This window comes from Cyprinus carpio, unplaced genomic scaffold, assembly GCF_018340385.1.
Source record: "Cyprinus carpio isolate SPL01 unplaced genomic scaffold, ASM1834038v1 S000000350, whole genome shotgun sequence".
NCBI lineage: Eukaryota > Metazoa > Chordata > Actinopteri > Cypriniformes > Cyprinidae > Cyprinus > Cyprinus carpio.
In genome coordinates this window covers 56,380-110,597 of record NW_024873096.1, presented here as the reverse complement: position 1 = coordinate 110,597, position 54,218 = coordinate 56,380, and the positions used below count along the sequence as shown (strand labels likewise).

The 54,218-nt window shown below is 36.1% G+C and overlaps 1 protein-coding gene across 3 annotated transcripts; it reads right to left on the bottom strand.

Annotated features, from left to right (window-relative positions):
- Positions 1-16,073: 16,073 nt before the first annotated feature.
- LOC109090305 (mitogen-activated protein kinase kinase kinase kinase 4-like) lies at positions 16,074-43,419 on the bottom strand. Of its 3 annotated transcripts, none has more exons than XM_042753905.1 (13): positions 43,388-43,419; positions 35,831-36,003; positions 35,624-35,741; positions 35,078-35,311; positions 32,384-32,501; positions 31,631-31,783; positions 31,385-31,528; positions 31,150-31,284; positions 30,960-31,060; positions 27,482-27,631; positions 27,161-27,320; positions 17,780-17,919; positions 16,074-17,025 (listed from the first exon to the last, which is right to left on the bottom strand). In XM_042753905.1, exons 1-13 carry the CDS (start codon positions 43,415-43,417, stop codon positions 16,942-16,944), a joined length of 1,740 nt encoding a protein of 579 aa, XP_042609839.1. In that variant the 5' UTR covers positions 43,418-43,419; the 3' UTR covers positions 16,074-16,941. The 3 variants fall into 3 exon arrangements, with proteins under 3 accessions (XP_042609839.1, XP_042609840.1, XP_042609841.1); XM_042753906.1 differs by having other exon boundaries at positions 35,078-35,170; XM_042753907.1 differs by lacking the exon at positions 35,078-35,311.
- Between the last annotated feature and the right edge of the window lie 10,799 nt (positions 43,420-54,218).

Sequence of the window (54,218 nt, the reverse complement as noted above, 5' to 3'; positions counted from 1 at the left end):
TTTGAGCTTCTATGCATAAAACGCATAGTTTGTACAAAGTGAAGACTAAAGCTTGCCCACATGAAATATGTTTCTAACATCTTAAATGAAATGTTTTAGCATTGCAGAAAACAGATTTCAGTGAGTTACTAGTTTTATGATCATGAACATATGTTTGAGCTTCTATGCATAGAACTCTCAGTTTAGCGCTTCTGTGAGCAAGTAACACTCTGGTAATGCAACTAAGCAAATGAACAGAAAGAAAGCACAAAAGTGCTGAAAACATTCTTTCTCTGTTAGAAAATGATAGTTTGTACAAAGTGAAGAATAAAGCTTGCCCACATGAAAGATGTTTCTAACAACTTAAATGAAATGATTTTAGCAGTGCAGGAATCAAATTTCAGTGAGTTACTAGTTTTATGATCATGAACATATGGTTTGAGCTTCTATGCATAAAACGCTCAGTTCAGCGTTTCTGTGAACAGAAACACTCTTTTAGTGCAACTAAGCAAATGAACAGAAAGAAAGCACAAAAGTGCTGAAAACCTTCTTTCTCTGTTAGAGAATGATAGTTTGTACAAAGTGAAGACTAAAGCTTGCCCAGCGTTACTTATGTTTCTAACATCTTAAATGAAATGATTTAGCATTGCAGAAAACAGATTTCAGTGAGTTACTAGTTTTATGATCATGAACATATGTTTGAGCTTCTAAGCATAGAACTCTCAGTTTAGCGCCTCTGTGAGCAGTAACACTCTGGTAATGCAACTAAGCAAATGAACAGAAAGAAAGCACACAAGTGCTGAAAACATTCTTTCTCTGTTAGAAAATGATAGTTTGTACAAAGTGAAGAATAAAGCTTGCCCACATGAAAGATGTTTCTAACAACTTAAATGAAATGTTTTAGCAGTGCAGGAATCAAATTTCAGTGAGTTACTAGTTTTTTGATCATGAACATATGTTTGAGCTTCTATTCATAAAACGCTCAGTTCAGCGTTTCTGTGAACAGAAACACTCTTTTAGTGCAACTAAGCAAATGAAAAGAAAGAAAGCACAAAAGTGCTGAAAACCTTCTTTCTCTGTTAGAGAATGATAGTTTGTACAAAGTGAAGACTAAAGCTTGCCCACATGAAATATGTTTCTAACATCTTAAATGAAATGTTTTAGCATTGCAGAAAACAGATTTCAGTGAGTTACTAGTTTTATGATCATGAACATATATTTGAGCTTCTATGCATAGAACTCTCAGTTTAGCGCTTCTGTGAGCAGTAACACTCTGGTAATGCAACTAAGCAAATGAACAGAAAGAAAGCACACAAGTGCTGAAAACATTCTTTCTCTGTTAAAAAATGATAGTTTGTACAAAGTGAAGACTAAAGCTTGCCCACATGAAAGATGTTTCTAACATCTTAAATGAAATGTTTTAGCAGTGCAGGAATCAAATATCAGTGAGATACTAGTTTTATGATCATGAACATATGTTTGAGCTTCTATGCATAAAACGCTCAGTTCAGCGTTTCTGTGAACAGAAACACTCTTTTAGTGCAACTAAGCAAATGAACAGAAAGAAAGAACAAAAATGCTGAGAACCTTCTTTCTCTGTTAGAGAATGATAGTTTGTACAAAGTGAAGACTAAAGCTTGCCCACATGAAAATATGTTTCTAACATCTTAAATGAAATGTTTTAGCATTGCAGAAAACAGATTTCAGTGAGTTACTAGTTTTATGATCATGAACATATGTTTGAGCTTCTATGCATAGAACTCTCAGTTTAGCGCTTCTGTGAGCAGTAACACTCTGGTAATGCAACTAAGCAAATGAACAGAAAGAAAGCACACAAGTGCTGAAAACATTCTTTCTCTGTTAGAAAATGATAGTTTGTACAAAGTGAAGACTAAAGCTTGCCCACATGAAAGATGTTTCTAACATCTTAAATGAAATGTTTTAGCAGTTCAGGAATCAAATTTCAGTGAGTTACTAGTTTTATGATCATGAACATATGTTTGAGCTTCTATGCATAAAACGCTCAGTTCAGCGTTTCTGTGAACAGAAACACTCTTTTAGTGCAACTAAGCAAATGAACAGAAAGAAAGCACAAAAGTGCTGAAAACTTCTTTCTCTGTTAGAGAATGATAATTTGTAAAAAGTTAAGACTAAAGCTTGCACAAATTAAAATGTTTCTAACATCTTAAATGAAATTTTTTAGCATTGCAGAAAACAGATTTCAGTGAGTTACTAGTTTTATGATCATGAACATATGTTTGAGCTTCTATGCATAGAACTCCCAGTTTAGCGCTTCTGTGAGCAGTAACACTCTGGTAATGCAACTAAGCAAATGAACAGAAAGAAAGCACACAAGTGCTGAAAACATTCTTTCTCTGTTAGAAAATGATAGTTTGTACAAAGTGAAGACTAAAGCTTGCCCACATGAAAGATGTTTCTAACATCTTAAATGAAATGTTTTAGCAGTGCAGGAATCAAATTTCAGTGAGTTACTAGTTTTATGATCATGAACATATGTTTGAGCTTCTATGCATAAAACGCTCAGTTTAGCGTTTCTGTGAACAGAAACACTCTTTTAGTGCAACTAAGCAAATGAACAGAAAGAAAGCACAAAAGTGCTGAAAACTTCTTTCTCTGTGTTATAGAATGACAGTTTGTACAAAGTGAAGACTAAAGCTTGCCCAAATAAAAGATGTTTCTAACATCTTAAATTAAATGATTTAGCATTGCAGAAAACAGATTTCAGTGAGTTACTAGTTTTTTATGATCATGAACATATGTTTGAGCTTCTATGCATAGAACTCTCAGTTTAGCGCTTCTGTGAGCAGAAACACTCTGGTAATGCAACTAAGCAAATGAACAGAAAGAAAGCACACAAGTGCTGAAAACATTCTTTCTCTGTTAGAGAATGATAGTTTGTACAAAGTGAAGACTAAAGCTTGCCCACATGAAAGATGTTTCTAACATCTTAAATGAAATGATTTAGCATTGCAGAAAACAGATTTCAGTGAGTTACTAGTTTTATGATCATGAACATATGTTTGAGCTTCTATGCATAGAACTCTCAGTTTAGCGCTTCTGTGAGCAGTAACACTCTGGTAATGCAACTAAGCAAATGAACAGAAAGAAAGAAAGCACACAAGTGCTGAAAACATTCTTTCTCTGTTAGAAAATGATAGTTTGTACAAAGTGAAGACTAAAGCTTGCCCACATGAAAGATGTTTCTAACATCTTAAATGAAATGTTTTAGCAGTGCAGGAATCAAATTTCAGTGAGTTACTAGTTTTATGATCATGAACATATGTTTGAGCTTCTATGCATAAAACGCTCAGTTCAGCGTTTCTGTGAACAGAAACACTCTTTTAGTGCAACTAAGCAAATGAACAGAAAAAAAAGCCCAAAAGTGCTGAAAACCTTCTTTCTCTGTTAGAGAATGATAGTTTGTACGAAGTGAAGTATAAAGCTTGCCCACATGAAATATGTTTCTAACATCTTAAATGAAATATTTTAGCAGTGCAGAAATCAGATTTCAGTGAGTTACTAGTTTTATGATCATGAACATATGTTTGAGCTTCTATGCATAGAACTCTCAGTTTAGCGCTTCTGTGAGCAGTAACACTCTGGTAATGCAACTAAGCAAATGAACAGAAAGAAAGCACACAAGTGCTGAAAACATTCTTTCTCTGTTAGAAAATGATAGTTTGTACAAAGTGAAGAATAAAGATTGCCCACACGAAAGATGTTTCTAACAACTTAAATGAAATGTTTTAGCAGTGCAGGAATCAAATTTCAGTGAGTTACTAGTTTTATGATCATGAACATATGTTTGAGCTTCTATGCATAAAACGCTCAGTTTAGCGTTTCTGTGAACAGAAACACTCTTTTAGTGCAACTAAGCAAATGAACAGAAATATCAGAAAACCAAGTGCTGAATAACCTTCTTTCTCTGTTAGAGAATGATAGTTTGTACAAAGTGAAGACTAAAGCTTGCCCACATGAAATATGTTTCTAACATCTTAAATGAAATGATTAAGCATTGCAGAAAACAGATTTCAGTGAGTTACTAGTTTTATGATCATGAACATATGTTTGAGCTTCTATGCATAGAACTCTCAGTTTAGCGCTTCTGTGAGCAGTAACACTCTGGTAATGCAACTAAGCAAATGAACAGAAAGAAAGCACACAAGTGCTAAAAACATTCTTTCTCTGTTAGAAAATGATAGTTCGTACAAAGTTGAGACTAAATCTTGCCCACATGATAGATGTTTCTAACAACTTAAATGAAATGTTTTAGCAGTGCAGGAATCAAATTTCAGTGAGTTACTAGTTTTATGATCATGAACATATGTTTGAGCCTCTATGCATAAAACGCTCAGTTCAGCGTTTCTGTGAACAGAAACACTCTTTTAGTGCAACTAAGCAAATGAACAGAAAGAAAGCCAAAAAGTGCTGAGAACCTTCTTTCTCTGTTAGAGAATGATAGTTTGTACAAAGTGAAGACTAAAGCTTGCCCACAAAAAATATATTTCTAACATCTTAAATGAAATGATTTAGCATTGCAGAAAACAGATTTCAGTGAGTTACTAGTTTTATGATCATGAACATATGTTTGAGCTTCTATGCATAGAACTCTCAGTTTAGCGCCTCTGTGAGCAGTAACACTCTGGTAATGCAACTAAGCAAATGAACAGAAAGAAAGCACAAAATTGCTGAAAACCTTCTTTCTCTGTTAGAGAATGATAGTTTGTACAAAGTGAAGACTAAAGCTTGCCCACATGAAAGATGTATCTAACATCTTAAATGAAATGTTTTAGCAGTGCAGAAATCAGATTTCAGTGAGTTACTAGTTTTATGATGATGAACATATGTTTGAGCTTCTTTGCATAAAACGCTCAGTTTAGCGCTTCTGTGAGCAGTAACACTCTGGTAATGCAACTAAGCAAATGAACAGAAAGAAAGCACAAAAGTGCTGAAAACATTCTTTCTCTGTTAGAGAATGATAGTTTGTACAAAGTGAAGACTAAAGCTTGCCCACATGAAAGATGTTTCTAACATCTTAAATGAAATGTTTTAGCAGTGCAGAAATCAAATTTCAGTGAGTTACTAGTTTTATGATCATGAACATATGTTTGAGCTTCTATGCATAAAACGCTCAGTTTAGCATTTCTGTGAACAGAAACACTCTTTTAGTGCAACTAAGCAAATGAACAGAAAGAAAGCACAAAAGTACTGAGAACCTTCTTTCTCTGTTAGAGAATGATAGTTTGTACAAAGTGAAGACTAAAGCTTGCCCACATTAAATATGTTTCTAACATCTTAAATGAAATGTTTTAGCATTGCAGAAAACAGATTTCAGTGAGTTACTAGTTTTATGATCATGAACATATGTTTGAGCTTCTATGCATAGAACTCTCAGTTTAGCGCTTCTGTGAGCAGAAACACTCTGGTAATGCAACTAAGCAAATGAACAGAAAGAAAGCACACAAGTGCTGAAAACATTCTTTCTCTGTTAGAAAATGATAGTTTGTACAAAGTGAAGACTAAAGATTGCCCACATGAAAGATGTTTCTAACATCTTAAATGAAATGATTTAGCATTGCAGAAAACAGATTTCAGTGAGTTACTAATTTTATGATTATGAACATATGTTTGAGCTTCTATGCATAGAACTCTCAGTTTAGCGCTTCTGTGAACAAAACACTCTGGTAATGCAACTAAGCAAATGAACAGAAAGAAAGCACACAAGTGCTGAAAACATTCTTTCTCTGTTAGAGAATGATAGTTTGTACAAAGTGAAGACTAAAGCTTGCCCACATGAAAGATGTTTCTAACATCTTAAATGAAATGATTTAGCAGTGCAGGAATCAAATTTCAGTGAGTTACTAGTTTTATGATCATGAACATATGTTTGAGCTTCTAAGCATAAAACGCTCAGTTTCGCGATTCTGTGAACAGAAAACACTCTTTTAGTGCAACTAAGCAAATGAACAGAAAGAAAGCACAAAAGTGCTGAGAACCTTCTTTCTCTGTTAGCGAATGATAGTTTGTACAAAGTTAAGACTAAAGCATGCCCACATGAAAAATGTTTCTAACATCTTAAATTAAATGTTTTAGCATTGCAGAAAACAGATTTCAGTGAGTTACTAGTTTTATGATCATGAACATATGTTTGAGCTTCTATGCATAGAACATCTCAGTTTAGCGCTTCTGTGAGCAGTAACACTCTGGTAATGCAGCTAAGCAAATGAACAGAAAGAAAGCACAAAAGTGCTGAAAACATTCTTTCTCTGTTAGAAAATGATAGTTTGTACAAAGTGAAGACTAAAGCTTGCCCACATGAAAGATGTTTCTAACATCTTAAATGAAATGTTTTAGCAGTGCAGGAATCAAATTTCAGTGAGTTACTAGTTTTATGATCATGAACATATGTTTGAGCTTCTATGCATAAAACGCTCAGTTTAGCGTTTCTGTGAACAGAAACACTCTTTTAATGCAACTAAGCAAATGATCAGAAAGAAAGCACAAAAGTGCTGAGAACCTTCTTTCTCTTTTAGAGAATGATAGTTTGTACAAAGTGAAAACTAAAGCTTGCCCACATGAAATATGTTTCTAACATCTTAAATGAAATGTTTTAGCATTGCAGAAAACAGATTTCAGTGAGTTACTAGTTTTATGATCATGAACATATGTTTGAGCTTCTATGCATAGAACTCTCAGTTTAGCGCTTCTGTGAGCAGTAACACTCTGGTAATGCAACTAAGCAAATGAAAAAAAAGAAAGAAAGAACACAAGTGCTGAAAACATTCTTTCTCTGTTAGAAAATGATAGTTTGTACAAAGTGAAGAATAAAAGCTTGCCCACATGAAAGATGTTTCTAACATCTTAAATGAAATGTTTTAGCAGTGCAGGAATCAAATTTCAGTGAGTTACTAGTTTTATGATCATGAACATATGTTTGAGCTTCTATGCATAAAACGCTCAGTTCAGCCTTTCTGTGAACAGAAACACTCTTTTAGTGCAACTAAGCAAATGAACAGAAAGAAAGCACAAAAGTGCTGAAAACCTTCTTTCTCTGTTAGAGAATGATATTTTGTACAAAGTGAAGACTAAAGCTTGCCCACATGAAATATGTTTCTAACATCTTAAATGAAATGTTTTAGCATTGCAGAAAACAGATTTCAGTGAGTTACTAGTTGTTTTCATGATCATGAACATATGTTTGAGCTTCTATGCATAGAACTCTCAGTTTAGCGCTTCTGTGAGCAGTAACACTCTGGTAATGCAACTAAGCAAATGAACAGAAAGAAAGCACACAAGTGCTGAAAACATTCTTTCTCTGTTAGAAAATGATAGTTTGTACAAAGTGAAGAATAAAGCTTGCCCACATGAAAGATGTTTCTAACAACTTAAATGAAATGTTTTAGCAGTGCAGGAATCAAATTTCAGTGAGTTACTAGTTTTATGATCATAAACATATGTTTGAGATTCTATGCATAAAACGCTCAGTTCAGCGTTTCTGAGAAACAGAAACACTCTTTTATTGCAACTAAGCAAATGAACAGAAAGAAAGCACAAAAGTGCTGAAAACCTTCTTTCTCTGTTAGAGAATGATAGTTTGTACAAAGTGAAGACTAAAGCTTGCCCACATGAAAATATGTTTCTAACATCTTAAATGAAATGTTTTAGCATTGCAGAAAACAGATTTCAGTGAGTTACTAGTTTTATGATCATGAACATATGTTTGAGCTTCTATGCATAGAACTCTCAGTTTAGCGCTTCTGTGAGCAGTAACACTCTGGTAATGCAACTAAGCAAATGAACAGAAAGAAAGCACACAAGTGCTGAAAACATTCTTTCTCTGTTAGAAAATGATAGTTTGTACAAAGTGAAGAATAAAGCTTGCCCACATGAAAGATGTTTCTAACAACTTAAATGAAATGTTTTAGCAGTGCAGGAATCAAATTTCAGTGAGTTACTGGTTTTATGATCATGAACATATGTTTGAGCTTCTATGCATAAAACGCTCAGTTTAGCGTTTCTGTGAACAGAAACACTCTTTTAGTGCAACTAAGCAAATGAACAGAAAGAAAGCACAAAAGTGCTGAAAACCTTCTTTCTCTGTTAGAGAATGATAGTTTGTACAAAGTGAAGACTAAAGCTTGCCCACAAAAAATATTTTTCTAACATCTTAAATGAAATGTTTTAGCATTGCAGAAAACAGATTTCAGTGAGTTACTAATTTTATGATCATGAACATATGTTTGAGCTTCTATGAATAGAACTCTCAGTTTAGCGCTTCTGTGAGCAGTAACCACTCTGGTAATGCAACTAAGCAAATGAACAGAAAGAAAGCACACAAGTGCTGAAAACACTTCTTTCTCTGTTAGAGAATGATAGTGTGTACAAAGTGAAGACTAAAGCTTGCCCACATGAAAGATGTTTCTAACATCTTAAATGAAATGTTTTAGCAGTGCAGGAATCAAATTTCAGTGAGTTACTAGTTTTATGATCATGAACATATGTTTGAGCTTCTATGCATAAAACGCTCAGTTCAGCGTTTCTGTGAACAGAAACACTCTTTTAGTGCAACTAAGGCAAATGAACAGAAAGAAAGCACAAAAGTACTGAAAACCTTCTTTCTCTGTTAGAGAATGATAGTTTGTACAAAGTGAAGACTAAAGCTTGCCCACATGAAATATGTTTCTAACATCTTAAATGAAATGTTTTAGCATTGCAGAAAACAGATTTCAGTGAGTTACTAGTTTTATGATCATGAACATATGTTTGAGCTTCTATGCATAGAACTCTCAGTTTAGCGCCTCTGTGAGCAGTAACACTCTGGTAATGCAACTAAGCAAATGAACAGAAAGAAAGCACACAAGTGCTGAAAACATTTCTGCCTCTGTTAGAAAATGATAGTTTGTACAAAGTGAAGACTAAAGCTTGCCCACATGAAAAATGTTTCTAACATCTTAAATGAAATGTTTTAGCAGTGCAGGAATCAAATTTCAGTGAGTTACTAGTTTTATGATCATGAACATATGTTTGAGCTTCTATGCATAAAACGCTCAGTTCAGCGTTTCTCTGAACAGAAACACTCTTTTATTGCAACTAAGCAAATGAACAGAAAGAAAGCACAAAAGTACTGAGAAACCTTCTTTCTCTGTTAGAGAATGACAGTTTGTACAAAGTGAAGACTAAAGCTTGCCCACAAAAAATATGTTTCTAACATCTTAAATGAAATGATTTAGCATTGCAGAAAACAGATTTCAGTGAGTTACTAGTTTTATGATCATGAACATATGTTTGAGCTTCTATGCATAGATCTCTCAGTTTAGCGCTTCTGTGAGCAGTAACACTCTGGTAATGCAACTAAGCAAATGAACAGAAAGAAAGCACACAAGTGCTGAAAACATTCTTTCTCTGTTAGAAAATGATAGTTTGTACAAAGTGAAGAATAAAGCTTGCCCACATGAAAGATGTTTCTAACATCATAAATGAAATGTTTTAGCAGTGCAGGAATCAAATTTCAGTGAGTTACTAGTTTTATGATCATGAACATATGTTTGAGCTTCTAAGCATAAACGCTCAGTTTAGCGTTTCTGAGAACAGAAACACTCTTTTAGTGCAACTAAGCAAATGAACAGAAAGAAAGCACAAAAGTGCTGAAAACTTATTTCTCTGTTAGAGAATGATAGTTTGTACAAAGTGAAGACTAAAGCTTGCCCACATGAAATGTGTTTCTAACATCTTAAATGAAATGTTTTAGCATTGCAGAAAACAGATTTCAGTGAGTTACTAGTTTTATGATCATGAACATATGTTTGAGCTTCTATGCAAAGAACTCTCAGTTTAGCGCTTCTGTGAGCAGTAACACTCTGGTAATGCAACTAAGCAAATGAACAGAAAGAAAGCACACAAGTGCTGAAAACATTCTTACTCTGTTAGAAAATGATAGTTTGTACAAAGTGAAGACTAAAGCTTGCCCACATGAAAGATGTTTCTAACATCTTAAATGAAATGTTTTAGCAGTGCAGGAATCAAATTTCAATGAGTTACTAGTTTTATGATCATGAACATATGTTTGAGCTTCTATGCATAAAACGCTCAGTTCAGCGTTTCTGTGAACAGAAACACTCTTTTATTGCAACTAAGCAAATGAACAGAAAGAAAGCACAAAAGTGCTGAAAACCTTCTTTCTCTGTTAGAGAATGATAGTTTGTACAAAGTGAAGACTAAAGCTTGCCCACAAAAAATATGTTTCTAACATCTTAAATGAAATGTTTTAGCATTGCAGAAAACAGATTTCAGTGAGTTACTAGTTTTATGATCATGAACATATGTTTGAGCTTCTATGCATAGAACTCTCAGTTTAGCGCTTCTGTGAGCAACAGTAACACTCTGGTAATGCAACTAAGCAAATGAACAGAAAGAAAGAAAGCACACAAGTGCTGAAAACATTCTTTCTCTGTTAGAAAATGATAGTTTGTACAAAGTGAAGACTAAAGCTTGCCCACATGAAAGATGTTTCTAACATCTTAAATGAAATGTTTTAGCAGTGCTGGAATCAAATTTCAGTGAGTTACTAGTTTTATGATCATGAACATATGTTTGAGCTTCTATGCATAAAACGCTCAATTAATCATTTTAATTGGTCGAACTACAAAATGTTTTAAATTCGCAATTTAATAAAGATTTAATGTGTTTTTAAGTTGTTTATGTAGTGTTCTAATTCTAGAGGTTTATTTATGCAAATGATGCGTGACTTTTGACGTTTTAATGGGCGTGAGCGCTGAACACTGGAGTCTCATTCAAACGCTGGAGCGGAGGGAGTTGCCATGGAAACGGGATAACAACACCATCTGAAAAACTTCTCTTGCTGCTGTTTTCACTGCTTTCAGGTGAGTTTAATACCTAAAATCACACAAATATCATATATCACTGTTCCAGACACTTTCTTACATGTAACTGACACGTTGACATGTTTTCAGGCAAGGTAAGCCGTTAACTCTTTAGTTTGAGCTCTTTTTAATGAGAGTTTGGGCTTTTAATCACATCTTTATGTGTAGATGATATGTTTTGATAGCTTTTTTAAAGGGTTTCCTGACAGTTTGTCAGTGGTTTATTGGAAGTTTATTTATCCTAAAATATGCGCTGTACTGTTAATCGGTGACGTCACTTACAAGGAGTGTGAATCAACTGAATCTAAAGTTAGTTCAAACGTGTTTTTATCTTTAATAGTAAACAAATATTGATAAAAATTAATAAAATTAAAATTGTTCTGTGGTTCACTTCTCTACAACAGAAGAGAATCTCCAAAATTTCAAAGTTTCTGAAGGGAGCTGCTGACAGAAATGCAAGGAAACACAGGTGAGCTGAGAAAGCTCTTTAATTTATTTTTTTTTTTACATTAATGTTAATTCATATGCATTTTCTCACAATATATTTTCTTATATCACCGTGCATCTGTTATATTTCAGTTATTTTAGGAAGGTTTTGACGTCCAAAACTGAGTGAGACAAACCTAAAAACATTAATGTTAATTCTGTTATTTTAAGAAACTAGTTTGTTTGTGTGTTTATATATATATATATATATATATATATATAATTTTATTTTATGCATTTCACTTCTGCTCTAGCTTGCTTCCTTTAAAATAAACCTGCCTGTATACTGAATATTGTTGGCTCTGTGATAAATGGCATGTTATGTTGCTAGATTCTTCTATGATGAAGGCAGTTCAGCAGAGTTGGAGCAGACCTCCTGTTGGACAACATCTCTATAAGGCCCTATGAACCATATAAGCAAATCCTCAAACATTCTGTTCAAAAGTTAGAGATTAGTATGATTTTATTTGTTTTTTTGAACCTTTTTTGGTAACACTTTACAGTAAGGGTACACAAATTACCATGAATTAATGCATAAATTAATGTGTGAATTATGCATTACTTCATGCATTAATATCTCATGAATTATCAGGAACTAACATGAGCTCATAATCTTTCATTGATGACTTCAAGGATGAACAACACCTTAATTAAGACATTAAGTAAGGTGAGTACATCATCGTGATTTATGATTACACATGATCATGATGTTTTCTTTGTTCACAAGAAAACAAGGTCTTTACTATACATTGTGGATAAAGCTATGCTTATGGTACAGCATTATTTTGTGCATGCAAGACTTTTTTTTTTATTATTAAAGGAATATTTAAAAAATCCACATTACCTCATGCATGCATACAGGCTAGAACAGTATATCAATTAATGTGAGAACTAATGTTTTTCATTAAATATGATATGAATTTATCAAGAATGTTCATTTCTTCTTCATAGTAGGTAAATAGACAAACCTTAACATTGGCCAATCACAGCACATATCATGTGAATTCTGTTAACATCCAAATACAGTAGTCATCATTAACTAAGCATTAGTTTCTCGTGTTTGTGGCCCCTCAACTAAAGTGTTGATCAGACCCCAACATTGGCCAATCAAAGCACATATCACATGCATTCTGTTAACATCCAAATACAGTAGTCATCATTAACTTAGCATTAGTTTCTCATGACTTCATCATGTTTGTGGCCCCTCAACTAAAGTGGTGACCAGACCCCAACATTGGCCAATCACAGCATGTATTATGTGCATTCTGTTAACATTCAAATACAGTAGTTATCATTAACTTAGCATTAGATTCTCATGACTTCATCATGTTTTTGGGCCCTCAACTAATATGGTGACCAGACCCCAACATTGGCCAATCACAGCACATATCACGTGCAATCTGTTAACATCCAAATACAGTAGCCATCATTAACTAAGCATTAACTTCTCATGACTTCATCATGTTTGTGGCCCCTTAACTAAAGTAGTGACTTGGTCCTTTGGAATAATGATAAACAGTGTGTTATTAATGATGGCATAATTGTGAAATGACATGAATATTAACATGAACGTTCAAGCTTTTGCACACAATGTACTGTGGTCACAAAGGGACTTTGATAAAAACGTTCTGCTTTATTCTTAAACAGTATAACACAGTTAAATCAACAGCAATGCCTGGGAAGAGCTGAGAAGGAATTTAGTATATGTACCAAGAACTTTAGAACCTAAAGCTAAAATATCACTCATATTGTTTTTTTGAGTATAAAATTATAACATAATGTGATATCTTCAAGTGCATTGTGTCATTTTTTCAGAAAACTATTGGCTTTCAGGAAATTACAGTTATTGTACATTATTGTGTGTGGTGTTTTAGTAAATATAATTTAAATAGAGAACAAAAAAAAAGTGAAGAAATTTTACTGCTTTTTATAAAAAAAAATCTGAAAACTCATGAAAGAAAGAATCTAATGCCTCAATATTGAAAAAAGGAACTATAATACATATATACAAGTCTTTTTGGGACACTAGATTGCACAGTTTTCACTCAGGAGCCATTTGTTTTACCCCAGTTCTCCAGGCATTTTGGATCCTTCAATCCAGTCATTTAAATGTGGTGCTCTCTGAAGCAGTTCCTGTCTAACTGCAAGCATAGTCCCACATCACATTCCTGGCACTTCCATGGGGTGCTCCTTTTGCATCATATGCAACTGTGTGAAAGGTCTTGAGTGTCACTCACAGGAACAGGCAGATGATCACATCTCTCTCTTGGGCTGCCATCCAGGGGAACACCTGTGAGCTGAGCAGCTAGCTGCTCCTGAAAGTTTTGCCATGTCATGTGCTTGTCATGGTGGATGGCACAGAACGCTTTGTGTAAAATTAAGCAGTTGGTCACTGCAATGTCCAGGAAGTGCTGGAAAATTGTTATGTACCACTTCTGTGTTTTACGGTGCACCGACTTCATTCCGTATTAGGGTGTAGCTTTGCTTTTGACCGTGGGGACATAAACCCAAGTAATAAACCCAAAAATTTGTTTTTGTTTTTATTTGTTACAATTTATTTGTTATTATGTCTTATTCGTTCTGTTAATTAAAGTTTTCTGTTTAAGCTACTTTGTCATTGTAGTATCCCTGATGTTGTGTGTGGTATTTTTTATTTTTTTCATTAAGAGTAATACTGAATCAACCTTAAACATGAATTTTGTTCCAAGAATAGGAGAGATCTAACGTTAAAGATCAAAATAAGCGCTGCAGTTGCGAGAATGGTCGCTGCCGAGGTAAATAGACGCTCTCGATCTTTCTCTGCTGTATCTTTGCAATGGCTGTAGAAATGGTTGTTAATTCTTTATTTGGTTACGGCACAGACATGTTACAGGTTAATAAAATGCTCAAAAAGTAATGGGAACAAACGACTTCCTGAGTTACTTAATTCATGTTTTACTGTTGCTTATTGTCATTGTAGGCTTAGGCTAGTTTTTTTCTATACATTTTAATGAATATACAAGTTAATAAAATGTTTTTCTTTTTTTCTTTCTTTTTTCACAAAATTTTCATTTATTTATTTTTAACACTGGTCCAAATCCTGACTGATGGCGATCCATTCTTGCCTTATTAGTTCTCTGAGTTGATCACAATTTGTGGGCTTCCCACATTCCACATGACTACTGATCACAGGTAACTTATTTCATTAAGATACAGAGATCCGCCTAGCCACCTATCCAAAAATTCAAAAGTCAATTTGTAAAGAAGTGGCTCGAAGACCATTACACTCTTGCTCTGTGACAATGGTGCTCCATCAGGCTGCGAAATGCATGGATCATCACCAAATTGCTAATGGATCGTTGAAAAATTCGCTCTTGCAGGACATTTTGATACCATTCTTTATTTATAGCTGTTTAAAAATATGAGAAAGCCCACTCCCATGGTTGAAAAGCAACCTCACAACATGGATGGTCTCAGGATACTTCACGATTTTCTGATCATTCTAAATGCATTTTAATAAACTGAATCATGCAGCGAAAGAACGTGCACTGGTCTAACAATTCCTATTGCCTAAGCTAAACCTTAGCTAACTTACATGATAGCTCTCTCATGAGTCATGGATGTCAGCAAGACTAATTTTTACTAACTATATTTGCCTTTTGGACAATTGGCTGTAAATCCGAGGCACAGGTAGCTTTTATTCATCACCACTCACCTCCACAGCAAGACAAACACTACTGGAAAGGAAGGGAGGGCTTTACTTCTGTGACTGTGATGTGCAGCTGATCAATGTGTGCAACACTGCTGTGCTGCAGAGATCGGAGACAGGCATCGGAACTCAACAGTTAATAAACCCGACCAGATATTTCAATTTTTTTTATTTGTTTGACAGGGAAAGAAACGCAAATACATTATATATATATATATATATATATATATATATATATATATATATATATATATATATATATATAAAGCACTTTTTCTTGACGAAGAAAAAGGGCAGGTGCCCAAGCCCCCTTTGATGTCTGTGTGTGCATGTGCCTGCTCCTTGAAGTTCTTGATGATCCGGTTAATGGTCTTTCAGGTGCAATATTCTTTGTAGCAATTTTCTTGCATGTGAGGCCATTTTGATGCAAAGCAATGATGGCTGCACGTGTTTCTTTGGAGGTAACCATTGCTAACAAGAACACAATGATTCTTCCCTCCTTTTAAAGCAATCGTCTGCTCTTACAATCTAAATAGTATGATAGTGATTTCACCTGACTAGTATTCATTTACACTTTCACAGTTAACGTTAGCTGGTAATTTTGTGGCAGGATCAAAAAAACAGTGATCTTTTTTTTTTAAGTAAATTTTTTTTGGCCAATGAAGCTTTTAGAAATTATTTAAAATGCAGCTGATCACTCTACACAATAATCTAGAAACAATGTGAATGAACATCACAACAGCTTAAGCAGCAAACTTGGCAAAACACAATTTATGTCCCTGCCAAAACTTTTGGCTATGACTGTATAGAATGTTGTTCACTGCGCCACCTGGTGGATATTGTGTGAAGCACAATAATGGTTTAAAGAAATCTGAAAAAGCTCCTGCAGGTAGCTTCGTGATCACGCTTGGCGAATTGCAGGCTTATGCGTGAAAAAGGACACATTCTTAAACGACACATCTGTAGTATCATGCCTACCAAGATGCATGGCAATTTGCTTAAAATTCTTATACAAGCAATGCAATACCTTACTTTATTTTAACAAACAAACCAATATGGTACACAAAGACAAGATAAAATGTGACCAGATGGCTGGAGATTGACCAGCTGAGAGCAGTTATAGCTTTGACAGAGTGACAAAGTTCCAAATCCTGTTTGTCCAGCAGCTCCTCTGGTATCAACTGTTATGATTCTTAAGTCAGTGGACAACATATAAAATTAGTCTTCGCTCAGGGAGTGGTTAACAGTGTAACAATACAAGTTCACTCAAACCATCAATTTTGCAAATCAATGGGAATATACTTAATGGAAATATATTTAACAAGTGCAATAGCTAAAAAATAACAAGGACACTTATGAAATGTGTAGTTAATATTATAAAAAAAAAGAGAAAAGAAACTGCATCACTATATTAACCAGCACTAGTACAATGATACTGTGTGACCCAGGTCTTTGTGGAATTGACAGTTTCCCAGAAAGAAAAACAAATGAAAACAGAGAGATATTACAGATGGCCAGTCCATGAAAACACACTAACATACACTAGAGTATTAATTCTCAGCCCTTCAATTCCTCGGTTGAGCAAACAAAGCCCTGAATAATAATAAATGTTCATAAGGTGTAAGATAAAAAAAAAAAAAAAAAAAAAAAAAAAAGGAAAATAAAAACAAAATAACATGAGAGATACAGCAGATCACAGATAACAGAGCTGTGGACATAACAAATGGCATAACACTCTTCCACTTAAAGCTCCTACTCCCTTTCAGAATGTCTTTTATGTTTACATAAGATTCTCTCAGAGTTTTTCCCACAACAGTGTAGTGTTTAGGACAGCACAAGACATTTGAATAGAATTGTTGGTAGTTTCATTAGAGGAAAGCATCCTCATCACCAGTTAAGTAGGTTGCTCCGTCCGAGAGTCATGAAATAAACTTGGCTCACCCCTCCAGAGTGCACAGAGGCGAAGAACACCTAAAGAAACAAAGTGACTGCAGATGTTAAGATTACATATAATTTATAATCAATAAAGGGTTTACCCCTCCACAAAAAATGTCACTGTTTATTCAGCCCTCATTCCAAACCTGTATGCATTTTTCTTCACAATAGAGGACAAGAAAAATGTCTCTGTGTGTACACAAAGTAAATGGGATCTTTATTTTTTAACTGCATAGAAAAAAAAAAAAAGGAGTGTTTTATCAGCAGGACAAAAATGGTAACAAAATTTTGCGGTATCTTTGTTCCACACTACATGAACGAACTTAATAATAACAATAAACTAAACAAAAAAACAAAAAACCAACCTTTTTGAATGAAAACACAATTTAAAAAAATTAAGGGAACACTTAAATCACAAAAAAAAAATTAAGGGAACACTTAAATCACACATTGGATCTTGATGAACAAAATATTCAAGACTTTACTTATATACACTGTGTAATTCTTTGAGAATAAAATTATGTGACATTGGTCAATGCAAACCAAAATCATCAAATTTGATTGCAACTGTTACTATTATTGCACTTGTATACAAAACTTTGTATTTTATACTTGTTATAGAGTGTTGTGACGTCATGTGCACTGCCGCTGGTGGTAATCGACCACCGCAGTGACGTGGTTGTCATGGCGACCGTCACAGTCCTACTTAACTTCTTTTTTTTTGTTACCATAAGGTGTGCCATAATCTGTTTTTTTTTTTCTGTTTTTTTTGTGTGTGTGGATGTCTAACCTTGTCATTTCTTTCACATAGAAACTTCAACTGTTGTGCCCTCTTGTGCATGAACACACCATCCAGGTGACCAGTCTCCAAAGAACGGATCTCAATAGCTTTCTCCCCCCAGCCCATGATCTGGTTCGATCTGATGTAAGCTACAAAAAGATGCAGAAGAGATCATGATCACAATTAAAGTTCAATTAACTGATATATTCCTGACATAAATTAAAATCTGATAAAGAAAATATACACACACACCAGATCTTAGTAAGGACATTGCACAGACTTTCATTAATTTTCAGGTTAATGATATTTTCTATCACCTAACCCAACCCCTAAACTCACCAACACAGAAACATGTGAAGAACATTACATTTAAATAAAAACACCTTTTGGCTGATTTAAAAGCCCTTTAACTAGTGAGGACCAGTAAAATGTGCTCACTAGTGGGTTGTCCAAGTATTTCAAAATATAAGTATATTGTGGTGAGCTGCCGTCAACCTGGGAACTATTAAAAATAAACAATCCACTTGTTCCTGATGCTGGGATCCTTATGAATGATCCAAATCATCCAATAATTAATCAATTGACAGTAAATAATTTCAGAGTAAGTCAAAATAAAATCAAATGTAACAATTTATTATCAGTCAGGTAAATATGTATTATGCCAATTACATAGCCAATTCAAAGATATCAAATCAATACAAAACATAAAATTCTCAAAGATGAATCTAAGAGTAAGATGCATACCTGGCTTCTAGAAATATACATAGGACACACTTCATGCTATGGACTCATTCTGGCTACAGAATCGCCCTGATCCTTTTGCAACATTTCCTTAATTACTTCAGACCAAGACAAATATCCCACGAGATGTAGACAGGAACTAACAATTGGAATTTGCATTGATTATGAAGAGACAAAAGGCATTTTGCATGAAAGACACTGGGAAATGGCCACCCTCTACAATGTGCAAAACATCTCTTAACTCTTAGGATCTGTATTACCTTTTAGCCTACTTCTTGTAAACTTGAGACCATTGTACCAGTCACCCTGAGACAATTCAAATGGCACCAAACATGACTCTAAATATTACTAGCATTCATGTAAAACATTATATTCTACTACTGACCATTCTGAGTGAGCTGGGTGAAGGGAAGGATGGGTGAGGGGAAGGAAGGGGATGAGGAGGAACCAATGCAAATGTGAGAGGCATTTTCTCGCATTTTCTCTCAGTGAGATGTGAAAACAGTTAATGCACTGTGTGTCTATTTTCTGTCTCAGAAGATCAAAGAGTCTGACGTTCTGTAATTCTTACAGCAATATCAGCTGACTTTTCTCTCTGGATAACCGATCGGATCTGTCTTTCCAGCACAATATTTAAATAAGTCTGCAGAGACAGGCCCAGTGCAAAGTCAACCTGAAGTGGTGGGTTTTCTTTTTTTTTTTTTTACCCCAATTTTTATTATACAGACAAAATGAAAAACAAACAATCATAAAAGAGAAAACATTGTCTGCACTTTTTTCCTTTTTACACATTTCTTTCCCACATATAACTAAATGAGGAAAGAGACAAGGAGAATAATAAAAATAAATAAATAGACATAGCCACCCCCCACCCTAAGAACCCCCAGGAGGATTAGAAAATATAAGACAAACAGTATTTGTATACAATTATACTTATAAGATGCATATAATAAAAAAGAGAGAGAAAAAAGAAAAGGAAAAACAAGTATAATCAACTATACCAATAGTATATATGGATGGTAAAGTATTAATTGGAAATAGTATAAAGAAGCATACAAACATACACATATGCATCCAAAACAATACACACATATACCGGTTCAAAAATCGGTTCAATGTTTGCACACCCATGATTTACATAATTAGTCGGAATCTAGAGAGGACATGGAGTCGTAAAGATTTAGAATCGGGTTCCAAGTTTTATAACATTTATCAGTTGAGCCCCGAGTAGCATATTTCAATTTTTCAAGTAAGAAGGAATGACATCAGATCCTTTAACCAAGAGGTAGTTGGGGGAGGGGTTGGACACTTCCAATGCAACAAGATGCACCTTCTAGCTATAAAAGAAGCAAAGGCAATAACCTCTGCTTTCTGCCTTGTGATAGAAGACAGGAGAGACACGCCGAAGATGGCAACTATAGGACATGGAGATAAAGAAACATGCAGAGCCCTAGACATGAAGTCAAAAAAAGAAGCCCAAAATGAGGCCAATTTTGGGCAGCTAAAGAACGTATGAGTGTGATCAGCGGGAGAGAAGGAGCATCTGGTACAGGAGTCTTCTGTTTGTGGGAACAATTTATGAAGTCTAGCTTTAGTCAAATGAATTCGATGCAAAAACTTTTAGCTGAATGAGACTTAGCCGAGCACATACAGTGGTAGAGTTAACTCTAGCAAGGGCCTCAGACCATAGCTCTTGCGATAACTTGATTTGCAACTCATTCTCCCAGGTTATCTTCAAGCAGTTAAGAGAAGATGTACTAGATGAAAGTAACATGGCATGGATAGAGGATATACGACTACCACCTGTAGAAGCTGACAATAATTTCTCAAGCAGAGATTTTTCTGGTAATAGAGGGAAACTGGGGAAATTGGTTTTGGCAAAATTACGGAGTTGAAAATACCTGAACAAACCTGTAGAGTTTAAGTTAAATTTGGAAATAAGATTGGTAAATGTAGCAAAATAATTATCAATAAAAAGATCTGAAAAACAAACAATGCATTTATCTCGCCATCTTTTAAAAGTGTGATTTATTTGTTGAAAGCAAATCAAATTCAGTTTGCAACTTCAAACGTTTCACCTTAAGATCGGGTTTGGGATCGCGGGAATACTGGCTATCCACCTCTAAAATTGAATGGATAAGCTCTTGCTGACGAGATTTCCTGATCTTAGCTAAGTGAGCACTAAAAGAAATTATTCTGCCACGAATAAACGCTTTAAATGTCTCCCATAAAAGAGAAGCAGATACTGATTCAGTTTTGTTAGTCTCAATCAAAAAAGTCAATATTTTTGGATAAAAATTCACAGAAATCAGTTCTGGCAAGAAGTCTTACATCGAATTTCCACTGAGGTCGGCTCTTAAAAGGAGGTAAAAAAGAAATATCTAACATATGTGGGGCATGATCAGAAATAACAATGGCTGAGTAATCTGAAGAAATAACTGAAGAAAGTAGGGCTTTGTCAAGAAAGAAGTAATCGATCCGTGAGTAAACATGGTGCACGCTAGAGAAAAATGAAAATACTTTATCAGAAGGAAGGAAAAAGCGCCAGGGGTCTACACAGCCTATTTGGTTTGTCAGTGAAATTAAAGACCTGGACATAGTGGAAGATGATGTAGATTTAGTCACAGATTTATCCAGATTATTATCGATAACACAGTTGAGGTCCCCTCCAAAAATAAGGTGATGGGGAATCAAGATTTGGGATTTTCGAGAAAAGCATGGACATAAAAGTAGGGTTGTCCCAATTAGGGGCATATACATTTACTAAAACTACAGGGGTATGGAAAAGAACACCACTGACAATTACAAAGCGTCCTTCAGGATCTGAGATTACTTGCTTTGCTAGGAACATGACTCTTTTATGTATCAAAATTGCAGTACCTCTGGATTTGCTATTAAAACTAGAGTGATACACTTGACCAATCCATTGTTTACGCAACCTGATGTGATCACCCATCCGCAAATGCGTCTCCTGGAGAAACATAATATCAGAGGACAGTGTTTTTAGATGTGAAAAAACTCTGGAACGTTTAATTTGGCCACCTAACCCACGTACATTCCATGTAATGATTCTAATATTGTGCCCCAAACCCTCCTCCCTTTGAGTTAACAGGGGGTCCTTATTCATAAAACTGCAAAGGAGAACATAATGAACTAAATTGGCGGAAAAATAAAAAAAAACTATGTTATTTTAACATCAAGCCGGTTAACATGTGTGAAAAACAAAATTAAAAACCAAATAAGACACAAGAATCCTCCATCAAACACAACCCCAGAACATGCCCAGAACATAGAGAACAAAAACACAAATATTTTCAAAAACAACAAAAGAAAGACCCTTCTGATACTCGTCCACTTAGACATGGCGAGTCGCCAGAAAAAACTTTATCTCAACCGATTAAGTAGTGGAGTTGACTCCGACAAACGTAAAGAATTTAACACCAATAAGACAAGCTCTCCTGATAAAGAATAGACAGGATGCAGTTCAGCAAATGTGCAAAACGAGTACACAAGTTGAAGCAAGTAGCTATAAAGTCTGGCAAGAAAAGAGGTGAGTCGAGCAAAAACCTGAACACTAAATTAGTCTGAGTGAATATTGAAAGACTATATGACTTTCAAGCACACACACACACACACACACACAAAAAAAAAAAAATTAAAATAAATAAAAATAAATAAATAAATAAAATATTTTTTTTAAATTACACAAAAAAAAACAAAAAACATTGAAATTGAAATATATAAAAAAATGAAATTAGATATATATTAATCAATAAAAGGGAGAGAAAAAAATTAAGTGTTATACATTATCGCAAATTAAATGATGTGTGTATATATTAATCAGTAGAACGAAAGAGAAAAAAAAAAAAAATGTACATCTGTACATTAAGTGTTCAGAGCATAAAGCATTTACTCACGGGTATATATAAAAGAAAAGAAAAAAAGAGGCAGGAGTCTCTCCTTATCTTCAACGCTGCCCATAAAGTTACTCAGTAAAGTTTTGATGGTAGAATTTTTCTGCAGCATCAGGAGAGTCGAAGTAGAACTCCGAGCCGTTTTATGACACGCGAAGTCTAGCTGGGTAGAGCATGCCCAAAACGAACACCGCGTTTGTACAACAGGCCCTTGACATTGTTGAACGAAGCTCTCCTATTAGACAACGAAGAACAGAAGTCCTCGTAAAATTTGATCCTATGACCCTTGAATGTAATTTCTTTGGAGGATTTCGCCCATTTGAGCACGGCCTCCTTCTCAATGTAACGGTGAAATCTCACTATAATCGGACGGGAATTTTGACCTTGGCGGGGTTTGGGTCTCAGGCTCCGATGGGCTCTGTCAAGCTCCGGAGGTGCGGGAAGGGCATCGCCGACAACCTCGGTGAATAAATCTGTCATAAACTGCCTGACATCCTTTCCCTCGATATCCTCCGGAAGACCAACCACCCGAATATTTTGCCGTTTGGACCGCGAGATGAGATCTTCCACGTTAGCTCTTAAAGCGACGTTCTCCTCCGTTGCCAACACCAACTTCGACTGAAGTGTAGAGACCTCCTGCTCGAGATGAGTAATCCTGTCGCTGTGATCGGATAAACTAGTTTCCATATCAGTGATGGTAGTCGCCTGAGTCGCCAAGGTAGACCCAATAGAGGCAATGGACGAGTGAATGGACTCAAGCGACGAATTCAGCAGCGCGGTAAGTTCGCCAGTCATGTTTCTCCTCAGTTTGTCAAGTTCGCTCACCAGCGTGTCAGTTGTTAGCGGGTTTGTAGCGTCGTCCGACATCTTGCCGCTTTCTCTTGCCCAGGATGAGGCACTTTGCTTTGAGGGTTGTTTTTACCGCCAGCTCGTGTACCTTTACTCATTAGGAACAAGTAACCAAGACCAAAAGTAGCGCAAAAGAAAAACGAACCAGCCCCCAATATAGTGTTATGAAAAATAATTGTGAATTTTAAGTCGGAGCTCTTACACTACGCGTCTCTCCACTACATGGCAAAACCGGAAGTCCACCTGGTGGGTTTTCTTTTGAAAAGCATTTTCAATAGCGGGACATTTTACAAATCAATGATAAGACTCATTAGTGCTCAACACAGGTGTTCTCCATCTTTTTTTCCTGACAGTTCGCGAGAGAGGGGGATGTTTTGTGTGATGCCGACCTGTGAATGCAGACACGATAGGTGGATTGCGTTTACATTACAGGTCCTTCTCAAAAAAATAGCATATTGTGAAAAAGTTCATTATTTTCCATAATGTAATGATAAAAATTAAACTTTCATATATTTTAGATTCATTGCACACCAACTCAAATTTCAGGTCTTTTATTGTTTTAATACTGATGATTTTGGCATACAGCTCATGAAAACCCAAAATTCCTATATCAAAAAATTAGCATATTTTATCCGACCAATAAAAGAAAAGTGTTTTTAATACAAAAAAAGTCAACCTTCAAATAATTATGTTCAGTTATGCACTCAATACTTGGTCGGGAATCCTTTTGCAGAAATGACTGCTTCAGTGCGGCGTGGCATGGAGGCAATCAGCCTGTGGCACTGCTGAGGTGTTATGGAGGCCCAGGATGCTTCGATAGCGGCCTTAAGCTCATCCAGAGTGTTGGGTCTTGCGTCTCTCAACTTTCTCTTCACAAATTTCCCACAGATTCTCTATGGGGTTCAGGTCAGGAGAGTTGGCAGGCCAATTGAGCACAGTAATACCATAGTCAGTAAACCATTTACCAGTGGTTTTGGCACTGTGAGCAGGTGCCAGGTCATGCTGAAAAACGAAATCTTCATCTCCATAAAGCTTTTCAGCAGATGGAAGCATGAAGTGCTCCAAAATCTCCTGATAGCTAGCTGCATAGACCCTGCCCTTGATAAAACACAGTGGACCAACACCAGCAGCTGACATGGCACCCCAGACCATCACTCACTGTGGGTACTTGACACTGGACTTCAGGCATTTTGGCATTTCCTTCTCTCCAGTCTTCCTCCAGACTCTGGCACCTTGATTTCCGAATGACATGCAAAATTTGCTTTCATCCGATAAAAATACTTTGGACCACTGAACAACAGTCCAGTGCTGCTTCTCTGTAGCCCAGGTCAGGCGCTTCTGCCGCTGTTTCTGGTTCAAAAGCACACGCCTGTGCACGGTGGCTCTGGATGTTTCTACTCCAGACTCAGTCCACTGCTTCCGCAGGTCCCCCAAGGTCTGGAATCGGTCCTTCTCCACAATCTTCCTCAGGGTCCGGTCACCTCTTCTCATTGTGCAGCGTTTTTTTGCCACACTTTTTCCTTCCCACAGACTTCCCACTGAGGTGCCTTGATACAGCACTCTGGGAACAGCCTATTCGTTCAGAAATTTCTTTCTGTGTCTTACCCTCTCGCTTGAGGGTGTCAGGTCGGCAGTCTTACTCATGATTGCAGTTTTTAGTAATGAACCAGGCTGGGAGTTTTTAAAAGCCTCAGGAATCTTTTGCAGGTGTTTAGAGTTAATTAGTTGATTCAGATGATTAGGTTAATAGCTCGTTTAGAGAACCTTTTCATCATATGCTAATTTTTTGAGATTGGGTTTTCATGAGCTGCATGCCAAAATCATCAGTTTTAAAACAATAAAAGACCTGAAATATTTCAGTTGGTGTGCAATGAATCTAAAATATATGAAAGTTTAATTTTTATAATTAAATTATCTAAAAAAAACAAAATTATCACAACAATCCAATTATTTGACAATTACCATTCAACTGATGCTTCGTCTCAGTGTGCCTACTTATAATACACCCTTAAAGTATGTACTCTTCTGGTGAATAAAAAGTGCACACTTTTGAGTGTGTAGTAGAAGCAAGCTTTGGGATATACTTTCACGTCACACAATTGCGTCTTTAAAGGACCGCTCTGTCACACATTTTACATGCACCCTGTCACTGTAAACTGGCCTGTCAATCATCATCATAGTTAACATCCTCCACATTTCATTTAATTTAACTTCCTACCGTACTGGAGAGAAAAGTAGCAGCACATTGATCTGCCAGTTGCGGGTCTTTCATGTGGAGAACTCTGCTCATATTTTCTGTATAATGATGCATTCAAAAGTTAACGACCAAATGGATGTTTATAAAAGTTCACATTGCTGTTGCAGATGGAATATAACATGGATAACAATAAATATATATATTTTTTTTTACCAGGTTAAATGTTGATTATAAGTAACCCCTTTTTGTAAACCTCTCTACCTAACCATGGATCGTGCATCTGCCACGTTTGTAGTTTTTGTTTTATTCGTGTTTGTAGTTCGGGACCAAATCCTTCGCCAAAGCGCAATGGATTGTGGGCAGTTTTAGCTGATTGCTGATCGGATAACATTCTGATTAGAAGTGCGTTTACACTTGTCTTTTCAGGTCACAGGTCGCATGTTAATGCCAAGTGTAAATGCAGCCTAATATGGAGAGTAGTAACATCAACAAATTGATCTATACAAACTAGGGATAAGTCGATCCGATATTCATATCGGGTAACAGCTCCGATACTGCCATTTTTATTGGATCGGGTATCGGTCAGAGAGGGCCGATCCAAATCCGAGATTTTTTTTTCTTCCGATTGTGCGAATTATTCTGTGTTACTTCTGAAGCATATGGTAGCACAAAGTCTTTTCTCCACTGTGGCTGTCAGTCATTCATTCAGCCTTTAAACCTTGGTCGTGTTCGGTTACGACAGTCAGCTCAGCAAAGCTCTCTCCTAGATCATTCTGTGTTCCCATTATTATACGTGATTTGCAAATACATGTCTATGATTTTGCAAAATGGACTTTATCTTCTTGCCGGAGATTAATGTTTTGTTACTTGCTACCGGGTGTCTGTGAGAACAAAACACGGGCAGAGAAAAGACTATAAAATATTTTAACATGCACAGTAACTGAAATTTAAAACTGTTAAAAGAAAGGCTCAATAACTGTTGCACAGATATAATACACTATGCATCAATTTCGCTTTTTTTTGGAAAAAACTTCACTGAACCCTAGTTATGGAAATGGAGGCGAAAAAGGTGGATCGAAGCATCCCTAATAATGTTATAGTATATACTTATATATTAATACATTCATGAATGTTTTTAATGAATGGATTTTATAATAATATAAATAGCAATGTGTAAAATTTTACCATATTTAGTGCAACACTTTTATTTGTTCCCCACAAAATACTGTTTTTTTCACTAAATGTTGGATTTCTAAAATTATTGTGCACTGATTTTTCTAGAATAACTTTTGTTGCCGAATTATCCACTAACCTAGTTTATGATAATTCCCTAAGTCCCTAATGACTTATAGCACGCAGCGCTTTGCATTAAAAAGTGCAAAGCACAAAGGAAAGCAAAATTGATGCACAGAAAAAATGACAATAACAATCCAAAAAAATTAAATCAATTGTTACATTCACAAAAAAAAAAAAAAAACTTAAATCAGATTCACTTCAATTAGAAATATAATTAGAAACTTTGCACACCATCAGTCAAATCCTCTTCATGCTCTATTTAATATTTCATTAGCTGCACTCAAGCAAATTATTTATGTACTTCATCCACAACTCTCGATTCTTGTTTTCCACTAGGAATCAAGAAAAGAGCATGTTTTCTGCAATCTGAAGATGAACAAATGTTCAACTTACCCACAGAGGTGGGCATCTCACCCCACTGCAGCACCACGTCTTTGGTGATCCTTCCATAAGTGTTTACATACACACCTTCATCCTCATAGCACACCAACAGCTCAATGCCTTCTGTGTTTGGGAGGATGATGATGGCATGGGTCTGGATACTCGTTTGAATCTGAGAAAAAGTGCAAAGTATTTGATTAAAGTGATTATAGAATGCATGACTGGTCCTTCAAATAATTTAAAACAGTAAAGATCATAATGTTAAAAGCTGGAATAAAAAAAAGAGCATCTGACAATACTTAATTCAGTATTCAAAGTCCTAAAAAAGCTTACATGTGTGGGAAGGTAGATGTCATAAACTGCCCCTGAATCCACATCTACAGCATGAAAACCAGAGCAGGAGCCATAGATGACCTTTAATCTTTGACCCTCTTCCACAGTGAGATCAACTAAGTGAGGCTTGTGGACTAGGTCTCCAAATGACTACAAAACAAGATGGCAATATCAGTTAAGAGATACAACCACCACTTTGATTTTCAAAAACTTTACATTTTTTTATTACTACAACCTGCAATTCAATTTCAAGTCACCTTTATTAGTGCTATATACAATACAGTTTGTTTGTTAAAAGCAGCTTCACAGAAATATACAGTGTTGAGGCCCGTTCACACCAAGAACAATAACTATAAAGATAACTATAAAGATAACGATATTAGCGTCCACACCAACGAACGATATCTTCTGTTTATTCCAAGTGCATGCTCGTCTGGCGCTTTAAATTCTCGAGCTCGTTACAGCAGGATGGATTCTGATTGGCTGTCAATTTTTTATCGTTCATCAGTTGAAAAAAAAAAAATCGTTTTGAAAGTGATTCCAACTATATCGTTTTTCTTTGTCTTTATCGTTACAGTTGTGGTGTGGACTCTGCTGTTCATTAATACTGAAAACGATTTTTAAAACTATATCTTTATCGTTATCTTTATAGTTATCGTCCTTGATGTGAACAGGCCTTTAGGGTTGTAAAATTCTTCACTTATGAAAGGACAGCAGTGGTGCAATGTTAAAACAAATTCCAATTCATATAAAAATAAAAACAATATAAAAACATATAAAAAATTATTTAATATAAAAACATAAACATAACATTTTTTTTAAATATAAAAACAAATTCCAATTCAAATGCAAAGCAGCTCTAAAAATACAAAAATGTTATTCAGCTAAATTCAGTTCAGTGTTGATTCAATCAGTTCAATAACCGTCAATGTTGCAATGATTCTCCCTATGTACAAGTCCTATTTGTGATGCTCTCTGCCCTATTTAGCATAGACACAGCCCTGCGTGAGAAGCAGCAGTCCGCAATTACTGTTTTCTTACTCTAGCTGCTTGTCAGCGCCAAAGTGACATTAGAAGTGTTGGGTTTTGGGATGCATCAACTAACATAGGAGTCTCCACAGACTCCCTCCATCTGAGCTGCTGTGTTAAACTTTAATTTTTGAAGGAAATGTCACAGGAATAAATCGTCCTATTGATTGTGTCCTATATGATTGTGCCAATCATTTTACACCAGACTGCCTCACAAACAAGGGTCATTTCAATGCTAAATTTTCGCAAAAGTTGATTCTGAAAGAGGGATCGATACCAACGCTTCGTGTGTGAACATCAGCTCCAGACAAAGCAAGCACGTCACATTTTGTTTTCCAAAATGTCTTCAATCGATTGCACTGCATTTTATGTATAATAATTTTTATTCTTAAATGTTTTAATTCATTTTAAATAAAATCATTAATTTTTTTACATTCCTTGTTTTATTGTTGTGATTATTTATTTTTATGATTATTTTAATTCCTTTTATATGTTGAGCACTTTAAATTACCATTGTGTATGAAATGTGCTATATAAATAAACTTTGCCTTGCTTTGCCTTTGTGAAAGAGCTTCTTAGCACTCTGTAAGGCTAATGTTGCTAAAGCTACCATTGTCTCTGCCTATTTTCACTGATGCTGCCTTCACATTCTACCAGAATAATTGTAAATAGGAATGTGGTAGATAAAACATTGCATATGAAAGCAATCATAAATCAAACACACTATATAAAAAAACAAAAACAAAAAGAATAATTGATTGTTGTGGCCGGATTGGTATAGATATTTATAAACCATAATTTGACAGGTAGCATTTTTTGTTGTCAAATTGAATTACCTACTGTTTTAATGGGAGGTAGCAAAATCTGACAGGGTAGCACAAATTGACATGATTTCTTGAAGCTCCACCCTCTTCTGAAAAGAGCACCAGCTCATTTGCTTTTAAAGGGATAAACACAAAAATGGCAAGTTTTGGCTCATACCCTAAAAGTGGCAACTTTAACAAGCTATAAAAAAAAAAAAGATCTGTGGGGTGTTTTGAGCTAAAACTTCACATATACACTCTGGGGAAATCAGAGACTTTTTTTACATCTTGTAAAAAAAGGCATAATAGGTCACCTTTAAGGTTTTGGTTTAAGGTTAAGGTTTTTCAGACCCCAAATAAATAAGCCAAAGAAACCCAAACTCCATTAGGTGACAGAATTGAAAAAAAAAAAAAAAACCTCAAGAGAAATCAGGCTCAGTGGGGGACCAGAACTCTTCTGGTCTAAATCAACAAACATTATCAATTATAAGGGGTGTCCCCGAAGCCGAATACCTTATTTGGAAAGGCATGGATAATGGCTTCAAAAATGAATAACGGATAACGAATAATTCTGCCCGAATATTCAGGTGAGGCTGCAGCACAGTCTGGTGTTTGCTAGATTCACAGGTGAGCCAGGGGATCAGCGCAATATTTTACACAAACCTCTAAATTCACTCAATGAGTGTGTGAAGTGAATGAACGTAAACTTTATGAATGAAAAGAGTGCAAATCAAACACCGCATTGCTGTTGCCACTACGTGCATCTCTTAGAAATCAGAGCTTGGCAAGAGTAGGCCTAATATTACCTAAAATATTACATCATTTTTATATATACATTATATTTGTGTATATATAAAAAAGGCAATGATTTAAACCTTATAGCCTACGATATGATACACGAATGAATAAGCACAGCACGATTGCCAATCAAACTGTTATCTTTTTTTCCCCATAGGTTTTCCAGACCTGCAAATTACTTAAGTGAAATACTTTTTTAAACTCTGCAGGAACCGGTGAGCCAAAGGAATTCATGTTGTTTTACATAATCCTCTAAAATTACAATGCAGTAACAAGTGTGTGAAGTAGCTAAATGAGTTTATAAATGAAATAAGTGCAACTAAAATAGCAGTGTTGCAGTTGCCTTTTTCCATGCATTTCCTGGAAATGACTTAATTTCCATATTTCTAAATTGCGTAGGAACCCTTAACTGTTTTAATTTAGATACTTAAATATCTATTTATTGGATCACGAAAGGTACCCAAGCTGGGATTCGAACTCACGTTGCTCGAAGCACTGCACTGAAAAAACAGCTCCGAGTGTTAGATGTTTAAATAGGCTAAATATTATAATCATAAAAAAATAATTATTTTAGTTATACACTGCATATTTGTTCAGTGATAACTACGAAAAAAAGATAGTCTGTAAAACTATAAACATAATGGTCTTATCAAATACCGAGCTCCGCCTACTTCCAGTTTTATCCAAATACAAAATACAGATACAAATAATTTTGTGGTTGATACAGATACAAATACAGATTCAAATACTGGCTTCACTGCACACTCCTTCAGCCTACAGATAAGTATACATCAAATCTGAATTAGGTGGAAAAATGGTGACTTAAATATGTCAGGTATTGCACTCACCTTAAAAGCCATAAACTTGTGGTACGGCTTTGGTGCCCAAGCATACACTTCCACTACATTTTTCAAGGCAATAACCAAGAACTTGATTCTTTCATATTTAACTAGAATGTGACAGAAAAAGACATTTTATGATCGTATCCTACAGATTCCAGTTGTACTAACCATGTCTGACAGCTGGAAACTTACTTACCAACTTTGTAGTGCACACATCCCTCCAGCTCCCCCACTGTCGTCCAACCCTGTTTCTTTTCCACCTCAGGGTCATTATGCAGAATCTTGTTCCTCAGCCATGAGAGATAATAAACTCGCAGTTTGTTCTTCTTTCCTGTACAAGGGTATGATTATAAACAACATTTAAAATATTCACTAAAGGAATGAACAAGTATTTAAACATGCTCTGATAAGTCTGTCATATATTTTCCAACCTGATATTGTCACAAGAATATTAAGGCCTTCAAGAACATCCATTTGTTGAAAACGGCGTCTGTTAATAAGTGGATAAACTTTCCCCTGCCCACTACGATCAAGAAGCATGAGGCCACTTTCAGTTCCTACCAACAGATTTACTCCTACACAGCGAGAGAGAGAGTGATAAAAAATACACAATAAAATGTTTATTTCCTGTATCCACATATCCTATGTCCAGTGCGCAATTACTGTGTACTACATACCCCAGAGTGCAGCACAGAGAATCTCAGAATTAAACCTCTTTTTGTATTTGCGGATTTCAGGTGTGTCACTCTGTGGACGAGTGTTTATTGGGTTTACATTCACCACAGAGCCCTTACGGGATGGGTCCTGCAGACGTCCATCATTACTAAAGCCTGTTGAGAAAACATACTCATACAATCAACTTGTGATTTAAATGTTTTTAGCTAAAATATATTGATTAATAATTTAAACATATTTCATGTTTAAATATTTTAAGAATTTAAATATACTTCAAGAAAAAACAAAAAGATTCCATTGATTTTTCATTATAACACTGCAAACACTGGCTCTAAATGATAAATACACATGATTAGTAGTTTTATATATCACAATATAATGATTTTGCTATTTTATATTTGTTATTAAAAAAGAATAAAGATACAATTGAAAAACAGTGCTTTATGTTTTTACAGCAGGTCTATTTAATAGTAGCATTCAAGTAAAATAATAGAGAAATTGAATAATCTGTAGTGGTCCTTACAGGGCAGTATACTGGATTTTGGTCACGACACTTCATTTAACAGCAAACTGTGCCTCTCCTTTCTCATTTCCACTCCACGTGAGACTCAAGAGTAGTGATGTCTGATTTTATATATTTGCAGTATATTCAGTATAGCAGAATGTCTATCGATAGACACTTTATATTGTCACCACAACATATATTGTCACATAACAAGTCTTATGTCTTGAAGAAATACTTGTCAATGACTTACCCATGTTGTTGAGGGAACTGCCACTGGAAGGAGAAATCTGTAGAAGACGTGGGTCAATAAATGGGGTAAAAGAGGAAGACGACTTGTGTTTTTGCAGTGTGTTGCTGGAAGATTGTGTCTGGAATATACAAAAAATGATGAGTACAGAAACAGGGTAGAACAATTTAAGGTGATGTGTTTAAGTCCCTCATATCTAAACTTAACATTAAATTAAATGTAACTTATGCAAGTTATCTCAATTCAAAACCAAAAATCAAAACGTAATAATCACTTTAATGTAGCTTTATATCGAAATCCTCCAACATTCTTTTTTACAAATCCTTGTTTTGTACTTCTATCAGTGACCGTTGTTTTGATCTCTCCCCTGCGCTTCTGCGTTCGTCACTTCTGAGCAGCGCATGAGCTAAGCCAACCTCATACGTCATCTGCCCAGAGCTGCTTCCGTGTACAACAGTGAGCGTAAGATAGATTAAATTGATTATTCTTCTAAATATGGTTATGTTTATGCAGTAGAAGTTTGACTATAAATGCTCAAACCCATCATAAATTTACTTGTGCGCTCTCGGCCCCCTGGTTGCCGAGGTGATGTGAGTCTTTTGTACGATCACCCAGGGCTGAGTGTAACCTCTATGAGTTTAACCTGTTTACCTTATGGTGTTGCTGTTTTTTTGTTCCTTGGACCCTTCAGTGTCTAGGCCAACATTACACATGTGGTCGTTCCTCTACCCTAGCATGGCGTGGTTGTACTGTGTTCCCATAGCGTCTTTAGCAAGACGCAGTAGAGTCCGGCAATGGGTCGGGTACCCCACGGGTACTCACTTAAAAGAAACAGGCTAATGAAACAGGCTAAAGTGCGCTTTGTTTTGCGCCATTCAAGTAGCCTACCATCGGCACCTAAATAGGCTATGGAACCTGATAACTATACGCAAATAGACCTATTGAAATGAATGAAAAAAAAAAGAACAAGAAAAAATACAACCTGAGCCTGTCGCTCACAAACAATAGCCTTACTAGGCTACGAGAAGCATCTGCCCGCATCCCCGCCCGTGAATTTTAGGAATGTCACAATCCACCCGTTTTAGCGACTTTTATGTGGGTACCCGACCCGTCGCAGGACTCTAAGACACAGTTTGAGTGAAGTATCGACAGGGAATGTACTTGGTTACGAACGTAACCTCGATTGCCTGAGATACGGGAACGTGTACTGCGTTCCTAGCCGTGCCAAGTAGCTGCACGACGCAGTCGTCATTTCAGTCGAAGTAACCTGAATCCTGTGGCGAAGCAGCCACTTATATAGTCAGATGGCCCCGCCCATTCTGGCGGGCTTCGCAGCCATAGGTTCATGCAGCACCACTGCCGAGCCATTGGTTCGTCTTTAATACACTGCACGAACCGATGGCCATGTAGTTTCACTGTGTGACCGAATAAGGCTTCAGTTTAGGAGAAAAAAAGGACTTTCCCATAGGACAATTTCCCTTTAGCAAGACACAGTACTCGTTTCCCGTATCTCAGGGAACCGAGGTTACGTTCGTAACAGAGTACATTTCCCTTTAATAATAGACACTATGACTACTAACATTGTTTTCAGTGATGTGCAACTTGCATATATCTGTTAACATATCAAAAAATGTGTTTTAGGATTTCATGCTGCTTAACGATCCATTGCAAGGCCTTATCTGTGTGTTACAGAATCTGGGACACTCTTAGCATCCCCCAATCGAGGGCGTAGAATTTAGTAGGGATATATATGTCCCTACCTATATTCAGCAACTACTAAATTGTCCCGAGCAATAATTTTGATTGAACAATTAAATATATGTATAGCCTATGTAACCACTGTTGTTGTGATTTAACACCTTATTAATAAACCCTAATATGTACAGACAAGCAGAAGAGCCCAGAATATGAACCCAGCACTCTAATGCTCTTTCACTCTAAGGCTTATAATCATAATTGTATAATTATTTTCTTCTGAACATACTAACATAAAAAACACTCTCTTAATGAGTTATGAGTATGTTGCTACCATGGGGGGTTGGTACTGAATTGTCCCCACCAATGTCAAAATCAAACCTACGCCCTTGCCCACAGTGCTTCAAATTCATCTGCTCATCTTTACCACAATATAAGTAAGTTTCGACCATTATCTTTACTGCAATATAAATAACTTTCAACCACACCAAGGAACAACATTGAACTACCTGAAATCAGAGATGTTACTAATTGAAATCAAAGTCAAACTGTATATATATCTCAATATCAACATAGTCGATTCAATATCTAATAATTAAATTTGAAAAATGTAAAACTCACATAAGACTCTTTGGCAACCAACTACTGTTCCACTTAAGACAACTTTTCTTCTCTACATTCACAGATTCCCTCTGGATTACCAAGTGAGGCTTGCGACCTGAAATAAGCTAAAAAAAAAAATGCTAGAGACATGCACAGATGAAAGGTCTGTTGTGTACTGCACCATCTACTGAATGAAAAGCTGTTCTTTCAGTCTGACAGACATTCGTTTTGCTCTTGCTATGAATAGACCCATTGCTTGTGATTTCTTGCATTTGGTGATAAAAGGACTTCACGCGCTACCAAGACCTCAAAAAATAATTGTTTTGCTAGAAGCAGTCAGAATAGTAGAGCTCACAGGAAGACAGCAGCAGAATTCAGTGCCAAGGGCAGGGGACATACCTCATTGACTATCAGCATGTCCATGGGAATCTGGGGGGACATTGATGGGCTGGCGTGACTGGATGAGGGGGAGGATGAAGGGGAGTGATGGCTCTGTTGGATGAGATCAGGCAGCAGGTGAATGCGACCTGCATAGCAGTTTCTCTCCTGGTGGCTTAGATTGTGTGAAGGGCTCAAACCTGGACCCAGACTGGGCCCGGGAATGGGAAGCAACTGCTTTCTCTCAGCTATACTCTGGAACCAAGAACAGGGACAGTTCAGTCTGAACTCAGCTAAAAAGAGAATGAGGGTCTGAGGGAAGGAATGCTGTATTCTGCAGAAGTCATCAGCTTAAACACTGTATTTGACTCATTTGTGGCTTATCTTGCACTGCTCTTAATAGCACATCTTTTTTTTTTTTTTTTTTGGACAAAACATAACCCAAAATAAAAAGTCAGCACAGAAATGATGGGGAAAAATATGGAACACAATGACAAAATATGTTATATATGATATGATATATGACACAATGAAACTGAGTTGAATTGAGAAAAATTGTTACAATACCTGTCTAACGATTAAAGTTACATCATTGCTAGGTGTGGTGGCTGGATCACTCTCTGATTCATCATGAACAAGCCTGGTTTTCACTGACTCTGTTTCACCATTACTCAGCTTTGATGAGCTGGAGAGGAAAAACAATTCATCCTAAGATTTGTGGTTTCCTGTATGGTTTCCCGAGTAGTGGTTTATTAATGGGACTGTGTCACATACCATGTCCTTGAGTTCTCTGCTCCTGAAGTGGATTTATCACCCTGCTCCTGCTCCACCACATCATCATCTACATCTGAATCTAAATCTTCACTCGATGAGGAGTAATCTGTCACCTTATGATGAGGTCGCACATCTTCCACTGAACGTAGCTCCTTGGCTAGAGCAGTGAGATCCTGGAGGTGTGGGAAAAGTTTACATGTAAGAGTCTGTCAGCAGCACACTTAAATTGATTCCTCTCTTTCTTTCACACTGAAAAGTTGTATTTATTGCAAGTTGTATTTATTTTTTCTGAAGAAAGATAAACATGTATAGTGATGAATTCCAAAATATCAAATGTCATGGATGAATATTTACGGAGTAATCAACTATTTTGTAGAGATTTGTACGGAGTAATCAACTATTTTGTAGAGATAATGTTTGTTTTGAGATTCAGAGCCAAATTACAGGGGGGTGAAAACTACTTCAGAAAGATGGCAGCATCATAAGGTTACTTTTACACAGAGATTTGTAGTTCGATTAGTAAAATCTGTCAACTTTAGCAATCTTTGTTACATTATCTGCCAGTGATGACCATTCAAAAAAGTGACACTTTTCAAGTTTTCACTCCAAAGTTTGCATGCCTGTAACTGAAGTAGAATTAAAGTTATCGTAATGTACTTTTAGATGCTGGGTCTCAACAAACTTTCCTATACTAAATATATCGAGATCCTATCCATATTCAACGGTTTCAGAGATATTGGAATTTCAATATGGCTCCAGGGGTAAATCATTAAACTGTACACATTTTCAATGGTCAAAAACCCAATGTGTGTCAATTTGCAAAAATATAATGATCTTTTCTTTTAAAGAGGAATGTCTGAAAAACAAATAAAATTGAAACTAGAAATGTATTTTGTTTCCTTCCGTCAAAACAACTGCATTAAACATACTTGTCTGAATGCCATAAATGTTCTTTTTCCAAAGTTTGCGTGTCTATAACTCAATAAGTATTAAAGATATTGTAATATGATTTAAGATTCTAGTTCTTAATGAATCTTTTCTTTTGGAATCTACAATTTCAAGGCCCTGCATCATTCAGTCACAAATATATGGGCATCTCAATGAGGCTCCATTTTCAGATTGTTGGATATTACCCATTTCAGTTCTTGAAAACCAAATGTTGGTCACTTTACATACAGCTGATACTCATTGTATTTCAAGTGAAACGTCTGAAAAATAAGTAATGCTGATTGCTGAAACTAGAAATGTATCTTGTTTCCCTCGATCAAATAAATTATAAAGGACGTGTGAGTCCCATAAATATTTTTTTTCCCCAAAAAATTTACATGTCTGTACCTCAAGCAGCATTAACCCTCATCCGTCCCTCACGTATAATATAATAAAAGTGTCCCTCACGGGTCAAAATGACAGTTAGTCCAGCTCCATATCCAAATTTTAGTATCCTACCCATTTTCTATTGTCAAAAATCAAACGTGGTTTTGTTTTTATCTTGTCATCACTGTTGACAATGCAAATATGCAAATAATAACAGTAACCCAGGGTTTAGGAATGTACAGTATGACATGTGAAAGTATGAATGACCAGGATTAATTGTTAACTCTAGGTAAAGTATGAACAGTGTGAAAGGCAAAATAACATTAGGGTTTAGAATTACCCAGTGTTAATTATTCAAGTGTAAGAGGCCTTCAATGTTTGGGGTACTATCAATGATTCTGCCAAATATGTCCTTTAGCATTAGATACTACTTCGATCTATAACTGCTTCACATTTTATAACAATAAAAAAAGAAAAAGAAATTCCAATAATTAATCCAGCTGAGGTCAATTTTGGTTTATTAATGTGAATGCAATGTGGCAAAAGCAACCACACTTCTACATGAGCCGTGGGATTTTATTAAAACATTACAATACTGCATGCTTAAACTCTTTGTAGCTTCAGAAGCTGTTAAGCTTAACAAAATCCCTTCTTCCAAATATCCCTGATTCAAATATAGAATCTTTTAAATAGACTACAGAGAGCAAGGTAATGTGCCTCAACTTGACCATTTCAGTTAATTTTTAGCACTCAAACGTGTGTTCTATACATATTGTTTTGATAGAGGGAAACAAGATACTTATAATAATAATTTTAATTTCAAAATTATTTATTCTTCATACATTATTTTTTTAAATTAAATAAGCATCTTCTGTATACAAAGTGAACAACATTTGGTTTTCAACCACTAAAAATGGGTAAGATTCAACAATCTGAACATAGAGCTTCATTGAGATCGCCATATCTCTGGTAGGGCTGGACAATATATCAAATGATATGATCATGCGCATCTAGTCAGTAAATCTGGTTCCGTGATTACCGCTAAATCGTCATCACCTGCTTTCAAATGGAGCAGCATTTAATAGACAGAGCCGTAGATCACTGACAAGCTACACAATATCACGTTCATTATCGAAGGCAATTCATCTGTGATAATGAACGTGATATTGCGTAGCTTGTCAGTGATCTACAGCTCTGTCTATTAAATGCCGCTCCATTTGAAAGCAATTGATGGCGATTTATAGATCCGCAGCTAGTGTAAACATTAAAAAAAAATAAAAAATAAAAATAAAAAAAAACATCTTAGCAAAGTCCCTTTAAGGGAAGTCATTTCACTCAGTGGCCATCTTTGAAACACCTCTCAGGCATGCAAGTACTCCTATATCTTTGAATGGGGAAACATAAAACTCGCCAAAAAGGTTCACCAAACATATATGATTAAATTTCATATTTGAAATCACCAATGAAATCAGACAACAACTGCCTCATAATTGTTGTTTCTTATGCACAAATAGCATTAAAAAAAATAATATTTTTCAGGCTACAGCAGCCAATGGGCTTGCGCAGTCATGAGCGCGAGTTGACAAACGCTCCCTGTTTCAATTCATAGCTTTCAGTCATGTGACCGGCTTGAAGACTTGGAGGGCAAAACATCCATTGAACAGCAAGACAAGCCTGTCATTTTTTCATCTGTTTCACAGCCAAAAAAAATTTACCTCTCAAAAGAATAAAACATAGGTAAGTGAACAAAATGCAAGTTTTGGCCATTTGCAATCCATTTTAAGCACAATATTTCAATCATTAAACAGTGTGAAAAAACATTTTAAAAACACTTAAAGTGCCTTAATATATTTAAAACCGTAATATTCTCTATATCAATGATGCATAGTTTACATAGGCAAGCAGATGAGGCTGAAATATGAACGCAATCCGCTTAATGGATCAGTGTTTTCCTTCTAATGGAAACATTGCGTTTATATTCTCGCTTCATCTGCTTGCCTGTACAAAATATACATAATCAATAAGGTGTTTACTGAATTTTGCCTTTTAATATCTCAGATTTACAACATCACTACTTAATGCAAACTTAAAAATAACTGATGGTCAGTGGAGCAAAGCTTCATTTTGCCCTCCAGGTGGCCGTTCCTATAAGGTAGTGACATCATGTGAAAACTATCAATAGGAACCGGAGCTTTTGCAGTAATGCGATAACTTTACAAGGCAGGGCTTATTCGCCATATTGGGCATTGCACTTTCTCCCATTCATAAGTATAAGGAGTGCAGAGTCTTCCTATATATAAAGTCTCTGATCTCAGTCTCTGCTAGGGGTGACCCCGAATAGTCGATGATTCGATGCTTCGATTCGAGAAGCCTGATTTTGACTACCAATCTCACAGTTGAATATTCTCAGGGTGTTATGATTATGCCATTTTGACTATATAGGGGAGCTCAAATGTCTGATTTCATATAGAACTACCGGTTTTCTCCCAAGTTAAAGGGGTCCTATTACGCTCTTTTACAAAGTCTTGATATTGTTTTGGGGGTGTACTAGAACAGGCTCTCATATTAGGTTGTTCAAAAACATTATTTTTCACATATTTTACATTACTACAACACCTCTCTCATCAGTCTGGCATGAACGGCTCGAATAGTTCCTGCATCAAATGAAGGCCCGCCTTCTGAAATACAAATGTGCTGTGATTGGTTAGCTAAGCCAGTGTGTGCTGTGATTGGTTAGCTGGGCCAGTGTGTGTTGTGATTGACAGCACTCAGCGTCTGGTCGGGAAATGTCACTGCTGCCAGATTCAGTGTAAATATTGCGTCAAAATCAAATCAATTTGAGCGCGATATAAACCCGGATGATTGTAAAAACTCTAAGTTCGTCTGCCTTGGAAAAGCTAGCGTGTCTCTGACATAGTGATATAACACTTGCTGCCTTCTCTAGTGCAGTTCAACCAAGTCTCTTCCCATTCGTCGATCTTTGTGATATCACAAATCCCGGAAAATATGCGTTGTAGTCCAAACGAGTCATTCGTTGTAGTTTTTGAAAAGTGATTTCTGTTAAATAAAATATCTCCTTTTGAATTGGACTTTGAGCTTTGTAACTTTGCAGATCTTTTTTATGCTCAAGCAGCAACATTACAGAATAACTAAAGTTGAAAAGGTGAAAAAGCAAAATAGGACCCCTTTAATATACAGCCTATTATGATAAAGCTGTAAATAAGAATCTGAAAAGAAAGAAGCTTCAAATAAACATTTTAAAGTACGTGAATAAATCCAACCACCCCTATAGATTTAGCCTATGTTTCACTTTCCATAATCCGTGACTGACAGAGAAGCATCTTGGAGGCAGGGATTTAAAATTTAACAAGACTCAAACTGACACAGGCAGTGACTGTATTTTTTCAATCAGGTAGGGTACAAGTGATTTCAAAACATTTCAGCTGGTTTATATTTATCGTGGACATATTATTTACCTGATATAAGTTGCATTTGGTTGAGTCAAGCACTTCATTGTAGTACTACGGTGATTATCTCTTCAGGGCGCAGCGCGAGCAGGACAAACAACAATGCAGAATATTAATAACTATGACTGGGATTGTCATACACATACCATTATAATGAGAACACCATTATAATAAAACACTGTGAATTTTTTTGTTTAGCTGCCGTGTTTCTGCACGTTGTTGTTTGAAGAATGCATCCACAAAATGAGTTCATTCAGAGCCACGCAGATATGTTCATGCGTATTCGGGCCCTTTTTACAGATAGCCTATTAGTCCTAATATTAACGTTATGTTGTATGAATAACGAAGCGTTTTCTATGTGAAATGATGAGTTTAATCCCATTGATTAAAAATTTGCTATCAAATGGGTCACTCTACTAGTCTTCTTCAGCGCACGCAGTTCAAAACAGAAATGCAGAACATTAATACATTACATTTACATTTAGTCATTTAGCAGACGCTTTTATCCAAAGTGACTTACAAATGAGGACAATGGAAGCAATCAAAATCAACAAGAGCAATGATATACAAGTGCTATAACAAGTCTCAGTTAGCTTAAACGCAGTACACATAGCAAGGGCTTTTAAATAATATAATAAATGAAAAGAAAACACATAGAATAGAAAAAGAATAGAGCAAGCTAGTGTTCGTTTTTTTTTCTTTTGTTAATTGTATAATAAATGAGAAGAAAACAGATACAAAAAGAATACAAAAAGATTACAAAAAGATTAGAAAGCTAGTTAGATTTTTTTTTCCAAGAATAGAATTAGAATAGTGAGTGCTATAGTTAGAGGGTCAATTAAAGATGGAAGAGATGTGTTTTAAGCCGATTCTTGAAGATGGCTAAGGACTCAGCTGCTCGGTTTGAGTTGGGCAGGTCATTCCACCAGGAGGGAACATTTAATTTAAAAGTCCGTAAAAGTGACTTTGTGCTTCTTTGGGATGGCACAATCAAGCAATGTTCACTTGCAGAACGCAAGCTTCTAGAGGGCACATAAGTCTAAAGTAATGAATTTAGGTAAAGGGGTACAGATGCCAGTGGTGGTTTTGTAGGCAAAAATCAATGCCTTGAATTTATATGCGAGCAGCTATTGGTAGCCAGTGCAAATTGATAAACAGAGGTCTGATGTGTATTCTTTTCGGCTCATTAAAAAATAACCTTACTGTCACGTTCTGGAATAATTGTAAGAAATACTGTTATATAGGCTAACTTTATAATGAGAACACTATTGTAAAAAAAAAAATAAAATGTTTTGAATTGTTAGGGTTTCACTTACTCTTATACTTAATTATTTTTCTACCAGTCTGTAAACATTTTTTTCTGCTGTAAAGTTGGCCATTTTAACATGGGAGGTATTGTACCTGTGCGTTAACGTCAGTAATTATGGCTGTCGAATGTCTGACTTGACTCAATGTATTTTGCCCCACCCCCAAACATATGATTCGACTATCATTCAGATATCGGCAAGATTCGAAAATTCCGATTTAACTATGAAAATCCTTAGTCGGGGACACCCCTAGTCTCTGCACTGCAACTTGACATGCCTTGGTATAAAATACAAATTTAATTCACAATCATTTGGAGCATTATTCCTGCTGGCGTTCACATCAAGTCGTTCTTACAGGGTAAGCCATTTTCATTCAATTCGATGTAAAAACAATAGGCTAAGTATGTCTTGGACCCTTTAATGTGAGCGAACATTGCAAATAAGTTGGTTGCAAAACGGTATCCACTCAGGTTTACATTTTTGTCTGGTTGTTATTGGTCAGAAAAAATAAATAAAAAAATCACATTACTATGTTATAGCCTAGCCAATGATCACTAGATTTTATACAGCTGTTACTATAATGATTCTGTAAATGGTGATCAGCACCCTAATGTTATATATAATGTGGAAGTTACTGCCTTTTGCCTTGGCATGACAGCTCACTTTTTGCAGGCAGTGCAAAGGCAGAGTACAATAACTTCAAAATAGCGGTAAAAACCAAGTTTGAGATCATTTTCATCAAAACATCCAATTGCCAGATTTCCCATGTCCAACCTATAATACATTTTTCTGGACACATAAAAATCTTTAAAGCCAGTTTCACACTCTAGCGAGTTTCACAGTCTGGAGCAGAGCGGCAGTCCACCTGTCACTCAAGTGGCCATGCCCTTAATTATGCAGAACTTTAAGGCTTAATATAATTTAAACAGAGTTTAAAAAAAAATAAAGTCACCTCCTTCACAGTGTAAACATTTTTTTCCCAAATTAAAGTGGCCATTATTTTTCTACCAGTCTGTAAACATTTTTTTCTGCTGTAAAGTTGGCCATTTTAACATGGGAGGTCTACGGGACTGACTCCCTTTTGGAGCCAGTCTCTAGCGGCCAGTCAGTGAATTGCAGTTTTAGTCACCTCTGTGTTGGTTTCAAGAGAAAGATCAACTTGCATCTGGCCATTTGCATCCAACTCACCACACTACCTAGTTTAAAAATTGTCAGTGGGATTGCTTGATTGATTAATGGTAAAGATGATCATTGTGAAGAACACCATGGACAGTACTAAAAATTCCAAAACATAAAATAATGCAAAAGGAGTAGAGGAAGAGAGAGCTACACCCAGAGTAAAAATGTTCAATGTGAATGTGTCTATCATTTAGTTCAATAGAAACAATCCGTTTGAATATGAAGCCTTTTTGACATGTCTGCACACCAACAAATCAGATGATTTGACATTCAGGACAGCAGTTACTTACAGCATGTCTAGCTGGTCTTACAAAAACCATCATCCTATCAGACTTCATCCCATCAATCTAAAGCCTCTGCACCATTCAACCAACATACTTTGAAGAGGCTGCAGAGAGTGTGAAAGAGCACAAGTTTTTATTTGCAGGTAGATGGGTCACTTTTTGCCAAAGCTGGTTAGGTCAACACTGTTTGTTGAAAAAAAGCTCATGACAGAAATACCTTAAACGGGGGAAGAATCGCTACAAGTTTTGATTTAATTTGTGTGGGTTTATGAGTGGCAATCTAATGTTCAGCACTAAAACTTTTAATATACATCAACTAATATGCACCTATAAAAATCAAGCGTAGCGTTAGTTCTGGCAGGTCATGTTAGTCAAGCTTGCATCAGCTGACTCTCAGCTGATCCCCATCTACCGGATACGACACCCATCACAGCAACCATATATAAGGTCCTTCTGTTTTATCAGCAGTTTTCACGTTGCTTAATAGCTAATTACCCTCCTCCATCCCCAACTCCTCCTCTTGTCAAGTCATGATTTGGCCTCCTAAATTCCCCTTTGATTCAGACTAATTTCTAAAATGTTTACATTACATTATTGAACATAAATAGTATCCACAATACATTTATGTTAGTTCTATTCTGTTTACTCTAAGGGGGTTATCGCTGTTCTCCCTGCAATCATCCATGCAAGACTGCATGGATGCACAGGGAGTTCTTGCCCAGAACAGAACCATACTGCCAATCCAAACTGAATGCTAATTGTCAATCATCTTTGACGATAGTGGTCCTGACAGAATTTGGTTTATTAAAATAAAAAGTTAAATGAGGGCACATTAGAACTCAGGACCTTCTGGTACTCACAATGAAAATGTTACCAACATTATCAAAATCAGATACTGATTCATGAAATTTTAGACTGACATACAGTATCCCAGAACTGACAGTGGCAGATGTAAGAATAAAGTTATGCAAATTTGATCATCTGAAAGGGTCAGCAAGAATTAAAGACAACCTCATTAATTTTAACAAATAGGCACTAAATTTGCTGTTTAAATAGAACTTTAATAAGTTTTGGAGATTTTTCATTCAAAAGGGGTCATGAATTGAGGAATCACATTTTATCTTTTGACATACTGTATAAGAGGGCATATAAAAAAACATTTTTCAGAATTCAAAAAGTCTGTTTTGAAACTGCTTTTATTGAAATCAAATGACTATCAGAATGACTCACTTTCAACTTCTGGGTTGTTATTACATTATACAGAGGAATACATCAACACAAAACTACATGCACAGACACAGACAACGTCATCATTTCCTCGTTCACTGTCATGATAGATAAGAATAGACAGAAAAATAACTACTGGGTTGACTGGACTAAAAATAACATTATTTTTCCAAATGATCCTATTGTTAGGTAAGTGAAACTGAATGTCTATGTAAATGTCAGCGAAGGTCCATTTCACTGTGAATACTTTGGTAATCCAGTTGCAGTTACTGAAAGATATGGCAATGCGATGACGGCAAAAAACAAGTGTGAACGCTAGAAGTGGGCGTTTACATGAAGGTCTTAAAGGAGAGACAGCCTTTTGAAACCGGCGTTTAAATCAAAGGGACTACATTTAGGTAAGAAAATGGGCGTTTATTTTCCAAATAATGACAGTTTTTGATGTAAATTCCTATTGGCATTATGGGGTGCACTTCAAGAAACAAAATAAAAACCCCACTCAGATTGCCTTATAGCTACCGCAAATGACAATGCATTTACTAATTTACAATTTTGCTGTAGACCAACAATGATTAAATTCCACCTTACAAAAAGCACCAAATTTGGGATTACATTATTAAAATGAAAGATTACAGTATGTATGTGTTTCATTTTTGCTTTTTATTCATGGCATAAGAGCAGGGGTATCCAAAATATTCCTGCAGAGTTTAGCCCCAGCCAGCTCTAACATACTTGCCTGGAAAATTTTAGTGGCTGCCCCCTATACCCTCATTCACTATTCCCTCTTAGGCCACTAATACAGTTAACTTGAAGGAGTAAATTAAAAATGAGTAAGTGAATTCAGACAGAGAGGATTAAAGTTGAACTTGGTCATGGAAATTATGCATAAACCCTAATTTAACAGTTTAAAAATCCATTTACAATGAATTCATACCTGTATTGTATTATGCTGTATGCCGTGGAAAAATTCTTTGTAAAATTAATGGATGGATGATTCAGGATTCTTACACCTTTTCTAAAGTAAAATTCAAGCACTTTTCAAGCACTTTCAAGGTACGTTTTCAAGATTTTCCAGCACTTTACAACATGTGGCATACATACTTGAGTTCTTCAGTTTAGATGTTATTATACTAATATCAAACCACCTGTCTGTAGGGACGGATTAATGCACTGGCCTTTCGGGCACGTGCCGAGGGCACTAGACCAGAGTGGGGCCCAGCCGAAATATTGCTCCTCCAGAAACACGTTTTTAACTGTGCCCCCTCAGGATTTTAAGCAAAGTGGATTCTGAATGCAGCTTCCAAAAGACCAAAAATGGCTGAATAATATATTTGATACGATCAGAACATTTAGTACGGCACAGCATCAGCTGCCAAATTCAAATATGCGTTCGTGCTTTGGCTGGCGTAGAGCCAGATGCATTTTTACAGTGCTGTGCATTATAACCAATCACACAGGATTCTGTTAAGCTTAAAAATACAATGGCCAATCAGAGGCATTCAGACGAGTCATCACTGAAAAGCCTGTGTTTTGTTCAGTGCGCACGCTCGCTGACTGAATGCTGCTCTCTGGAGAATTCTCTCATCATAAACAAAGTGCAGATGGGTGTACGATGTAAGTAAGATACTCATTTCACAGTATAAACAGCTTTAGTGATTATAATGGGAGTTTTTGAGAGTGCTTGAACTAGACTAAGGGTGTATTCACACCAGGAAAGTCCGCTAGTTCACTTGCTTTGGTCCGGACCAAATACAATGTTGATTTTTTTTTTGTTTGGTGCGGTTCGCTTTCACACTGCCCTTTTTGCAAGTGAACCAAAAATTGTAAACAAAACCATACGTGTGCTAAGGTCATCCATTCATTGGACAAAAAATTCTCAGGCAGGGAAAATCAGGAAGTTCGAAAAACAGGCTCATAATGAAGATTTTTCGTTGTGCAATTATTATTTACTGATTTTCTGTTATTAGCTACAAACGCAATATGAAGACACTCATGAACATCAGATGAGACAATGTCATCTATACGATGTTGTAACAAGGATTGCGAAGACGAAGAAGTGCTGCAAGATGGTTCCGGTGTTCTGTCGATTTGTCCTACCCTATCAGATTTTGCTACCCTAATTAAAACAGTGGGTAGTACAATTCGACAACGAAAAATGCTACCTGGAAAGTTATGGTTTATTAATGTCTACACCTACCACAACCCTAAACCTAACCTTACAGTAATTCAAATACTAATTAAGTGTCATATACGCGGTTGTGGCTAGAAGGGGTACAGCTACAGGAAACCAACAATAAATAATTTTTTCTGCCTATTAGATTGTGTTTTATTAAAGTCTACACCTACCCCAAACCTAAACCTACCCTTACAGTAATACAGATACATTAAATATTGTTGTTCAGCATGAGAAAAAAGAATGCAATATTGATAAACCCTGGTAGGAAAATCTGACAGGTACGATAAAATGTCAGGACACCGACGGAGAGAGGAAAGAGATATCTGGGCATACAAATACATAAATAAAAAAAAACCGCTCATAAGAAAGATTAGGTATATATATGTATAAAAAAAAAAAAAAAAAAATTGCGCATAGGAAAAGCGACATTCTAAAAACGCTTAACGTACCTAAATACCGACCAGGGAAAACCAAATTTCTGCCAAACCTTACTTGTAATAAACACTAACTACCGTCAAAAGAACGAGCCCTTATTCCACAGAAAAAGTAAATAATATCACGTTATGGAAACAGCTTAACGTGGTTTAATGTAGCCTACCTTAACAACGACCGTGGAAAACCAAACATGTCAAATTCTACTTATAATAATCACTTGCTACTGTCATAAGGACGAGCTCTTATTCAGCGTATGAAGTGAATAATATCTTTTTAAGTTAATATTAAGTTAATATAACTTTCTCCCCCACAGGTGTCCATTATATGGAAAACAGCTTAATGTGGATGCCAAATTGTGTTTATTATAAGAAAAACTCTGTTGTTAAGGTACGTTCAAACCATGTTATGTTTCCTTATAATCTACTTCTATGGGGAAGAAACCGCTCAACGTGATTTGGGGGAGACCGCTCAAATCCCCTCTCCCTTCATCCTTTCGCTGACGTCTTCTCCAGGACTGTTAACTCAAAAGGCGCAGTGCTTTCTGCAGTTGGGCCAGATCGAGGTTGGATCATATTCACACCTTAAATGAACCGTACCAGAGTTTGTTTGGAACCTCTCCAGCTTGGTCTCGGTTTGGTTGTTTGGTGCGCACGAGAGAGCAATTGCTGTATTCACACCTGCCGAAAAGATCCACAACTAAGGGGGAAACGAACCAGAGTTTGTTTCAATCGGACCAAAACAAGACAGGTGTGAATACCACCCTAAATCTAGACAAAAAGTTAATATTCTTTGATAATGCAAATATTCTTTGCTCTCTTTATGTACAATAAAGTGTTATAATAAGTAACTTACAATGTTTTTATTAAATTTACGATAAATACAAAGTCAGTCATATTAAAAAATATTCTATGACATGACACCCATATCAAGTACAAGTTAAAAGAGTCAATTAACGAAGTACAAATCCACAGAGGTGTCAAGTAACGAAGTACAAATACTTTGTACCTTACTTAAGTCGAAATTTTGGGTATCTATACTTTACTGGAGTAATTATTTTTCAGCCGACGCTTTTTACTTCTAATACTACATTTTCACGCAATTATCTGTACTTTCTACTCCTTACATTTTAAAAATAGGTTCGTTACTGCTATTTAATTTTGCCTTGTTTTCATTCCGGCTTGTCATCATTAAAAAAAAAAAAAAACTAGTCCATATAAATCGCGCCATCCGGATGAAGTGAATTTGATTGTGGTTGGATGAGAAGTATAATCATATACCATTCCGACACCCTATTGGTTTGTACGCGATCCATCGCACCTGCACTTGACACAAATCACATCACACTCCAGCAAAGACCCATAGCCAGTGTTGGGTTCGTTTATCAAAAATATATTTCTTAAAAGTTATTATTTCTCACTACCTGGCTCATTTATCTAATGGGTGCTTTCCTTTTCTTCCTCCGAAAATTAAGCTACTGTAGGTAGCTCGGTAGCGAGACGTTTGAATAAATTAGCTTTTGCAATTGACAATGTTGTGATAAGTAGGCTATACCAACTTTGTAACTTGTTACCCCCCCCCCCCAACACTGGACTAGCAGACGTATGTAGCGAATACAAGAAGCATCAATCAAGAAGGTATTAGGATTAGGAGTTATTTTTCATTTTTATTTTTTGATTAATCACTTGGATTAATCTTCATTTTGACAGCACTACTGTTTATAGTATATAGGACAACCATACAAGGGTAATTGTTACTAAGCCTGCCCTGGGTACACCAATTTTCTTGTCCATTGCCCTCGCAGATCCTGCAGCTAAGTTGGATGTATAAAGGTTATTGATGTCATGCCTCTGAAGTTGGACTTTTTGCCCATTACAATACTTATAGGCAAACTAGTCATCATATCTCCTAGTTTTTTTTAATGTATTTGCATTGTTACTAAAGTGCAGTTCATTTCAATGGGCATATATGCGGCTGAAAAAGGTTAGCCTAGTGCATCCCAAATTTTTCAACATGAACATTTTAATATAACATTATAGTCATATGGCCTATGGCCTTTAGAAAAATGTTTTTTTTTATGAGGAGGTGGGGTAGTGCAACAATAGGCCCCTGTGGCGCGACCTAAAGCTTTTAAGTTTTTTAAACCCTAATATCTATAATTCTACTTTGAGTAATGAATGTGAATACTTGTTGACACCAGTGGCTAGTTAATAGATAACACTAATATTAGGCTACTTTTCCCATAGCCCATTATAGATAAACTAACATGATCTTATAAAGGTGCAAAATGCATTTACTGATATTTAAGAATCGTAGATATTTATGATATATTTAACAAATTTGGGGAAAATTTTGGAATAAAAAAACAACGTACTTTCAACCGAGGGGGCCTTTAATCAGTCCGTGCCCAGGGCACCGCTGTGTCATAATCCGTCCATGCCTGTCTGGACTGTATATAACATTGCCTAAAACAACCAACAAACAGTATAGAAATTATAAAATAAAAAGAAAATAATGAAATACATAATTTACAGGGTATCTGAATTATTTTTTTAAATAAACTTTAAGGCTTTTTAATACCTGCACAAATAAAACAAATACTGTATGAGCAGGGTAGGGCAATGTCCATGGTAACATGACTGGTACTATAAAATGACTATAAAAACATGATTTACAGTTCAAAAACAGGTTCTTTACAAATAACTAAAGTTTTCTATAGTGATAAACCTCACATTTCAGCCATTAAAGTTTTAACTATTTTTAAGAAAATGGATTAGTCAAAAGTAGCTATAAGTTTTTATTTTAAGCACACACACACAAAAGTATAAATTATCTTAATTTAAAGCACACACACACACCTTGCTTTGTAAATCGTTTGGATTTTTGAAGGCACATTAGCAATTTCCGCATTGTTCTAAACACAAATCAGCAAATTTCCAGCAGGTGCATTTGAACGGTACAAAACAGTTTGTATGAAATGTCGTTATAACTGAATGTCCTTAAATTTGAAGTGATACCATTAATGTCGATTATGTTTTTTGTGTGGGGAAAGACACTTCCATATTCATTACATTCTTCGGGAAATTGGTCATTTTAGTAGCATGAAAAACAAGATGGTTGGTCATTCAGATTGTTCATGGAAATGAACAAACACTCCTGGTCACTGAACGATGATTTACTGAATCTTGATGTCTACACCAAGGCAACAGCTTTCAAGTCAAACGCTTTGCCGTTGGCATTTTATACATTCCGTAGATTACATAATACATTCAGTGAGCCGCCTGATCTGAACACACAACTGTAGCATTCTGTGGATTTTTCCTCACTAGTGACTCATTAATCTGTGCTCACACCGCTTGGGATTTGTTATAATCCTAACGCTGGGGAAAAAAACCTGTATAAAAGAGCCTTTTGCGTCAGAGCAGATCTTAAACGTGATGCCACAATGAAAGCAGACCTCCGGGAAGTTTAACTGAGCAGGGAATATTTTGCTTACCCGTTATATGGCTAAAAGTGCAGGACTCTTCCATCACACAAAACACTAAACAAAAATCCATTAAATCAAGGCGTAACAGGAGGCTATCAGTACAAATTCCATTTAACCATTAATTTGTCATTTTCAGGCCATTGCTGACGGAAGCAGCAACCTCGGGACGTTTTTTCTCCAGCTCTATCCATCAGGTGTGGTTTAATAGGGGATGGAGATCAACACTGCAGGACAGTATTATCCAGGAAACAGGTCTGGACACTCTTGCATTGAAGTGTTGCATTAATTTTTTGTCAGTGTGTTGGCTATTAATAAAAAAAAAAAAAAAAAAAAAAAAAAAAACTACTACTCACAACGGAACCTGAAAACTTCTCCCTGAGGTGGCCTGTGACTCCAGTCTGAGAGCTGGGAGTTACGGAGCCAGAGGAACTCCACTACTGTCTAGTGGAGAGTGTTCAACTCGCTCCACAGCAGCCGTGGCTCCACGTTACTAAGGGAGATGAGCAGGTGCAAAAAAGTAAAATTACTGAAATTTTCCTGAGAAATATAAACTTGTACATGTTATGTCAGAGGTGAATATTCTGCATACGCAAATTATGTTAACAACGATCTACCACATTCCAGCATTCCTCTGTCCAGCTTGGTTGTTATGCAGCCCAAAGTTGTAGTGGAGATGGCGGAATCTTGCCGGGACAAAACAGGAGATATGGATGTTGTCTTATTGGCACCTGCAGAAAAGTAAGAAGAGGATCTTGTAAATATTAAATACACATTATATTAGATTTGATTTTAAAAGCAATAAGCACAAAAATTTTAATTTTTTTTTTTTGTTTTTAAAAAAAAACTTGTATAACAAGAAAGCAGTATTTAAACAGATCAAGCAGTTTTAAAAAATGAGCAACGGGGAATGACCAACATTTAAAAGAACCAGTCTTGATGTTGTGTTGGTGATGTTATGTTAACACACAGTTAAACAGTGCTTTTAGTCCTTGTTGTTGCACCCTACACCACATTACGCATTCGACTTTAAATTTGTTCATGTATACCAAGTTTTGTTTAAGGTTTGTATAATCACAATAGCATAATGCTGCTTTCCAGGCAACTCCTCAAAATTCAGAATTTTTCCCAACTTCCTACTTGGAGCATAACGTCTAGAACACACTGCTTGAAGTCAGACAGCAGACCTGTGAACTTTGGGAAGATCGATCAATCTCGACCTCAAACAAAATGCATCATTTGACATCGCTGCTTCCAATGGAGCATAGTTTGCAGCTACCGTGTGTCAAACTTTTAAAAAATTACACATCAAGTTATGAAATGATACCTTCTTTTTTGTTCTTTCGTCAGCTGTTTTCAAAACGAATGACTTTATTGTAATTATTATTATTTTATTTATTTATTTATTTTTACTGTTTTTGGTTCTTTCTTGAAACGCATCGATTTTACCATAGATCATTGTTCTGAAAAAGCACGGTGTGCTCTGATTGGCCAGCTGTCTAGTGTATTGTGATTGGCTGTATACCTCAAGCGTGTGATGGAAATGTTACGCCTCTTAAAGGTTCGGGAAAACTTTGCTCTATAAAATGCGCTGCACACACTTAATTTTTGGTTGTATTGTCTGCAACAGTGTTGTAAATAAAACTAAACCACTGATTTCTAGTTGTGTCCTCTTTTCGGAAGGTACACTCAAAAAAAATAGTTTGGATTTCACAATGAAATATACAGCCATTTCTCACGGAATGGCGGCTCGCTGGCAACAATACTATGGCAATAATCCCAGTTATGCCATCTTTCATTTGCGTATACATTTTGGGAGGTGTTATGCAAATCTTCCACACAGTGACATAAATATGTGGTGGGCATGTTTGAACAAGGCATTTTAGGAGGGTGTGGCTGAGCGTTCACTTTTATAAAGAATTATCACTCTGGAGTGTTTAAAAGAATTTTTTGAGGCAATACAGACAGAGACTGTAAAGTACAAAGAATTAAAGTCTCAAACCCAAAGAGAATATAACGAGATCTATGATACCAGTTCGGTATATCCAGAAGAATACTTTTTTCCTCTGAAATCCTTGGCTATGCCGAGTGGAATGAACTCCAAAATTCAAAAAGATTGTAAGGTTTCAGTTTTTCTGCTATTTTTTATTGTTTGTTAAACCCTACTTTTTTCAAAACTCGTCCAAACCGTTGCACCGAGTATCAACAAAAATTGAAACAGGATTATCTTCAGACCATTGACTGGCAAAAAGTTATGGAATTCAAGTTGATTCGTCCACACTGTTCTTATATAACATGCAAATAATTCAACAAAAAAAACGCAAAAAAAAAGCATGTTGAGACTATATCTCCACAACCCGGTGAGGCATATTGAGACAGCAAAATGTGGTGTGTGTTATAAACAAGCCATGACCTGAGACTACCTGCAGATTCTCAGCACTGTGCCACCTAGTTAAGTCAAGTAATCTTTATTTATATCGCGCTTTAAACAAAAAAAGATTGCGTCAAAAGCAACTGAACAACATAATTAGGAAACCAGATGTCAATAATGCAAAATGGGAAGTTTAAAGGCAGTCATCATTGAATTCGGTGATGTCATTCATGCAAGCTCAGTCAGTTTAAATAGTATCTGTGCAATATTTGCAATCAATCATGATCTCGCTGTAAAAGTGCTCATGCGGTATGAAAAAAATGATATTTTGCTTAAAATTTGCTGAAATGTTGGGCCAAAAATGAACCAAAACTGGTTCTCTTTAGATTCAAGCATCATGACAAGTGAATTATATCCAATTTCCCATGTCAGCCATTTTGGGCGTCGGCCATTTTGAATTCTGCTAATAAATGCTATATTACGAACACCTTTAACGTATTGTTACGAAACTAGTGAGCATCCTTTGACACCGATGACCCTGATGGGTATCTCAAAAGTTATAATTACATTGCACTAATTAAAGCTGCAAAGCAGCGATGAAAGGCCCTCGCAACCGGGCTCACCACCAACCGTGGCCATAGGTAGAACAGCGGGAACGTTTGGGCCATATGCTTGATAAAAATGTCAATGATTTTGTGCCACATTTCCTGCTGCCAACTGGTGGTCGCTATGAGTATAACTGAATATCGGCCATGTAAAGGTCTGCAGGCCAGGACTCGTACCAACCATGCAAAGTTTTCGGCAGATCAGGGCCATTACCTGTTTTAATTAGTGTAACAAGAAGTAATTCCTGTTGCCCCAGCAGGTGGCGCTAAGACTTATAAAACAAATATTGGCCTAAAGAATAGTTCCGGCCATGACCCATCGTCAAATACAAGAACTTTGGGCAGAACCCGGATATTCCATGTTTAAGTTATTTAAAACAAGTCAGTTGCTGTTGCCAGCAGGTGGGCCCGAGCACCGATGGTGATATTGGCCTTTACTGTGTTTCAGGCCAGCCTACTTATAAAATGGTGGTTGAAATTTGGGCAGATTGGGCATTGTATCAAGAGTTTACAACAACTTCCTGTTTCATATATTAATATCA

Bases quoted from the DNA above. Each gene is read 5' to 3' on its own strand.
- LOC109090305 (XM_042753905.1), bottom strand. From the start codon at position 43,417: ATGGTTTTTGTAAGACCAGCTAGACATGCT. The intron at 31,529-31,630 runs GTATGTAGTACA...CTCGCTGTGTAG, and splicing joins TCTCTGTGCTGCACTCTGGG to GAGTAAATCTGTTGGTAGGA. The intron at 27,321-27,481 runs GTAAGCTTTTTT...ACTTTTTCTCAG, and splicing joins ACATCTACCTTCCCACACAT to ATTCAAACGAGTATCCAGAC.